Source organism: Amphiura filiformis, unplaced genomic scaffold (genome assembly GCF_039555335.1).
Source record: "Amphiura filiformis unplaced genomic scaffold, Afil_fr2py scaffold_22, whole genome shotgun sequence".
NCBI classification, from domain to species: domain Eukaryota; kingdom Metazoa; phylum Echinodermata; class Ophiuroidea; order Amphilepidida; family Amphiuridae; genus Amphiura; species Amphiura filiformis.
In genome coordinates this window covers 2,174,169-2,237,221 of record NW_027305486.1, presented here as the reverse complement: position 1 = coordinate 2,237,221, position 63,053 = coordinate 2,174,169, and the positions used below count along the sequence as shown (strand labels likewise).

At 36.2% G+C, this 63,053-nt stretch overlaps 1 protein-coding gene across 1 annotated transcript; it reads left to right on the top strand.

Moving 5' to 3' along the window:
- Positions 1–2,371: 2,371 nt before the first annotated feature.
- Positions 2,372–53,828, top strand: LOC140143531 (SWI/SNF-related matrix-associated actin-dependent regulator of chromatin subfamily A containing DEAD/H box 1-like). Its single transcript, XM_072165361.1, is given in 22 exon segments — positions 2,372–2,554; positions 8,601–8,844; positions 11,299–11,473; positions 12,323–12,459; positions 13,039–13,225; positions 14,261–14,375; positions 17,935–18,025; positions 18,668–19,281; positions 20,956–21,188; positions 23,622–23,712; positions 24,564–24,663; positions 25,965–26,100; positions 26,959–27,094; positions 28,290–28,424; positions 32,232–32,339; positions 35,366–35,501; positions 35,504–35,616; positions 37,009–37,197; positions 41,263–41,381; positions 42,925–43,107; positions 43,952–44,061; positions 45,006–53,828. Coding segments are annotated over 21 exon segments (3,318 nt in total). The 5' UTR covers positions 2,372–2,554; positions 8,601–8,693; the 3' UTR covers positions 45,065–53,828.
- Positions 53,829–63,053: the final 9,225 nt, after the last annotated feature.

Below are 63,053 nucleotides of genomic sequence, written 5' to 3'. Positions count from 1 at the left end.
GTTGTTATTTCAGTGCTTAGTTGTGACTTTCAAAAACTCAAGAAGATATTCTATTATGTAATCATTCCTACCACTTCGAATACCCCATTGTTTAAAACTACCTATTATAAGAGCACCGTCCAGGCTGGTCCATGGTTCAACTCTATTCAGTCACTTTTGTAACACTTGGACAAAAGTGGCCCAGTCAGTTTTAAGACTATGTTACATAATTGGCCATATCTTCACTTGTATACCATCGATTTTATTGGAACAAAGCTTATCTGGAGGCTAAAGAAATTATCTTGATAGACATATATAAATATCAAATCAAAACATAAGCGGCATCCTTGCGTCATTCTATTTTCAAAATTGTACAAATTTTATTGTTACACCCTGTAGGCCTATTAGGCTAAATAAGGGTTAACCCACCACTAATTGCAACAGAATCCATTTAATCACCATTCATTTCAGAAAAGCATAATAACACATCAAAAGTCCCCCAAAATCCAAGTAGGGCCTAATGGAACAGTGCCTAATTTGCATAAATCCAAAATGGCCGCTTATGCAGGGGTGAAATTCAAAGTTAGCCAAATCGTGTTAATAAACATACCAATGCATTGCTATCATCATACGGATTCAGAACATGTAGGCCTATAGTTTGACCAGTATCCGACATTTAGTTCTTGAGTTAGGCCTATAGGCAAAAAGGTCAAAGGTCAAGTTTTGGACCCATGTGCGTTTACAATTGAAATATGGTCCAATTTTAATCCAACTGGTCTCAAATTTTTCATTTGTTCCTTGTTTCACATTCACCTCATAGGTAATGGTGAAAGTAAATAAACTTTTTTCGAGTAGATTATATTTAATTATTCATAATATCAATGTCGGATCTATTATTGTGGTTCAAGCACCATGCTTTGTGTATAAGAATTGACCGGGTAAATAGGCGGTTATTAATATTAAAATACAAATTCTGCATCGCAAAGAAAATCCACGAACAAGTAGTACCAATTACCATGATTACGGAAGATCAACCAGGAAGGAGCTATAGTGAGGGTTGAACCCTAGGTTAAATAATAAATAAATCAATAAATAAATAAATACATCAATCAATCAATCAATCAATCAATCAATCAATCAATCAATCAATCATTCAATCAATCAATCAATCAATCAATCAATCAATCAATAAATAAATAAATAAATAAATAAATAAATAAATAAATAAATAAATAAATAAATAAATAAATAAATAAATAAATAAATAAATAAATAAATAAATAAATAAATAGGCCTAAATGAATAAGCTTGAAAACAAGTTTGGTCTGATTTTAGTGTTTTCACTGTATTTCTATGTAGGCCCCTATTTCTTTATTTTCGGACACAATTAGTGGGTTTAATCCCTTTTGGACACAACAATTCCGACTACCAGAAAACATTACCATGTTTACCAGAATATCTTTTACTCTGAAAAACAAAGTTAAATTACACCAAAAACAGAAAACCGCATTTAATTATAGGCCTACCGCCTCAAAAACTATTTAAAATAATGATTTGTTATTTTGTGAGAAAATGTTTTGACAAGTTTGTAGGCTTACATATTTTGAAACAATACCAATCATTCGTGTGTAATGATCTAAAAAATAAACCCATTAGTTTTACGTTTTCTTGTCTGATTCCATTTTGATTAAGAACATTTCTATCAATGTTTTACCACGATAAAATAATCGTATTTCCCAAATTTTTAGATAAAAGAAATAAATGTGTATTTTGTAACTCTCTTATAAATAATGCTATGTTCTTTACATATTCACTGAAATTTCGACAAAAAGTAAATTTAACACCCTTCAGAAACAATACATCCCCGGGATACCCCCTTGGATATTTTTTAGACACCTATGCAATGCATGTATTATGTTTAATTGACTACAAAACGAGATAAAGCCCCGGGATAAAGCATGCAAAACTTTGTAAACAAAACTTTTATTTTGTTTCCGGTTGACTAGACCCTCCCTCGGGTCCGTGGAGAACGACTGGTAATGTAGATTACATAGCATTAAAAATCAACCCAATCAGCGCTCAATGGACTTTCGCGTTCACTTATAATACGAGTATATTTCTATATTGCTGCATGGTTGACTGTGGTGGGTGTAATTAGTGGCGTCGATTTGTGGATGAAGAGGAATGGGTTTTTGGCATTGAAGAAAATAAGGGGGGAGTTGGCATTTTTTTTTCATAAGGCATTACGTAATTATTTATTGTTACATTATCCAGAGATGGAACCGAACCGAGACTGGGGGCCAGTCTACCGGTTGACATGACCTTTTAAAGTGCGCGCAGTTCAGTCTGGGTCAAAGTTCGTCATTCTTCACCGGAACAAGAGAACCGGCTGTCTGTGGAAGCGGGTACTGAGTATGATGGATGACTGCCGATGCATTTTTGTGAGGATTTTGTATGCATTGTGTTGATCTGATATTGAAAAGTACTTTAAAAAAAGTAAACAATATTTTATTTCATTATCTACCGTTGTAATACTTTTTATGGCGAACTGAATGTTAATAAAGCACCGACTTAGGTAAGCTTCAAAATAATTTCATGAATTTATTGTCAATCAGCATGCCAAGCCGGGCTGCATGATTTTTTGATTGTCAAAAAATGATTGTATTTCTTTTGCAAGGTTCCTTTTATATTTTATTTTAAGTCCTATTCAGCGATCCCATGATCGAGGATAATAAGCGCTCAATTCGGCGATCGCTGAATAGAGCGATGTGATCCAACATCATGAACATCGCTTCGGTGAATTTGGTGATATTCTTCTTCTTCTTCTTTGAAATCAAATACTCTTCAAATGTTCCACAAGGAATCACACGAAGAGGGCCGGGTGTGAGTGCGCCAGGGTTGTCACTACACTGGTCGGTGCCGGTCGGTAGTAACCAGCACTCAGGCAGATCAACCGGCACTCAAGGGAATATATGAGGACTTGCCAACCGGCACTAAAGTAGAGAAATTGTACTTTTTACCCTAAAAAACAGCTGGAAAGTGACGCATGAGAGTAGGCCTATTTTGGACAAATATCATGGAAATTTAGCCGGCACTAAATTCAGTCTAGTGACAACCCTGGAGTGCGCCAATGATGTGCTATTTAGTTACCGAACATAATAATATTTTTATACATGATTTATGATAAGTTTTGTTCTCAGGTAATCAGGGCTGTCAACTTTTTGGAATTGCTAGGCATGAGACACTTATTTTTTGCCGACTACAATGTTCATTTTGACCCATGATTATCGGCGATTGAGAATCTAAAAAGTGTGGGGTAGGGACAACAGTCAACAAACTATTTTTACAATGCGTGAGATTTTACTCATTTGACAGTTCTTTGCGTGAAAACTACCTAGGCGTGAGACTACCTTATACTATTTGTCATGCCTGCCCTGTTTGGCGAGATTCGCCTGGTTGAGCGAGCTCTGTGAGTTCGCCCAATCTTGCGCTTATCCCCGACTTAAAATTTTTAAAAATTGTTTATAAGGTCACACGTTTTGAACTCGCCACCCAAAAATGGTGGTTTTGTTACGCTTTTCCAAATCGAGACTCGTTCAAATTGTTATATCTCTGCTTAAACAAAAGGTATTGAAGTGTGTTTGGTGTCATGTTGTAGCTAAATGTGTGCCCTAACAGACCTCCAAAGGAGAATTGTTTATCGCTAAGATAGTGGAGTTAGAGTTGTTTGAGTTCAGAATGACCGAGGTGGGGGATGAGGCGGTGGCGGATGAGGCAGTGGCGGTATGTGTAAAGTCTATGGGAAATAAAGATTTTGTGTGTGCGTGTTGAATCAACTGATCATATCTTTGCATCCATATGGGCTACAGACATGGTTAAGAGCTCTTTTGAAAGATTATTTATTCTGCTAATTGTTTTTAATCATTTTGAACTCTTTATGATTGGTTTAGTCTATGAAATGCAAACTTTTATGTGCAAAACTACCTGTTTTCATATTAAACACTGTAGTAAGCAATGCGGATGTCTTCAAAATCTAAAAGTTGCCCTAAATTTTTAATTACTTATCCTATCATAGTCAAAGTTTACATTTTCTGAGAGAAAATTTGATGAGGAATCTAAATATGGACTTACTTTTTTTTGTATATGGTTAGGGGTAAAATGTTTCAGTTCAAAATATGTTGAATTGTAAAAAAAAATTGAACATATTTTGGGACACCCTGTATTCCGAGATTATAGTCAAATGCAGCAAACCTTTGACGAGCACGACTCCCGTGATGTTGCAAATTCGGCGCTAACAACGCGTACGGCGCACAGTTCATTCATAAATTTCCACTCGGCAACAGGGCTATTTCATTATAAATGACACGTTCACAAAAATGGCTTTTATCATATGGTCGCATGTCATAAGTTGGGTATGCTAAAAGGGTGGAGGGATTACACTTTTCTGAAAATTGCGATACAAATTTGATTGGATTTCCGTAACCCCATATCCTACAGCAGTGGTTGATACCTCATTTTAAGCCTAATATTATACTCTTTCAGTCTACTGAAGCATATAATTATACATTATTTCGTAAAAAAATCACATCAGTTGAAATGAAAAATGCCAGGGGTGGAGGAGCAGGCGGATGTGGAGCAGGCGGATGCGGGAGTGTGCAATAGGGCCTATGTGGAAATTCACAAGTCAGCATGTCAAAACTACTGGTTACTTTTTCAAATCTAGGGAGGATATGATGTATTGACAGCTTTGAATGTTGAATTTTTACAACTAAAACAAATACTGACTACTTAAGGTGGTACTGACCACCCTCTGATCAATTTTGCATTTTTCTCAAAAAGTAACTACATACTGGTAACAAAAGTTATTATGTATATACAGTATATTATAGGGGCAAGGAATCCAATTACTTCACTGAAATTTCAGTCATGGTGATTCAAGACAAGGGTTTCATATATATGTTAAGAAATGAGGTACATTCTAGCGGTACCTCTTTTCTTATCATAAATAAACTTACCGCTTGTCTTGGGTCACTGAAATTCCAGTGTAGTAATGTACTGGATTCTTTTAATACCCCTATAATAATTATACATAACTTTTGTTACCAGTGTGATATATTTTGTCAAAAAATGCAAAAATAGTCTAAATTTATCAAGGTGTGTAGTACCACCTTATGTTCCATTTTTTTCATTTTTAATGAAATCCTAGTTGAATTTCAGTATTTTTAGCAATATGCTAATGTACATTTCTCTTCTTGATATTCATTTCCTCAATAATAGAATAACCATCTTGCTAATTACTCGTAAAAAGGTCATTGACCTTCACAATGTAATTAACATACGTAAAATTATTTTAAATAGTTTAATTGAAGCATTAATGTATTGAGAACATATCCTCCAAATCTGATGACATTCTTGCATAAAATAAAAGTTTTACAGTCATTTTTGTAATTGAGGTCAGATTTGAGAAAAACGCATTTGAAAATTGAGATTTCCATAGACGCCTGTGTATTAATTAATTAGTAATTAAGCATTATCTCACAAATTAAGCATGTGATAAGGTTAAAAATGGTGTTAATTATTAAAGATTGTCAATATATACAACATATCAAAAAATACATTTTTTGTCATTTTTGACCATGTAATGGAAATTGTACCCAACTTATGACATGCGACCATATCTGGTTGATATAATTAGGGTGATAATGCAGTGTTATTAACTTAATTCTAAGTATGCCACAAACTACAAGCTACATGAGCATTTTTACAGAATTCTGTCTATTTTTTGTATAAAAAAATTGCCAAAAGGTACATTTTTAACCCAATTTTGGAGTCCCATTTAATTTTGCCCATGTATTCTGAATAAATTCTTTGAAAAATTAGGTACATTCTATGGCAATGTGCTTGTTGCAATGAAAATATGATATGTGTGGAACATCATGCAAGTTGAATGGTGAAAATTGGTGCAAAAATGTTAAAATTCGAGATTCTTGCAAAATTGGCATTTTCGTTAAATAAAAAAATGAGTGTCCTCTCCAATTCATGCCTCCATTTTTGTTAACATTAAAGAGGAAATATAAACCCTTACCCTACCTGTATAATCTGTGTTATATTACCAATTGATGGGACAGGGCACTGATTGAGGAATTCATTTATTTTACATACAGTAGACCACTTGTTCTTGATACCACAGTTCCGCGTTAAAATTTGTCCTCTCCAGAACTGAAGTTAATTACTAATTGTTGAAATAAGAAGGATTATATCATAGAATGTGAAATTTGTAGAGGAAGAGTGGTCTTCCTTCTACCAAGGTGGCACATGATTTGGTATTTGTTGCATTTTGCAAGCCTGTATCCACGATTCTGTTTGCAATTTAACAAATGTCCTCTCCAGCACAATTATGTCATTTCCATGAATTGGTAAACAAACTAAAAAATAAAAATTTCAAAGAGCCAAACCCACAAGAAATTTTTGCATTTTATTGCAAATTATGCTTACAAACCACTTTAGTGTTCAAATTATTGTCCAGTTGTTGAGAACACATATGATATTATTCTGCATTGAACTTGGTTAGCTAAAAATTGCAATATTCCTAATTTAACCAGAATATTAACCCTGTTTGTAGTGGATTTTAAATGCTGGGGATCTTTTATGCAATAATATTGATGCAATAATATTGATGCAGCTATTTCTAAAGTTAAAGTATGCTTTATTATGTGTTAAAAAATGTGTCCTATCCAGAACAAATGACACAGGAGGGGTCTTTTATTTTAGGTTTTCCATGACTAGTACAACAGATTGACCCAGAATACTCACTTATGCATCAGTGTAGCTATTGGGCAGGACAAAATGACTATTTCATGAATTTTTCATGTGAAGATAAAGTTTATCCTTAAAATATGTAGTAATTTTGCACCATTTATCTGGATTAGTATCAATTTACTAATTGTTTTATATTGAAACTGGCATATTTAAGACACTGAAGTGTAAAGGAACATACAACAATTATTACAGACTAAATATGAATAAGTATGAACCCAATGTTGGTTACATACACTCTTTCAAAGTTGTGTATTAAATTGTTTAAAAAATGTCCCCTCCAGGACGGCAGCTATGTTTTACACAGCAAAAATTCAATTTAAATTTTTTTAATGGTTCCTGAGGGTTTGACGCTCTAATATTTTGAGAATTATTGACACACCATCTGAACTTTGAAATGATAATGAATTTGCATGAAATAAATGAGTTTGAATTTTGACCCCTTTTGGGACTCAATGTTGTCATTTATAATGAAATAGCCCAACAACAGATCGCCTCAGCAGCCCGGGGCTCAGCAGCCAATCATAGACAAGTGCGTGTAACGCAGTAAATACGTGATGTATCCTTACAATCTGGCGCCGTCAAAGGTTTACTGCATTTTAGTATACCAAACAGCTGTGATTTTTTTTCTTCCACAATCAGTAGGCTCCCCCTAACATCTAACCAAATCAATGTTGTTTACTTTCAGTTTATAACTGCAAGTTAGTAATAAGCAATGCATTAAGTGACCCATTTTTTATTTGGATTTTTTTATTCCACCCTGTAGGCCTATAACTTCAAGGCCACCCTGTACAATGAGTTGAAATGTGTATATTTAAATTGCTTTTGCCTTCAGCTTTCCAAAAATGTATACTTTGCTAGTTTAGGGTGAATTTATAATAGATTCATTTATACAATATACAATTTTTTCTCAAAAACAAAGTACGGCATCTCACCAAGGCATTATATAGCCAGAGGGGTGTCTTTAGGGTGTCCATAACATTTAGTCAAAATAAGTATTCTACAAAATCAGGGTGTCCACTTCCTATTCACTAATCACTCCATTATAAAAATCAGAATTTTAGAATTATCTGATAGACATTTGATCATGCATGTTGAGCACCCTATTTTCTGATATAAATAGACATAAACATGCATTATCGGGCTGAAAAATTCCCATTTTTGACCCCGTCCCCTCCTCATATTATGTCAGAAATAAGTGTGACCTACCTAAAGCAGGGGCTCAAAGATCTACATGTATGGCATTTGAGCCAAGAATCCCTTAAAGACACCCCCCCCCCACCATTTGTGACAACTTGACCATGTGGCAATTAATTTGGCTAGTATTTAAAATAAGTTTTAAGGTACTACACCTGCCCAATTTTGTGCCTAATTTTGCATTTTCTCTAAAATTATAGCGCATTGGTGACAAGTAAGATAATAGGGCAAGGACTACAACTACTGCACCGGAAATTTTATTTCAGCACAGACAACAGTTGTGGAGTTACAGTCAAAAATGAGGGAAAACCAATATTTGATCAATAAATCAATAACTACTTGCCTTGAGTTGCTGAATTTTCAGTGCAGTAGTTGTAGTCCTTACCCCTATAATATACATATCTTACATGTACTTGTCACCAATGCGCTTAGAGAAAAATGCAAAAATAGGCACAAAATTGGCCAGGGGTGTAGTACGTCCCCTTAAAGTGAAATTATATCATTTCATATAAACTTTTTGCCAATAAAACTTTTTCAATTTGTTGTTATAAACTCATATGTACATTAATTAGTAACAGTATGCATGTGCTTTTGCATTATTCATGCAGATTATATCTAGTATTGCAAGTACGGTACATCCCCACTCCTAATTAGCAGTTGGTTTGGTTGCTCATCAGCGCCTCAGATAGCAATCGATAGCAATGGCTGGCAAATCACTTTGGGAGCAGTTTCGATACGAAAAGCAACCAGCAAAGAAATTCAAGCCAGACTCTAGTAAAGGTGAGGAACCTCCGGAACGCAACAGCTTTGACTGCTTGTTGAAGACGCCTGATAGGCTAAGTAGTGGATTAGGTAAGTTTCATTTAGAAAAGAAAAGTTAACGTTTGTAGGCCCAGCTGTGTCTCTACCGCCTGATATAACACAGGAGATAATTATTTTAAAGTGGGTTGTTGCACACAAAAATAATGTTATAATATATCAGGCAAGAGGCATGCCTGGATCTCAGAACAATACTTTGATTCTCATTCTTAAACAGATCAACTAATGAGGTCTTAAATCTGACCTAAAAGATGCAGTGTTGGTTCTAATTATGACCTATCTGTAATCTGTCTTTGTTTAAGGGGGTACTACACCCCTGGAAAATTTTGTGCCTATTTTTGCATTTTTCTCAAAAATTATAGCGCATCGGTGACAAGTAAGATATGTATATCGCTCAAAATATGCTAAGGTGTCATATTATAGCCATATATTTTGACATCTTTTTTTAAAAATAATAATTATAGAAATGGAATATTTGCTAGTTTAGTGGCAAGTTTAGGTAGTAAAGACATAGCATACACAATTTAAGTAAAATCCTTTCACTCTAAATAATAAAAATAATAAAAATAGCTGTAAAATGCCTATTTTTACACTTTTATTTGTAACATGCCAAGAGACGCCTTTTTTCAACAGCTTTTAATTTTTTTCATGGATCCTTATAGAAATTCATGTGACCTGTTTCCCAAAATGGTGCAGTAAACCAATAAAAAAAACAGAAAGAGGCATTATGAATTATAACTTAACAGATCAAAAAAAGGATTTAAAAGTTTGCCTTTATGTATGTTACTATTGTCTGTCAAACTTTTGATTGATTTTGAAGTCCCTCAGTTTTTTATAAACAAAGACTTGAAGCATAAACGAAAGGGTAAATCTATTGTAAATAACTTCATTTCTCCATATTATAATCAATTTGTAAGTGGCTGCCATCTTTTTTGAACATATAACAATTTTAAAATTTTTCTTGAAATGTCTGTCAAATAGTAACATACGCAAGACGGTGCTGTAATTCCTGCTAAACTAGGGTGATACAGCTAATTATGCTACATGACATAGCATTTAGCTCCACCTAGCTTTGTGGCACTATCACTTTGTGAGGAGAAGCTTTTTGATGACACAATCCATTGTTAAGTGTTGTCTGTCAAACATTTGTACGCAAGTAACATACGCAAGATTTGTATGTGTCTGTCAAAAGTAACATACGCAATACGTTTTAAAAAATTAAAAATCACTTGATGTTCACATTATGATGATAGTTTAGAGTTTATAAAAGTGTTTTAAAACATGTGATTTATAAACTGCATGTGATCTTTATTCAATTTCCCATCTTGAACTTCTGTTTTTGCCAAATTATTATTCTGTATGTTACATTTGACAGACATCTTGCGTATGTTATGGCTTGACAGACACACATATTTTATTTATAACAATTTATCCTCCTTATTGTAATATTTGGACACATTTTTTTCCACAATCAGTTGCTGTAGGTCCTACACCTAAATAACCACAAAATACCTTATGTAATACTTTATAAATTTTTATTTGATTGCAGAAAATCATCAAAATTGTGTCTGTCAAATATAACGTACGCAAGGGCTAGAAAATTAAATTTGTGAAGTAAATGGTATATAACTTATCTTTCTTTTAGTGTATTATGAACGATATATGTGCATACTATAATTTAAACCTGGTTGGAGACCAGAAGAAAAGAGCTGGAAAAATAATTGTGTGTTACACTTTTATGACACCTTAGCTTATTTTGAGCCATATTATAGGGGCAAGGACTACAACTACTGCACTGAAAATTCAGCAACACAAGGCAAGCAGTTATTGATTTATCGATCAAATATTGGTTTTCCCTCATTTTTGACTGTAACTCCACAACTGTTGTCTGTGTTGAAATAAACTTTCCAGTGCAGTAGTTGTAGTCCTTGCCCCTATAACATACATATCTTACTTGTCACCAATGCACTATCATTTTTGAGAAAAATGCAAAAATAGTCACAAAATTGGGCAGGGGTGTAGTACCCCCTTAAGATGGATACAGGGATGAAAATAAGTGGTACCTTAATTATTTTGCGGTCTGTAGTTCTTAGTGGCTCATAATTTGGCATATATGCGACATGATCAAGGGGAATAAGTTGCATGTTGGCAATTTTCAATTATAGAAAATTGTCCATCATTTTCTGGGAGTTTACAAATGCTACAGTTAGATGCAAACCCCATCAAAATCGGACATCTGGTTACCGAGTTACGAGCAATTTCTCAATGGCTGAAAACAATATAAAACACTGTTTGTGCCAATATCTCAAAAACAATATTAGCAACATCTGACTCATTCCCCTTGATCATGGTACATGTGGTGTCCATGGCATTAAATTTGTAGAGCTTTATAAAACCAATATCCAATTTCAATTCGGTAAGATTAATATAAGTACTATAATTTTACGAACAATCACTTCTATTGTTTGTCTACCTATTTTTATATAGACTCCAATATCAGTTGCATACCAGAGACACCAACATCGCTTGCGTCCACTCCTTGTAAGAGTCCAGTATTCTCTGGAAAAGGACGGCATCAACCAGCAGATAGTCAGAAGAATGTTGCTGCAGACACAACCACAAGCAAGGGCAATGGAAGGGATGTGAGGAGAGGAATGAAGAGGTATGGTAGAAGTGTCTGGAATGGCAGAGTGCTCTTCAGAAGCTTTATTTTTAACTAGGACCCTGTTTACACAGAGAGAAGTGTGACATCGAATTCGGATTGCGACTAAGGATTAGCATAAATTATTTTTTGATGGGGTGTTTACACGGTAGTCGACTTCCAAACAAATTGTGAATTTGACTTTAATGCCATCACTTGCTCATGCTTCAAATTTAAACAAATGTTGCTTTGGGTCGTCATTTAAGGTTGCCCTAGATTGGTTAATGCAAAAATTTAGATTTTCTTTCAATTTAAATATGTTAAAGCTCCATGACTTGTAGATTACAAAACTGAAAATTTGGTTTCAATTTGACATTCGGTTATCCAGATATGGCCTGTCAAAATGGCGCGAAGCGATTGAGAACCCAAGGATCCCCAGTGATGTAATTATGCAATAATCCAACACCTACATAGGCACGAAAAGACTAGCCTGCCAGATGTAACCACATGACCTGCTACCACAAGTAAGGTACTCCAAACCCCAAGGGTCAGTGATTCAAAACCAGGCAGGAAACACAAAAATAAATTTGCTCAAAATCTTGTTTTCTTCCCTCTCCCCCAAAAAACGGTTGGGTATGAGGCCGAAAAAACAGTTTGGGAGGCTAGTTAGGGTTTAAGATCTATGTTAGGGTATGGTTTGCTACATGTGACATTGTGTTATTCTTGATGTAAGTGTAGCATGCAGAATATGACATAAACAAAAGTGAGATCATGAAGTGTGGACGTCACAAACCTGCTCTATTCAAGAATCATGTCGTAATTGTTTGCACTTCCCAGTGTAACAAACATGTATTTTCTTTAATATTACAGGAGGTTTCGGTTATTGTCAGAATCTGGAGAGTCAGATACGGAAGAGAGTTCAACCAAGACAGACGGCCCTTCCAGTCCTGTATTTGGGGTGCCATCATCATCAAATCACTCACAACTCAATGGTCATGTCTCACAAGGTAAGGTGTTGAAACCCGCCATAAGTCGCACTCAGCCATTTCGAGATACAGCAAGTCAAAGTTGGGAAAGGGGTGAAAAACTTGCAGATTTTGTTTTTCAGTTTTTATTATTTTTTGATTCCTTAATATGTTTACTTTAACCTACCATTGAAATCAAAATATTCTTTTACGTTTAAAGCACCCGAATCTAGCATTTCCTAAGCCAAACCAAGTCCTTAACATGTCATTTTACAACTTTAAAGCCATTTTTCTTGCATTTGCCTTTTCTTTTTGTGTCACTTCACCCCTTCCCGTTGAAAGACCATAGAATGAGGACCACATGTCCCAGAAACATAATTTTGGTATCAAATGAAAGCTGAAGACATAGGCCTATACTAAATGATGACATCAAAAACTGTGACTTATGTCTGGTTTTGTGGGAGCGGATCACATATGTCCTTGGTATTCTTTTCAGGTAGGGGTGTGTTTAGAAAAGCACAAACAGTCACATTTTTCAGATCATTAGGCTATTTTTTGTATGAAGTACTGTAAGGCTATAATTATTGTACTTTAATTTGTTGTTTGAATGTGTACATGTAGGCACCACCAAGGATTCCGTAGAGTGCATTGACATTCCCAGTGATTCAGACTCGGACGACCACACTACATGCGACGAGAAGCCTCACACCCTACCCTTAACGCCCACCACTCCTTCACCACAGAAACGGACTGCAAGAATGGGATTCTCAGAATCGCCGATTGTCGCTGCACAGAAGAAAGCTTACAGGTAAGTTGAAATGGGCTGGTTTAGTTGAAATCCATACAACGAGTCTGTTTTACCTTCCGACCACTATATCATGCCGGTACCCATTTATACACCTTGGGAGGAGAGAGACATGAGAGGTTAAAGCCATAATGTACGATCTTATAATATGAAATTGGTTGATTTTTTTCAAACCTGATTTTTTGGCATATTTGTAATGTTTACACATACAACTTGTACCTAAATGGAATTAGCCAAATGTGTTGTGTTTTTTAGGCCAGCAGAGCAAGAATTGGACATAGAGTCATAATTTATATGTCCTCCCATAGAACTACATGTTAAACGGCCAAAATAAGCAATAGAGTTTTTTTCACTTTACCTTGTTATTCAGCTCAGAGTGAACAGAAACACTTCCTAACAATTATTACAAGTATTATTTTTAGCATTTTGAGTATCAAAGAACAAATTTAAAATTTGAAGGAAATCATACATTAAGGCTTTAAGAGCCATGTCCAAGGGGGAATAACACAATAGCACCACCACTGGGATTCGAACCAGCAACCCTCTGTTTATGAGTCAAGAGCCTGTACCACATGCATAGACGCACACGCTGGCGTACATCGCGCAGTGTACGCAAAAAATTGTCATGCTACTGAAAGCTGCGCTCATTCAATTGGAATGTCCACTATAGACGAATCCAATTTCACGCATTCCTCCACCTCAGTGGCAGCCATGGCTGGGTCCCCGCTGAGTATATCTCACCTGAAATGTGAAATGATGCGTCCTTGGCGGGAATTTTAAACTGCATTCCATCACCCGTGTTACAGGTAGACAAAAGAATGATGAAAGTTTACAACACATACAATACAACATTGATTTTTTAAGCGGCTTTAATCCACCCAAATGGGCAGTCACAACACCAGCTTGGTGCGCCGGGGACCCAGTAATGGCCAACCAAATCCTGACCATGACTTGGCTCGTTGGATTCGTCTATGCATGTAGGCCACTGTGACTCCAAGTAAGTTGGACAATACTAATTACTATTTTCTTTACATGCAGACGGATCAGGTCAATGAGTGAAAGCTTTGATGATTCTGAGTCAACTCAACTATGTGAAGAGAAAGAAGATCTAGTCAGGGATCTCAAAAAACGGTTCCCTAAACGAACCAGAGAGGTAAGATTTTTTCCATTTTCCATAATAGAAAACATTATTCTAGACTTATTGACTGCTTGTAGCACCAAAAGGCTGAACTGCTAAATAGGGATCAACTAAAATGTCATTTGTCTACCGATCTCATATCGATGTTATAATATCGGCCGATATCGGTAAAAGAAATATAAAAAAAATATAGCCAAACAAAGGAAATATTTCCTTTTGTTTCCTGTTGTTTTGGAAACTCTTTAATTGATCATATCTTTGGAACTGGTTGTACAATTTCAATGTTGTTTTCTGCACAATCCACTTATGCTTTTTACTATCCTATAAACTGAAAATTTAATATTTCCGAGTTCCGACTGATTTTGCTTGATCGCATCACATATGGTCATTTTCACAGTAAAGGGTGTAACTTTTGATTTTTTGGGTCAAAATTTCAAACCAAGTTTCAAGGCTTAAACCTTTTGATTTCTAATAAAAAATTTGACATTTCCATAACATTTTGGTTAAAATCTAAGAAAAACTGTATTTTACATAACCTCAGAAAATTATGACATGAAAGCTGGAATACATGTGAAATCCCATTCCAAAGTAAGTCAACAGATATAAGTTAAATTTTATACCATGTTTTGCTATGTTTGTAATTGCAGTTTTGAAAATTTTTAACATCAAGTGTTATTTACAATGGAAATTTCCAAACCTTGAACATATTTTTTAAGTTTTAATTGGGTTCCTAAAATAATTTGAATGTCTAACTTCATGTACAAATACTACTTGATGAAAGGAACCTCCCAGCCAAGTTTCACTGAAATTGGGAGTAATTTTATAGAATTGGCAATTCAAGCGATTTGTGTTTCGGAGGCTTCAGTTAACAACACAGGTGATCATAAAAGTAAAATATTTGGCTAACCACTACAAGTTGACATAAAAAATAGGTAAAAAATATCACAATTACCAATTTTCATGCTTTGCTTCTAAGCATTGAATTTCAGTTGTTTCGGAGGCTTCATGTTAACAATTGTTAAACATTGCAGAAGTAGTTTTTTTGAAAACAACAGTGTTGGGCTCATCTAAGCTGTTATTTTCTTGTGTATATTGAATCAATGATTCTATGCGGCAGATATTGTAGATTTATCACATGTTAATTTTTTCACCCATTTGTTAAGTATGGTGTTTTTTGCATGTGAAGTCTCCGAAACAGGCTTTTTTGGGTATCAGTATATTTTTCAAACATTAACCATAATGTCAAAATTTTTTAAAATTTATGACATTCTGCACATATCATGTAATAATTACAATGCAGATATCAGTATGAAACACATCAATTTAGATATGCATAGATGATAATTAACCTTATTGTTGTTTCGGAGGCTTCATTTTGTTTCGGAGGCTTCAATTGTTAACGGAAAGTTTGTATTGGGTCCCATTTTCAAACGGTGATATATATCTCCACGATTTAAAAACATGTGACTTGAGGATCTACTTTGCTACATTTTGATAAATAGATTGGATGAGCTCTTTTATTTATATTTGCACAAGCTTGCTGAACAGTTTGTTTGGAGGCTTCAAAAAGTTAACGGAAAACGGCTCTTTGAAGTCAAGATTTTATAAAAAATTTAAAAGCTTGCAAATCGACTCATTTTTGTTACCCATTTCAAGTTAAGATAACAACTGTTATGAATCAAGAAGAAGTGAAGAAATAACCACGAATTATGAACCAAAGCTACACCCACAAAGTTTGTTAACAATTGTTAACGGAAAATGAAGCCTCCGAAACGACAAATATCGAAGTCCAGTTCTCAAAAATACAGGGCTGTTCACAATTAAATCTAATGTGGCAGTGTTTACTGAACATATGACTGTACTTTCAGGATAAGAAAAATTATCCATGAACTAACTGAAGAAAACACAGGGTTTTACAAAATGTTACTGTTTTTATAGTTTTTCAAAATGGCAATATTAAGTACATTTAAGCCTGCTAAAACTGAACGCAGTAACTCCCAAAGCTGATTATGCTACCCAAGGTAGCTGCTAACTAGATGACTTATGTGGCCAAAATCATGGAATTCTGTGGCTTTATTAGAACACTACGGATTAAAATGTTAAAAATCCAAAGTTACACCCTTTACCGTGAAAATGACCATATGTCATAGATGAAGAGGTAAACACAAGTTAATGTTTTGCATGTAAAGGATAACAAACTGTAATTTTTGTGTAATTTTTTTTTCCAAATTTTTTTTTCAAATTAACTGTGAAATGATCCTAGCACGTCAGAATAGGTCCAGTGGTTCTCCAAAGTCGTCGAAAACTTTGAAAATTTTTCTGAAAATGTTTAAAAAGAATAGAATTTTTTACTGATATCTGATCTGATACCAATATCGCAAATATCGGGCGGATACGATATCCGATAGGATTATCAGTTGAGCCCTACTACTAAGGTTAAACAAAAGTGGTTAAATCTTTTGTGCTCCATACAAGGCAGCCCTTGCAGTTAGCATTTTTGTGCTCCATGCACAGAAATATTGAAGGGATCATACATTACCCTATATGTAACTATATGGCAGCCATTCAAATGCAGTTTTCTCAGCTATAAAGTGACTGGTTACTTCAAATGTACATTTTCTCTAAAGACCAAGAGTAGGTAGTCATAAAAGAGGAATAAAAGTATGACATGAGACCCGATCCAGTCCACTCAGGTGAAAGTCATATTTTTTTCAAAATTTAGTTATTATCAGGTTAATATAAAGTACTAAAGAAATTCCCTTTCTAACAGTCCAATCCCTATGGTTATATGATAACAGATATGCACCAAAAGACACATTTTCATAAAATATCATTTTTCTCAATTTGACCAGGGTGGTTCAAATTGCTAAATTGCTCTCTCTTCATCTGCTATTATAATAAAAATACACAAAAGCGCACATCAGTCATGCAATACGCAAAGTGCAGTTTACGTAGGTGCTGCACCCAGCTGTGTGTACATCATTCTATATTAATCCACGATGAGATGAGTCCCGCCTACTATGACCTGATCAGAGTATATAGGTTACTTTATATAGTGGTATGGATTCTGAATATGTTCAAACATAAAAATATTTTCCCTGTACTACATGTAGTATCTCCTAGGTTTCATTATCATTTAGGTATAGCACTTTTTATTTTTTCGGAGAAGAGCAGGTAGGGTAACTACTTGATTATATTTCTACATGTTCATGTACATACTCTGAAAATTTTAGAAAATTCGCACAAGTCCGGTTTTTTTTAATCACATTTTTGTTCCTAAAATGGGGGTTATAGCGCCCTCAATGGGCACTCTCTCCATAGGGCTACATGTAAAGAACAGTTATAGACAAATGGCCCTAAAATAAAACGGACTCGTTCATTTTTCCTCAAATTTTGCATATGATGTAGATTTAACATCTGGAATGTAAATGCAAGTGGTGTCGTTGCTGCTCTTCTAAATTCATTTTTAAAATGTCCGCCCCAGACCAAGGTGAGTATTGTATGGTAGAAAATTCAAACGCTGTGTTGTAGAAGTAATAAGATATAAGTATTCTTTGTATCATCTTATTTGCAGGAGCTTATTAACGTTCTTGTAGGATTGGAGTGGTCATTATTTGATGCTATTCAAACCATACAAGATGCTGATAGCCAGTCATCGCAATCAGGTCAGTTGGGTTCTGTTTGTATTTGTGCATATTATTGTCATAAATGAAACCCATTTTTAAAAGCACAATCGTGTCATCAAAGACTAAAACTCTCGTGCTGAGTATTGCTGGAATCATCTCACAACAGCTGCGCTGTGCAAGTGTGTGTGGTATTATAAATCCATAATTATTATGAATTTGGGTGATTGCATACATGTATATGTATTGTAGGGCATTCTTAGTTTTCATTTATGTGATTAAAAACTTCAGATCGGATTTGGAAAAGCTAGAACGACTCAGGATGAGGTTAGCAGAAGTTCAGATCGGTCGATCTGGTGTGCAAAAAAAAATTAATCGGTCCAAATCTTGTGGGTTTAATTTGTTCCAAATTTCACGGTCGTGTTAGGTGGGTATTATTGGGGGAATGCCAGGATCGGGTGGTAAAAAATCTTGCCTTGCAGGGCATTAATTGGCAACTCTGGTCAGATAAGCACCTCACTCAAAGTTTATGTATTCGGGTCGGGTAGGTATTGTTCAGGGAATGCCAGGATAGGGGTGGAAATTGCCCCGCAGGGCATTAATTGGCAACTCCGGTCAGATTTCTCAAAGCACCTCACCCAAAGTTTATGTATTCATTCTTCTCAACTTAAATTTTTACACCAGATGATGATGAGACCAGTGCAGCTTCAGGAAGTTGGAACCAATCCAGTAAATCAAGTAGAGATGAAAGCAGTAGCTGGTTCACAAAGGGTAAACCACCAAAATCTGCTCAAATGAATGGATCCTATTCATACTCAACCAATGAATCAAGCAGTGAATACACAGGGCATACATGTGGGATGGCGAAAAACAGACGCAGGAAAGAGAGAGCTGTTGCCATCCCCAAGGAGTACCAAGATAAGGCTTACGGCAGTTATCAAGATTCGTCTTATGGCGAAAGTGAGAAGCCGACAAAGACTTCAAAACAGCATACGTGCAGGAGGAGAATAAAACAAATGGACAGCTCAAGCGACGAGGATGAGTCGAGTGAAAAGTCGGGACACAAGGTTAATGCGAACTCAGACGCAATCACTGTGCTAAGTAGTGGTGATGAAGATGACAAATTTAATGATGATGATGAAAGTAATGAGGCAAATTCAAGAACTTCAAGGGTTCCCGCAGTTGAGGATGATGATGATGAAGACGGGGGCGCTATAGCTGGTATTTTGGATGATGAGATGCCGACGTTTAACCTCCTGGTGCTATCTTTTTTCAAAGAAGGTACAATCGAGGAGCTGGTTGGGGTCGATCTGCGGTTTCTAAAAGCAAGGCACAGAAGATTGTTGCCATGAGACCCTTTGAAGACTTTATGGACTTGGTAAGTATTTCATTTGCGATTTCCATATAGAAAATAAGTTTTTTTTCATTTTATCAAAATGTTAGTTTTGACTATCGGATATATCCCTTGTATTTTTGAGCCAAACAAATGAGGAAAACAAAGAAAATACATATCATCATTAGACCCTTTTTTTCTCTGGGCGTCACAGTTCTTGAACTTGTAATCATTGTGAGATGAGTTGATATTGCATGTATGATTTCAAAAGGGGCTATGAAGTTCTGGCGTGGACTATTCTTTACACAGTAAATCCTGTTTCAACCTTAAGCTTGCTGCCTTAACCCTAACCAAACCAAGTCTCACTAAAGCTCACTATCAAAACCACTGCGTGCATGCATTCCATGTGACTTGATGATGCAATCAGCCTAAGTCATATATACGCAGGGAATATGTGGCTACAGGTCGGTGATCTTCTGCGTGGCATGCGAGGGATCCGAGGTTGAATCTCGGGGACTTCTTTATTCACCTTCTCTCCTTTTTCGTTTCTTCTTTCCCTTCCAATAGCGAAAAAAACCCACAGCGTTTGGTTGGGGTTTATTAACATGTTTTTTCCTAGATTTAGGCTTCCTTAACCCTAACCGAACCAAGTCTCACTAAAGCTCACTATGCAATCAGCCTATTTGTCATATACCATGCCCGGGCAGCGTAACCTCCATGGCTACAGGTCAGTGATCTTCTGCTTGGCATGTGAGGGGTCAGAGGTTCTTTGTTCACCTTCTCTCCTTTTTTGTTTCCTCTTTCCTTCCGATAGCAAAAAAACCATGGGTTCGGGTTAGGGTTAATACAGGTATCAAGGTTGAAACAAATTATCAAGGTTGCCTGTATGAAGCAGTATATAGATTAGAAAAATCACTTACTGGACAGTGTCTGTGAATAACCTGCTTTAGACTGGCAACCCAAATAATCTGCCACATCATATACTGTTGTATCTCAAAAGGCTGCCTTGGGATTATTGATTTTAATATTTAGATATAGGGTCCACAACTTATAAGTTCCCCCCTAAATACTTTTTTAAATAAATCGAGAAATATTTGACGAAATACAAAAAGGTTTGGGTAGCTTTATTTGTTTTACACATATGGACCAAATTATAGCATCACAAGTCATTGCATTCAGTCATAATGGTTCATTATGTAAAAAAGAGACTGTTTTAAACAGTGTTAAAAGTTGCATCCATAGGAGTCAACACTCAAACAATACAGTAGGCCAGGTCTATTCATGTGTTTGTTACAGAAAACCTGACTGCTATGGACTCAGGTTCAACAGCCTCTTTTCTTACACAATTAACCATTGTGACTGAACGCAATGATGTGAGATGCTATAATATAAATTGGTCCACATGTGTAAAACAAATATGGACTATACTTTTTACACCTTTACATTTCATAAAATATTTTTCGACTTATTTTAAAAAGTATTAGGGGGGAACTTATAAGTTGTGGACCCTCAAAATGAATAATATAAAAGTTAATTTTACAGTTGTCTCAACACAATTAGATAACAATAATGAAAATTCACACAAGGCAGCCTTTTAAGATGCAGAATATTCACATTATGTTGTTTTCTACTCCTATAGCTAGAAAGAATGGAAGACGCCAGGGGTTTAGGCGAGCAGCTTGTGTGGAACAGTCGCAGCATCTTCCAAGAAAGAGAAGTGGTGGTGTTCCTCATGAACAAATGTGCCTGCATTGCAGAGCGTATTCAAAATATCATTTCATCGCAGATGGGCGTGGACAAAGAGGAAGATGCTGAGGAATTTACCAAGGGTCATTATCACATCAAAGAGGAACCCAAGACAATGAACCCCGAGTAAGTGATATAATAAAATTAATTAGCAAATTATATTTAGCACACGGTTAATGCTGAGACCAACCCCAAGAGGCCATTCACAAAAACAAAAGCACTTCCACTTTTAGAAAAACTTAAAGAAAGAAGAGTGTAAATAATAAAAACCTATTTAAAGCCACACATTGCCATTCCTCATTTCCCTGGAAAATGGTAAATGAGTATAACATGAGTAGGTGTAAATTTCACCTTGATCATATGAATAGTCTATTTCAGGGTCTCATTTCTCCATGCAAGGCCATCAAATACACCCTACAAAAGGCTACATAGTAGGACTACAACTGGTCAGTTTCAACTCAGACTTCCAAATCTGCTTTTTTCAAGTGATGGGTTTAAAGATTGAAAACATATAGGTTTTGTAGTAAGCGTACATAAAGTGTGGTGAGTGGGTATCGTTATGTTAGGTCTTGTCTTACTCTCACCATAGCGCTTTCGCTGTACTCGTTCAGTCACTCTTTTGTCTTGTCTTTGGCTGTCAGTGGAGATATCTTTGCTAGGAAATAGTCTTTGATAGTTTCTGATGTTTGTGAGGGATCTGAGGTATCTCTTGCAACCCGTGAGGGAGGCTGTGAGATGGGGCTTCCTGGGCATGAGGAGGATGTGATATGAGGCTTCCTAGAGGTGTGAGGGAGGGTTTGTAGTGCCAGATGTTGATGACTGATATCCTTGTGGTGCTTGCTTGCTGAAGTAGCAGGGGTTGAAGTTTCCTCTGCATTCCTACCGACAGTTTGTGTATGGAATGTCAGTATTTGAACATCAGGTGGAGTGAATGGCAGGTTTTAATTTTAGACTGTGGTGGACTGGACTGAGGCACAGTTGATGCCTGAAATGGGGCAGCCTGTTGCAGCTCATGGTGATTCACAACACCAGAATTCAATGGGAATATCCCAGTGCCTTTGAACCCACTCTTTATGTTATATGATGTCATTCTGTCTTTCAGAACTTTCTTCCGTACTGTGGGAAAGGACTTCTTCAGGCATGAGAATTTTTAGGCTTTTGCCTGAATTCAGGCATTTTGTTGTCCAAATTTACACATTTTTATTTTTGTCAGCTTGTTTTGGGCCTTTTAAGGCCAAATTCACACGCTTTTTCAGGCAGTTAAAAAAAATGGCCATTCTCGGACACTGGACCCATCTGTCATGCATTCTTTACTGGTCCATAGACTGCTCTATGACAGGGCTGAAGAATGAGATGACTAGGAAGGCAGAGAAGGACCACATTGTTCTGTCTAGCTGTGTATTTCAGCTTACAGTAGGAAATGTGTGACACATGTTTATCATAGATGAGAATCCTAGGTTTCTTGGATAGATTCTCATTGTGCTTGAGAAAACAGTTCACAAACCAATCATAGAAGTTGTGTCCTTGATAGATCACAAAGAGAAGCAGAAGATAACATGAGGCTGACCTTCCACAGTAGACAGTCACTTGCTCTCACCCAGATCCTCCAATAATGATAATAATAATAATACAAAACATTTATATAGCGTAATATATCACAAGAATGATCCCAAAGCGCTTTACAAAAAAACAAACAATATAAAGATTTATAACACTTAAAAAACTACCTTAAAGTACCTTACAATTACATACACTGTACCAGCCTAAACAACCATTAAGTTTGCGAGAGAGAGAGGAATCAGAAACACAGGGCTGGCTAAATGGGAAGAACACCAACAGGCATGAGAATTTTCAGTTTAAAAACTGAATTCAGTTTTTTTTATAGTCAAAATTTCCGCAACTTTATTTAATTTCAGCCTGTTTTTGGTAATTTTTTAGTGTTTGCCTAAATTTCACGTGCATTTGCAAGTTTTTTTAGGAAAGTGCAGTCTCATGCCTGCACCAAACAACAGACAGGGCAGACCAGCCTGAGGGCTGACTCCACTCTCTCGAAAACAACAAGATATACTTAAAACAACAGGCATAAAAAACGGCAAAACGAGATATGTACAAGAATCACCATCTGGCACAAATACAGTATAAAAAGTGTCATTATAAGACACCAACAAATCACAGATTATACACATACATGTATCACTAATAAGATCATATTCAAAAAGTTACAAATTAAAGAGGTGTGTTTTGAGAAGATTTTTGAAAGTGTCCACGGACGGAGCTTGGCGAATGTTCACAGGAAGTTGATTCCAAAGTGTTGGTGCCGCTGTTATGTATGCTCTGTCACCGTAAAAACGAGTTGAGGACATCCGTGGGAGTTTAAGCAGGCTTTGTGAAGAAGAGCAAAGGTTACGCTATGGATTGTATGGTTCGATGAGATTGGAGATGTAGTCCGGAGCTAAGCCGTGTTGACTCTCTTACTTCCTCTGCATGCTAAATAAATGTCCATTTGTGGTGTATGGATTTCAACTACAATATCCCAATGTTTTACATCTTTTTTTCCAGTCACAAGCTGAAGCCATATCAGATGATAGGACTTAATTGGTTAGCTTTGCTACATAAGGAGGGTGTTAGTGGTATACTTGCTGATGAAATGGTAAGCTTGTTTTTATTCACTCAAACAACGCATTAACATTAAAACATAGCAGCATCACTTATCTTTTTCTTTTTGATTTAACAGTTTTATTAAAATTGTAGAGATAAAGTGAAAAATCCGGATAAGTGAAACTGTTCATCGCCGGGTGGGAAAAACCTCATATAACAAGCAACGCATGTGTGCAATTTTGATCAAATTGATTTTTGTTTGTCAACTTGAAGATAATAATGAGGTAGCAATTTCCAAACGTACATGTACATATCTATTCAAAGTTCCGTCACCTGAGAGTGATTGTGAATAGATGTGCGGGCGTATGATACATACGTTTGGAAATCGTAACCTCTTTTATGCCCATACACACTTTCTGATACTTATATTTTACATGTTGTGTAATTAACTGTTAACTACATGAGCTATTATCCAACAGCATTTTCTAAGTAATTAGCAATAGTGTGTTAGGTCTCAAGCAAAATTACAAAATCGTTACTAATGAGGTTTATGTAACTGGGGCCATGTGTTACATGCGAGGTTTTGCATTTGACTTTTGGAATGCCCAGCAACGATTTGTAATCCTACATTGATTAAGTGCTAAAACAGGGACAGCAATAGATAAATCAATATTGGCATATCACTGAAATATGGTATTTGATTTGTTCTTCTAAATGCCTCTGAACTTGAAGATATTGTCAATGGATTAAAATGCATATTTTCCTATGAAAATCACACAGCCTGAGTTCGGGTGCAGATCAGGGAGTTTGAATTGTAAAAGTATAATGCACCTTTCAAATACTTCAAATATTACCCTGCTGCTAATTCTGATTCTTGATTGTTATATTTTTGATGTATTTCAGGGTCTTGGTAAAACAGTGCAAACCATAGCTTTCTTAGCATATCTACTTGAGCAAGGGAACTGTGGACCTCATGTCATTGTAGTGCCATCATCAACATTAGGTACGTATACCTCATGTCACTTCCAGTTTGGTTGTGATGTCTAAGGGTGAGCAATATCAAGGCAAAATTGTACACGATATCGATCATATCGCGATGAATTTCAAGACCTGGAAACTCAAACACTGTCCACTCCACGTTCGGCTTGATTTTCGAGCAATTTTCAACAAAACTAACAATTGAAATGATATTAAATGGATTCATGGAAGGAAGTAGGTACATCGCAAGTGTTTCATTATATTTATAAAGGTAAAATCTGACTATGAACTTGGAATAGTATTTTCAATTTGGCAACTTTATTCAGCTTTCATTTGGGAGTTGTTGAGTTTATTGTAGGGTCATTGATAAAGCAGTAAGTGTTATTGCATCGTGATAATTGATATTTTCTCAAGATATTGTCACGCACCCTTAGTGATGTCACTGCATGGTTTGGGCTGCATAGCCTTGAAATGCTTGTGTTCACGGAATCACCGTAATATGATCGAATGGCAGCACAAGCAGAAAGCTTGCTCACACATGGATAAGCAGTTTGACATCACTCCCAGACTCAAAGCGACACAAACTATAACAGGGCTGTGATTTGCCCTTTCCCGGGGGTTAAAAAATAACATCTTCCTCATTCTCAGATCTATTTTTTTCATTTGTGTAAAGAGGAAGAAATGCTAAATTAAGTATAAAAATAGGTGATGTCCACAGAAAAAAGAAATTACCCGTAATAAACTGACTTCAATCACAATGCCGACACCTTATTTACAGTAAAATTGTGTGTCACAAGTTAGTTTTTCATCAAGTTGCTTATCCCCAATAATCTAGGAAACAAATAAAATAAAAATCAGAAAATTCCACCGAAAAATGTCATGTTTTGTACATTGAAATAATCACGGAGTTGGAGCTTATAGCTGGGGCATGGGCATTTTTGGAACAAATTTGGTATAGCTGGTAATATGCTGTTGCATCTGTATATATGTTGAGTGCAGGGTTCGATTTAACTGGTGTCGTGGAGTAAAATGCTTCCCATTTTGGATAACCTACACAAATTTCAGCTTGTATAGCAATTTTGATGTAAACATATGCTAATATTATAAGAACATCACCTAAATAAGGTTTTCGCTAAAAAAATGCTTCGCACATTTTCAAAGTAAATCGAACCCTGCATGTTTTACACATTGAAATAGTCACTGACTTGGTGCTTGGTGCTGGGGCATGGGCATTTTTTGGAACAAATTTGGTATGGCGTTGCATCTGTTGAGTGTCAGTTAAGTGAAATAATAATATAACATTGAACTTTTTTTTTCCGTTAACAGATAACTGGAATCGTGAGATCATTAAATGGTGTCCATCATTAGAGGTATTAATGTATACTGGGGCTCAAGAATATAGGTCTGAACTTAGATATCAAATATTGGATGGCAGTGCTCCATTTGATGTCATTGTCACAACGTAAGTATATAGCTGTATAGCAAGAAGAGGGGAGCGTGGCCGAGCACTTAAGGCGTTGGACTGTGAATCCAAGGGTCCTGGGTTCGAAATCTGAGTGGGTCCGCTTGAGCTCGGCTGGCTCTTTGTGTCCTTGACCAAGGCACTTCACTCTACTTGCTTAGTGTTTCGGAGGGCACTGTAAGCCATCGGTCCCGTGTACATGTATTTTCTCACATTAATGCAGTGTGCACGTTAAAGAACGTCACTGACTATTTGAAAAGAGCAGGGGATCATCCCGGTACTGTTGACTGTACTTCAAAAATACACTCATCTACTCTAGGTTCCAGAGTAAAAATAAGTACAGCTTGTCTGTATGCATACGCGATGCGATGCTCATACATATGAGGGAGGTACTAATAAGGAAGAAGAAGAGTGATTTTTGATTGGCTAATAACATTGATTGATTGATTGGTTGGTTGGTTGATTGATTGATTGATTGATTGATTGATTGATTGATTAAGTTAGCAAATGGTTAGGTGGGTGAGTGAGTGAGTAAGTGTGTTGATGACCCGGAGTGTACTTTTACATTCATTCAATCCATCTTTATTATGGAATACTCTTTGAGAGTTAGGGTTAATAGGGCCTATGAAGAAAAATAGAGTTTACTATTAACCCTAACTTCCCCATGCTTTCTGGCTATAGGACAGGAATAAAGAGAGAAGATGAACAAAGAAGTTGTTTTGTTTCACCCGTGATTTGGTTTTGAACTGTTCTAAAAGTTCTAAAAATCCTTCAAGAAGTTGGTAATTTTTCCATTGAAAACTGTTAATAAACGGTGTTTAACCTTGACGTTTGCTGTTTGTGTTTTTTATTTTGTAGGTACAATACTTGTACATCCACTATTGATGACCGTGCCTTTTTTAGGAAGCTACGCATTCAGTATGCCATATTTGATGAGGGCCATATGCTGAAAAACATGAACTCAAATAGATACCAGCATTTGATGAAAATTAATGTAAGTATGGGAGTATTTGTATGCACATAGTTAAAGGTGTGTGATGCACTTGATAGCCTACCCCCCCTTACTTTACCCCATCAAAATGTAGATTTTGGTATCGGGAGAAATCTTTTTTTATATAACCCCAAATTGGTGATCATCTGTATCTCTTTAGTCCATGAGTAAACTAATTATAAACTAGTTTTGTTTATGATAATTGTTTTTTGATATTTTGGGTTATTCCCTTAATTTATCCTAGGTAATGTGTGCATCCAGATGCATACAGACAAAGTCCATCAGATTGGGCTTTATTTTAATTACAGACGAATCCATCAAGCCAAGTGATGGTCAGAATTCAGTCGGCCATTACTGGGTCCCGTCTGCACCAAACCAGTGTTGTTACTGCCCAATTCGGTGGATTAAATCCACTTAAAATTCAATGCTGAATTGAATTGTGTTGTAAACTTTCATCATTCTTTTGTCTACGTGTAACACGGGTGATGGAATGCAGTTTATAATATCCCCGCCAAGGCCACATCATTTCACATTTTAGGTGGAATAGACCTAAGGGGGGACCCAGCTATGGCTGGCATTGAGGTGTAGGAATGCGTGAAAATGGATTCGTCTATAAGCAGAGACTGTCATTGAGGCTATAGACCCTATGCAATAAACCGACCCGGACAGCATAACAATTGAAATTGCAGCCATGTTGGAGGACAGGTTTCAAATGACAGAGGGACAGGTCCCTAGATCGACTCCACAATCATTCATATCTACCACATGTTTTATTGTATTACCATCTGCAATTCCCCATGAAAGCCTCCAGGAGGACATGATTTTATTTAAATGATGATGAGTCTGTCATGAGTGACGTCATATTGGGCTATTCCATTTAAAATCCACACTACCCCTGTGGAAGATTTAACTAAAGTCTACCACAGAGGGAGTATGAGTTTCAAATAGAATAGACAGTTGGGTAACTCTTCCATTTCAAATACTCACCCCAGTTGTGGAAGATACAGGTACAGCCATGATACATGTGGAGTATTCATTTCAAAATTAATAACCAGTTACATTTAAAAAACATACTCCCCCCTGTGGAAGATATTTTCAAAATCTTCCACAGGGGTAGTGCGGATTTCAACTGGAATACCCTAATTTGCATACCCTCTATTAAAATATGAATATATTTTTTCAATTCTTGCTATTTCAGGCCAAGAGAAGATTGTTACTCACAGGAACACCATTACAGAACAACTTAATGGAGTTAATATCGCTACTTAGCTTTGTCATGCCTGATATATTTATGAACAAGGCTTCAGAACTCAAGAGAATCTTTGGATTCAGGGTAAGAATTTTGTATTTTTGCTAAACCATGAAATGGTATCAGCCTATATTAGTGTATGTTACTTACTTGCTTACTTACTTGCTTACTTACTTACTTCCTTACCAACCATTTGGTCTGAAATGGACATATCTTTAAATGCCACTAAGGTATGAACCCCCAAGTGGTGTCAAATGAAAGAGAAAGAAGTAAAGAATATGATAACAATATTTTCCCACCCGGGGGTGGCACTCATAATAAGCCCTGGGTCAATATTCATATTTTGGGTCCTTTTCATATCTTGAAATGCCAAGAAAATTGCTAGAACAGCTATCATAGGCATGGTGACCTACATTTACAGTAGACGTGCGGCAACATGACTTTTTTCTCAGAAATTTAAAAGTAAATGTTATTAAATTCTCAAATTATTATCAAAGCAGAATCTTAACCACAGTATGTGGTTTGGGGAAGATAGCTGCATGACAGTGGATGTTGATCTCACATAAGATTTTTGCTACACCATCAAATGGTATCAGCCTACAACAGTGTTTTTGCTGAACCATGAAATGGTATCAGCCTATATGAGTGAATGTTACTAGCTTACTAGCTTACTTACTTAAGGTATGACCCCATGAGTGGTGTCATATGAAAGAGGAAAGCATAAAGAATATAATAAAAATATTTCCAAACGTCAGAGGTCATCCTGGGGTCACAGGGGTCAAAAAAGGTCATTTTAACCGATAATGCTCCGATTGAGCTCAACATTAAATTCAATGATCCTTATGACATTCTAAACATGTTTAAAACATTAAAAAATTTATTTAACGTCATTAAGGGGTCATAAAGGGGTCAAAGGTCAAGGTTTTCAAAATGCTCCAATTGAGCTGAAATTTAAATGCAATGATCCTTATGACATTGTAAACATTTACAAAATATTTGAAAATTCATTTAAGGTCATTAAGGGGTCATAAAGGGGTCAAAGGTCAAGGTTTTCAAAATGCTCCAATTGAGCTGAAATTTATATGCAATGATCCTTATGAAATTCTAAACATTTTAACAACATTTTAAGATTCATTTAAGGTCATTAAGGGGTCATAAAGGGGTCAAAGGTCAAGTTTTCCAAAATGCTCCGATTGAGCTGAAATTTAACGCAATGATCCTTATGACATTCTAAACATGTTTAAAATATTTTAAAATTCATTTAAGGTCATTAAGGGGCAGGGCAATAAAGGGGTCAAATGTCAAGTTTACAAAATGCTTCAATTGAGCTGAAATTTAAATGCAATGATGACAGTGGTATCTAGGCCTACCACAATATACTGCCAAAGCCACATGGTTCAGCTATGGTGCGGTTATCGCTCTAGTTTCCTCCTTGAAGAGTGCAGATGCAAAAGCTCAATTTTCAAACTTTTTAGTGTTTCTAGATCCATTCTAGATGCATGCCATTTTGTTCCTTGGTTGGTCAATAAAAGCATTGAATCAGATGTCCTCATTTTGATATCAATACACAATGTCCGCAGTTGCCGGTAGACACAGGTAGGAGTGTGGTTGTGTTTTTGTTACAAAGGAAGGCAGCTATTTCATGTAATATCTATAATAATTTGTCAAAGACATTACAGATATGTGCACTTGCTGTCCATGCCAAACAAAGTTTCCCAGCTAAACAAAACTTGGAAAGAGGACGATAAAATGAGCTCTAATGTATGTCTGGCTATGTGTGTGTATCTGCAGAAAATGTTAAAAAAAAAAAAAAAAAAATTAACCTTGGCTTCTTTTGTTTTGACATTCTTCGATACCTTTAATTTCAACAGGACTTAAGCACAATGACCCTTGGGTACATTGACATGTGTGATGTCAACAGTTGTGACATCAAAGGTCTTTTAAGGTCACTTGAGGTTATTTTGCAAACATCTTTTTTTTTACGAACCACAAAAGCCTCCCAGGACCAGCATTGTGGTTTGAGAACTGCCTTTTCGGTGGGTACACATTTAACACAAGGGTCGCGCTAACCTGCGTCATTGCGTCATGGACGCGTTTCTGGAGCTTCTGACGCACAGAAATTTGTTTCAGTAAAACCTGTGCGTCAAAGAATGATGCAGACTTTCCGGGCCGACTGTAATGTAAACAATGAAACAATGTCAAAACTATCATCATTCTTAGCTTGGTTTTCATCAATATTGACAAACGCACTTGATTTTACAGTAGATTAAGAATCAACAATGATGACTTTATGGTTGAATTTGCAAAGATCACCAAGTTTCATAAGTAAATTGATGGAAATTACATAGCAATTTCTGACTTATTTAAAGCAAAAATGTCACCGGAAAGCCTGACAATCTTCACAAAAAAAAAATAATGGTCGCCGGGAATTGATCAATTTTCATAACTTTAACAAAAGAAACCTTTTTCATGTTTCATAAGAGCACAGGATAGAGTATATTTGACATAACACTGTTAAAATAAGACTGTTTTGTTGCCCCAAACGGCAAAATCTGAGCTAAATAGGTTGCAAAAAATAGAAAAAATTGGACCATTTTCGGACTTTGCTATATCAAGCCTGTATGCCATTATTGTCATACGCCCACATTGCTCAATAACGGGCAGTGATTGGTTCATTGCATGCTAACAGCTAATGACTATTCATAATTCTATCAGGAGTGCTGAAAACTAGTAAATAAATAAAATAAACAAATAAAGAGATAAATAATGAAAATAAAAACCTAATAATTAATGCAATATTAAAATAAATAAGAGTAAAACAAAAATATAAAGCAAATAAATTTTAATAAAATCAAAAATGAAATAAAAAAAGAAATTATGAAAACTCCAAATAAAATAAAATAAGAAAATGCAAAATTACTAAATAAGAGTAAACAAAGGAAAAAACATAAATTTTTAAATGAAATAGATAAAATCAAAAATCAATTAAAAAAATTATGAAAAATCCATATATACTTGTGTGGGTCCAGAGGTTGGGGAGCATAAGCATAGTTACGTCATGAGAATTGTTCACTTGACCCTTAAAAAATCATTTGACCCCTAAGTTTTTGATTTTGAGTCAGTTAAGGGCTGGGGTATGAGCGTTTGGACAGTATTTATTGTGGGACATTAGAGCACATCAGACATATCGAATTGCATTCTGAATCGAAGAATGTCCTTCTGATATCAAATAATTTTGATTTTTTGAAATTTGCAATGTAATACACATTTTATGGCAAATCATTAAAATTGATATTTTGATATTTAACAGTACTTGAAGTAAACTTTATAAATCTGATGATTTATACTTAAAGTGTATGTAGGTGGGATGAAAACCCGACGATCAATTGAAAATTTTGACCTTTCATTATTGAAGATATGGATTTTTTCCCAAAACACACAAAAAAATAGGTCTTTTGGGGAAAAAATCCATATCTTCAATATAAAAGGTCAAAATTTTCAATTGATCGTCGACTTTTCCTCCCAGCTACATACACTTTAAGAATATATCATTAGATTTATAAAATTAATTTCGAGGACTGTTATATATCAAAAATTTAAAAATATCAAATTTTAATAATTTGTCATAAACTTTGTATTATATCGTGAATTTCAAAAAATGAAAATTATTTGATATCAGAAAGACATGCTTCGTATTCAGAATGCAATTCGATACGTCTGAGGTGCTCCCATGTCCCACAAAAAATACTGTCGAAACACCATAAACTCTCATTCTAGATCTCTTAAGGGGTCATCTGTGACCCCTAGTTTTAACCTGCCAGCACTACCCCTGATTTAACACACCACATAATTTACTTATCTACTCTTTTGTTTGTATTATATTTTGTGCAGAAATTGAAGGAAAATGGAATGACAGAACAGAGTAGCTTTGAAGGGGAGAGGATAGCCCATGCCAAGCAAATCATGCAGCCATTCATGCTAAGGAGGGTCAAATCCGAGGTGATTTTATTATATTTGCTGAGATTTCTTCCCCTAAACAATTCATTTATAATCCAAAGTGTGCATAGTAGCTATTGGTTGAAGTGGAGATAAGGTGTTCTTGGTTAACTTAATTTGAAGACTCTACATAAGTCAGGCATAAAAAAATGCCAGGTGAGCTGTCTGTCACTCTCCTGAGGATGTATAAAGGAGAGCTTTAAGGAGAGTGATCACCTGTGCTCATCTCAAGACTGAGAAGTAAATGATCTAATTAGTAAACAGGTGCAACACTTGACAAAACAAAAGAGCACACCATATTAAGGGATGGCATCAAAACCCAACTGCTGGCACCCTAGCAGAACTGGGGGTTTAACTTCTATTTTTTCAAACAGTTGAAACCAGGCCCAAAACGACGGTTCTCCCAGGCCGCCGGAGGCTAGGTTTTGAAGTCATCCCTTATCTCTCATGGCTTTAGAATTAAGTTCTATACCCACATCAAGTTGATATAAATTGCTTTAGACTTTCTTTTTAGTTGTTTTTCACATCTGTGGGCTTTGGAATTGGTCATATTTGGTTTTGAATTGTCCCTATTTCTGTGCCTACATTTGTTTTTTCTTGACACCCTGTTATGTATTTTGTATGTGTGTTACTTGGTCCCCCCCCATCAAGTTGGTATACCATGCTCCTTTTTTCAGCTTTATGATTCATTCATTCTCATTCATTCATATTTTTATTTCCATAAAAATCAAAGACATTACAAAAATATATATAAAAACACGGTACATATGGAGGAAAAGGCTGGAAGACCAAAAAGGTCTGAAAGTTTCCACGACTTGCATCAGGATCTGAACAGAACTGTGCAGGGGTAACATATGAGCATTCGTGCATATCACAGTTTGCACTGTTAACAATATCATTATAATTTTTATTATTAAAATTGCAATCCAGTGTTAGGGGATTAAAAATCATCTTATCATATTTTTCTAGGTCTACATCTTTTATATTTTTAACGTGGGGTGACTGGTTTAAATCGTATACACAATTATCAGAAGGCCTACTGCAGTTCTGACAAATCCATTCCTTGGGATTTAGAACTTTCAATTGTTTTGGTTTTAATAGAGTACACTTTTTATGAACATAACCGTTACATAATTTACATGATATATCCTTGTGACATTGGTTTACAGTTTTTGAGCACTTTACACATACATCTTTAACAGGCATAAAAAACAAAACAAAGAACAACAAAAAATAATGGCTAAAATTTAAATGCCAACTATGCAATGAAGAACACTAGCTGACAAATATTTGTAATAAGTGATTAAACAAATAGTTACTCAGATTGAAAGAAGAAAAAGGCCAACGACCGGCAGCAGAAACAGCTAAATTCCTTCAGAAATAAAAGTAATGAGCCGTGATGGTGATATAAACTGATAAAGAATACATAATTATGTCATCTATTGAATTTCAATGATTTTGAGATACTTCTGTTTTGCAAGCATCCCAAGTGTTATTGATCAACAATACTAAGTTAGAATTCATGATTAATGGAAAGCGAGAAGGCATTTTGTATACTGGTGAATTTAAGCAATTACTGCCGCCATTTTGAAAGTCGTTGAGAAACATATTTTTAGATCACAATTTTAAACAATAATGTTTTAAATAATAGTAATAATAATAGAATTATATGTAACAAACTTATTCTTTACTAGATGTCTCATAACATAATAATTGTGTTTCATGAATCAACTAAATCGACATCTTACATTATATTAATGATATTTCTGCAAGACAAATATATAATTATGTACATTAAGCAAGCCTTTGGCCATTACCGGTATGAAATGTTTTATAAATTATAGACAAATGTCTCAAGATTTCAACTCATCTTGCTGTTGGCCATCGTTTTGCCCTGATGATGGCGACTCATCTGGCTGTTGGTCTTCCTTGTGCCCTGATGATGCTGACTCATCTTGCTGCTGGTCATCGTTGTGCCCTGATGATGCATAGACACGACCTGAAGATTCTTCGTAGATTCTATGGAGTAAACTTGAGTGTGTGATAGCAACTTTTCTTCCCTTGGCTTCACCTTCATGTTTCACCAATACCATTACTCTACCGTTCCATGACCAAACTGACTTAACATGTCTGCATTGATGCATAAGATCCTGGGCTCTTTTCAGTAAGGCTTGGGTATATGGTGTGAGGAGGTCATTCGCTCCTATTTTGCTTCCTTTTAGATTTCTTCGGTTTGTCATGAAGATTTGTTTCTTATTGTATCTAGCAAACTTAACCACAATTGGTCTTGGTTTACCTGCATATGACTTTCCGATGCGGTGGGATCTATCTAGATCATCTTCTTCAAGTTGTATTTTCATGGTGTCTGTAGCTATTTTGACAATGATCTCATCTGTGTTTTCTTTAGTTTGTTCAGGGACTCCAGTTAGCACCACACAGTTTCTCGCGTATATTGCTGTAGGTCTTCAATTGTGTCTGCCTGTTTGAACACTTTACCTCTAATATCAGCGATGTCCATTGATTGATGCATATTTTTTCTGTCCTGATCATCCATTTTACACTTAAGATCATGGTTATCTCCTTTAAGTTTGTCCACCTCTTCTTTCAAGTCAGTCACTTCAGTTCGCAAGTTTTCGACGACTGTTTCAAGATGATTTAATTTGTCCGAGACTGCTTCACTTATTAGATTTTTGAAATAAGATTTGAATTCATCGTTGCTTATCAGCTCGCTAACAAATTCGAAGACGTTGTAGATGTCATGTCGATACTGTGATATTATAGTGATGAAGATATCAAGTACATATTAAAAGTTTATTCGAAACTCGCTGATACTATAGGCAGTGCAGTGTTGTTTTTGACCGCCGAAGCTGCCGGGTAGTTGACCCTTTATTCTTGCCTCACGGGTATGTGTTTATCTCAATGCATTTTAATACGCTATAGGAGGTCGAGAAAAACACGTCTTCTTCGTAGCTAATAATCAATCAACTTAGATTAGTTTTATGTATATCTTATGTACATTTGCATTATAGGTACTGAAACAGCTTCCAGCCAAGAAAGAAAGTGTTGAGCATGTAGAGATGACCGTAGATCAACAATAACGATATGTCGACCTGAAAGCAAGCCTTATACGGGATTTCAAAGACATGAATGATGAGGGTAAGAAACGCATAAGACATCTAGTGCTTTGATGGAACTCAGGAAGATGGCCAACCACCCCTTGTTGTTACGGCATCATTATAATAATGACAAACTGAAAGAGATGGCTCATCTCATGCTCAAGGTATGGTAAATTAGTCTCTATATATTAAACAAATCTTATTTCTCTAGCTATATATTTATTTATTTATTTATTATTCAGTTGAATTGACAACAGTACAAAAAATATGCAAGAATTAATAAGCAATCAAGGGACATCACACAAGAAAGACACAACCAAGTCAATGAGCCAGGATAACCCATAAAGTTGGCTAAATATGCCAACTTATTTCCAATGGGGTTCATAAATGAAAAGGTACCTGCAAAAAGGTGATGAAAACAGCCACAAAAAAGGGGACAAAAATGAAATAAGTTAAAACATATTCAGCCAATTGGGCTTTTCCATTTTAAATTCTGACTCCACCTGTGGAAAATTTAGCCAAAGTCTTCCGTATTGGGAGTACAGGTTTTCAAATAGAATACACAATTGGATAACTTCCATTTGAAATACTCACTCCAGTTTTTGAACATACAGGGGTAGTACGGGAAATGCGCGCCCATGCATATATACACAATCAAAGCATGATTTGGATTTTTCTAACGTTTCTCTGATTGGTTCTTGCTATCTAAGAGTGTATGAATACTGGTTATCTTGCTGTTTGGTTACACATTTGATGTAGAGTCCAAAGTTTACCGTTTTCTAAAATCCATTTTCCGTGTTGTAATCCGTGTTGTAAAATTTGTAAATTCATGTCATGAATAAAGCTTAAAATGTATAAACAATGATATTAATATCACAATAAAGTGTTCAATATCGCAATCAATATGCTCTGATTGGAATGTTCTCACGATAATAGGCCGACTATTACGATGTTTGGAGGGATATAGGGGGTTCATGCCTCGGTAATATACTTTTATTTCGGTATTATTAAACAGTATTTTTATCATAAAATTGACATACACAACTCATGATTGTTTTTAACATTTATTTCTCTTATCTTTTAACAATTTTTGTCACATCATACAAAAATGTCATTTTCCGTGTTGTACCTCCGATTCCGTGAATTTCTTCCGTTTTCCGTAAAACGGAAAACTTCGGACTCTAATTTGATGTTGTTTCAGTTACCATCTGGTAGCATAATCATAACACTTGCATATCGAGCTATAATCTTGTAAGAGAGATACACACATATTTTCATGTAAATGTTTTACAACATTTTACCATTTATGGTGTATCAAATCTAATTTTGGTTTGGAGGTCACCTACAAAAATCTGAAAAGGGTATCAATATACATTTGAACTCATTTGTAGGTGACATTCCAATACATTATCTGCACAGGAACCAACACATTATGATGCCGACCCAGTCCTTATTCAAGAAGACATGTCTGTGATGACAGACTGTGAATTACATACACAATATATGTGGTAAACAAACAAACATACTGACAAACATATTGTTTCTTTTCTGCACAGGAGCCAACTCATTATGATGCCGATCCAGTTCTGATTGAAGAAGACATGTCTGTGATGACAGACTATGAATTACATAGACTATGCTTTGACTATCATGTCCTCACACCATACAGGCTGGACACAGAGTTAGTTGTGTCTTCAGGAAAATTTCAGATGTTGGATAAGCTACTACCAAAGCTGAAAGAAGAGGTAAGCTTACTGTTTATTGTGAAAGACAGAAAATCATTTGAAGGAAAGGATATGTGCAAAATGTATCATGGAGTATAATTTAGGTTAACCCTAATACCCAACCCTGCTTTTTGCTATCGGAAGTTAAAGAAGAACCGAAAAAGGAGAGAAAATGAAGAAAGAAGTCACTTGGCACCCCTGGGATTCGAACCTTTGACCCCTCGCATGCCAAGGACACGATCACATACCGGTAGATACACGGGTAACACTGCCCCGGGCAGTGATTCCATGAGCATTTAAAACTTAGGGTGATTGTGTCATTGCAGACCCTGGGATTTTGGGGAAAGTGCAGTTTTTATGTAAGATTTTGACCCAGAAAAAAGTGGCTTTTCTGCTAAATTATTATTTGTAGTATTAAAAAGAACATATATAAATATCAGGAAGCCAAGGCTAAAAAAAATTGTTATGTCTCAAAGCCTCTGCGCACGTTCATTTTTCTTTGCACGTCCATATCAGCTGATACAGCAAGTTCATTTTTTATTTCCCCCTTTTTTTTAGTAAAATCATGAAATTCTGTGACAAATTTGGAAGAAAACTTACTTGATTTGATACCTGGATTTGTTTAGGAATTAAATCAACCACAATTTTTAATTGATGCAGTGTGCTTTTGAACACTTGAAAATAACATCTTAATTAAAAATAAAGTTTCAAAAAAATCTTTAAAAACTTCAAAAAAAATAAAAAATTCCGCCTTCGTTTTGTAACTGCCACTGGCTTTGAGACATACCATTATTTTTATGCCTCCACGGAGGTATTATATTTCCTGGTTGTCCGTCCATCTGTCCGTCCGTCCGTCCGTCCGAGCTTGCGGGTGCAATATCTCGGAACTGATAAGATGTACAGTGATGCAATTTGGTGGAGGGATGGTCATTGGCGGTCTTCAAATTCCAGTAGGTTTGGTTAGTGGGTCAAGGTCACCCAAGGTCATCTAGGGGTCATCTGAGGTCAAATTGGCAAAAAACGTCGTATGGGCATGAAACTTGGTGGGTACTGTAAACATTTAGAACCAAATTTTTTGAGGGTCATTTTGGGGTCATCCGGGGTCACCTAGCTAGGGGTCATCTGAGGTCAAATAACTTAAAACTGTCGTATGGGCATGAACCTTGGTGGGTACTGTAAACATTTAGAACCAAATTTTTTGCGGGTCATTTTGGGGTCATCCGGGGTCACCCAGGGGTCATATGAGGTCAAATAACTTAAAACTGTCATATGGGCATGAAACTTGGTGGGTACAGTCAACATTTAGAGTCAAATTTTGGACGGTCTTTTGGGGGTCATCCGGGGTCACCCAGGGGTCATCGGAGGTCAAATAACTTAAAACTGTCATATGGGCATGAAACTTGGTGGGTACAATCCACATTTAGAGTCAAATTTTTGGACGGTCTTTTCGAAGGTCATCAGGGTCACCCAGGAGTCATCTGAGGTCAAATAACTTAAAACTGTCATATGGGCATGAGACAAAATGGGTCAAGGATCTTTCATTTGTTACACTTTTTCTAAAAACCTACACTGTCATCTAGAGATGGCCAGTTCCTAGTGAAATTGCACCAGTTAAAATGATACGCGTCAAGGTGGAGGCATTGCGGCCGACGCTTTGCGCCGAGAACCGCGCAAGTCGAGAACCGCTCTAGTTTAGCCTAATTTGTTTCCTTTTAATAGTTTGACAGAATATGATTACTAACAAATCAAGTCCATCTGTTACACATCAAGGGAAACATTCCATGTTGCATCATCATCAATTTTGTCATAATTTTTAATTTATTTCCTGCTTGAGCTTTTTGAATTGCTTTCACCTTGTCATCATACCAATGTTGCGCATTCCACAATTTGACTGACGTCATTAATCATATAGCTTGGTAAATGTTCAATACACCATTCTTCTCTAAAGTGCACAGATTTGGATAAGTGGTAGCTGTAATTAATTAAAAGAAATTAGCTGAAGTAGTTATTCAAGGCTAATTTTACTACCATACTACCGGTCCATATTGTGTTTGCGATTTATTTTCTGCATGCAATGGGATATTCCATTTAAACTCCACACTACCCCTGTGGAAGACTTTGGAAATATCTTCCACAGGGGGGAGTATGAATTTCAAATGGAATGAACACATTAGGTAGGAATGATTTTAATTAATTACATATTTTTGCCTATATCACAATTTCAAATTTGCCGCCTTTGGCCCCCATGGACCAGATTGTGTCACATATGAGACCTGTTTTCACAAAATGAGCGGAAAGTTGCCAGGAAAGAAAAGGAGATATTGTTCATTGTACATGGCAGAAAACAATAGGAAACAAAAAAAAAACTCTTCATTGAAATTCAACTTTTGAAGCTCAGTGATGGAGTAACCTTGAAAAGTTATATATCATTGGCCCAACACAATTGTGGGGCTTATGTTATCATCCAAATGGTTGCCTGCCTGGTTGTTTGGTTGTCCGGTGCTTCGTTTGGCTGTCTGGGCGGAAGCAATAACCGATCAACTTTAAACTTGATATGGTGATTATGTTATTATGAAAGAGAGATGGGCACTCCGATCACTGTTTATACAGGATCGTCTCCTTAACCTTAACCTTACATTCTTATCATATAGGGTAACAGCTGTGCAATCCAAACTTTTACACTTGGACAATTGTGGACTGTCTTTTGTGTTAACATGTAACAGATGGACTTTGATCAGTATTTGTAACAATTGGACAAACTAGATCATCACCAAATGAAAAGATATAATTGGCATATAATGTGCTGGCTTAGCTATTGAAGCCATAATGAATGATTTGAGTCAAATTTTAATTTTTTTAATTCTTTTCATAAAAATATTGCGTAATATTGCATTAGTAACAACTGTCAATGCATTTTATTTGCATCCCTGATAGATATTGCTTTAAGAACTCAAAATACATAAAAGTTGCATGTAAGAGGGGAGCAGCGTGGCACACTGGTTAAGGTCTTTGCCTGGTTAAGGTCTTTGCCTTTGGTGCAAGAGGTCCCGGGTTCAATTCCTGACAGGACCAAAAAAAAATCTCTGCTCTCCCCGTGTTTCATCTGGTAATGGTGGGGCAGATGATCCATGATAAAGACCTCGTTTACAGGCAGTTCCGATCAGGGTAACGCCCGATTGTTGGCTACACTTGCCTGTCCTGTAAAAATTGCCCCGACCAGCTATCTCTGGCGACTCCTTCGTTCACCAGGTCACTTGTGCCTGACCGAAGTTTCGTCAGCGTTATCTCCTAGATTTCAGCTGTTAATGCCTAGATATGCCCAACATAAAAAAAAGTGTTCAAACAAATGGTACCAGATGCTTGAATTTCATGTGTCAGAAGATATTTATGTATATAAGGGAAGAAACAAAAAGTACGATGACATCCTGTAAACAAAAATGTCTTTCATTAGGGGAGGAGTAAAAAAAATCTGATTGTGTTTATAGAACACTATATTGGAAATATTGGTAAAAGTTGATCTTTTGCAGTGTTCCGAATTCTCAATACTTCACATGTACGTTACAGGGAGGGAAGGGTTCAGCCTCCTGACAAAAGCATTTTGTTTATAAGACATCATCAAACTTTTGCGTTGTTCATCTAGCTAAGTTGTCAATGCAGTCGAATTGATTTACTCAACTTGGTTTACAATATAGTACAGGGTATTTGTTAATACTATTACAAATAGTACAAATTTCACATGATAGGCCTAATCATGATTGAGGTTGGGCAAATAATTTATTTAATGCATCCTACAAAAATCAAATTTCTACAGATAGAGTTCTGTCTGTTGATGATCCAGATGTAACAACGCCATGCAGGTGTTGAACTGAAGACGACAAGTTTCCAATTTATTCATAAATTTCAGAATTGTATATTATCATGACCATATTTGGAATCGGCATAAAAAAGCATTAAAATGAGTATAAACAAGCCCAGTATTGGTTCAGATAGCTCTTGATATTTTGAGAAAATAACTCAAAACTTGGACCTAGCTCTTATGTTGAAGTTTATAGAGCATTAAATGTTTTTTTTTTATATAATTTGCAGGGTTCTCGTGTGCTGTTATTTAGCCAGTTTGTAATGGTGCTAGATGTAGTGGAACCATACATGAAACATCGGGGACACAAATTTCTACGCTTGGATGGGCAGACACAAGTTGCAGACAGGTAGGTGTCGGTGAAGTATAGATATTTTAGTATCACTGTAGATGGTTTTACCTCTGTTTGAATGAGACATTTTTAGTTAGAGGGTGCGGTTTAGCTTATAAGTGCTAAATTTCATTGCTTCCTGGGTGTTGTCTATGAGGTGGTGTAGTCGTCGCGGAACACACATGTCAAAGCATTGCGCATATTTAGCTTATTGTAGGCATATATGCTATGTGTGCAATACTCGCACATGATTGCAGTAAGTGCACCTTAAAAGGGCATTTCGTGATCCACAGCATCACCCCCCCCCCACTTTTCTCAAAAAAAGTTGAGATTTTTATATCACTGGAAACCTCTGGCTACATAATGTTTATGTACAAAATATTTCTTGCAGATTAATTTGTTTAGCAAAGATATCATGAAATTTGAATTTCGTTCTGGTATACCAGAACAAAATTACAACACATTGTCTATGGAGCAGTGCAATACACATAATCATGCATAACTTGCAAACACAAAATCAGAATCAACTGAAATTTTGGGAATAAGCTTTTTTCGTGGATATCAACTGAAAAATGTCATAAAAACAAGATGCTACATGTAGGATCATGAAATACTCCTTTAAGTTGTAAACCAGTTTCGTTCATTGTAGAATAAAGGAAGTTTTCAGTGGTAACTTAATTTTTGCTAAATGAAATAGTTAAGAATGCGAGTAAACGTTAGTAATTTTTGTTTTTACTCCATGAATTGGCTGTCTGCAGCAGGGCCAGGGTGCGCATCATGCATGTACTATGTGGTGTGTGTTTTCTTTCAATACAACAGCTTTTGCAGATATATGTTTTGAAAACAGTTACTTTTGAATTTTAAATAATGAAAGAATTTAATATTACACTACAATCGACAGAATGCAAAACGTCTTGAATCCCATAATATTTCATTGCACATACTAATTACTATGTTCTTGCATTATCCTGAAGATTAGGATATACCGTATTGTCTGTAATAAATGCCCTCCGCCCTCTAATAGATGCCGCCCTCTATTTGTTCAATGAAACATTGACAAAAATGCAAACATTTCCATGCCATATCGTCTGAGTAAGCTTAAAACTTGCATCAGTCATGTCAGTGATGATCGCTAAATTGCATGGACAAAACCCATTACGACTCAACTTCCATCCATTTTATTGATTTCATTGCCTATTTATGGTAGAATTTTACTAACTTCATCAGATTCTTGCTTGATGATGCAATTACGGGGGTAATGTTGTTGTATTTACCACGAAAAGTTCATTTTCCACATGATTCTGTGGGTGCCGCCATCAGTAGTAGTATTAGTATAGATGTAAATCCTTCCTTTCTACAGGAGCATTATCGGGAAATTGAACCTGATTTTAAAGTTTTTTTCACTGAAAATTCACTTCTAATAAAGGCCCCCCTTTTGGAAAAATGCAACGCCCCGGGTCATTTATTACAGACAATACATTATGTTTCAAACAGGTCCATTTGACAAGCATGAGTTTTATAATTGTTCTCACCTAATTAACCTTTTGTTTTAATTTTAAAGGCTGGAGTTGATTGACAAGTTCAACAATGACACTGACATCTTCATATTCCTGCTATCAACTAGAGCTGGCGGTCTAGGCATCAACTTAACAGCAGCCAATGTAGTCATCCTACATGATATTGATTATAACCCATACAATGATAAGCAGGCTGAGGATAGGTGTCATAGAGTGGGACAAACAAAGTAAGAAGATTGATTATATTGTCTGATTAGCGCATAATGGGTTATTCCAGTTGAAATCCATATACTTGCTATATGGAAGACTTGACCTTAATCTCCCACACAGGGAGTGAGCTCGTCAAATGGGGATTACCTGAATGGGTGACTCTATTTGATATCTACACCCCCTGTGTGGGAGATTAAGGTCACGTCTAACATAAAGGGTGTATTGGTTTCAAATGAAATAGATCAAAGCTGAATACTAATAAGAGTTTACTATAAGCTGTCCCTACTTCCTATGAAGTGTCTTATGTGATTCACTGAGCGTGGGTAACAACCACAGCAAAATTAGCTTTTCCCTGTAAAAAAAATCTGTAACATCACCCTCTGTAATCCTGGTTTCATACTAGTGTCATTCCGCTTGGCGTTTTACAGTAAACGCTTTGTGATTGATGCTTGCAAGCGACAATCACCAAGCGGTACGTGGCTCGATGGCAGGGGCTTGACTCTGAAAACGCTCTGTTGCCGCTCTGTTCTCATTGGCCAAAATAATGTAGAATTCCATACGTCATACTCATAAGTGTTACTGCTCCAGATTTAACTTAAAATTACAATTTGCCGCTTTAGACAATGTGGCAGGGTGGTCATTTTACCGGCGAGAGGTTGCTTGCCTCTTGATCACCTCTAGCGTTTCTGTTGCGACTGTGCAGTGACAGAATTTTCTTATGTTTTTTTATACTTCTTTTTGCTGCTTATTTTGACCTATATCAATTTCATTAATGCTGACTTTGGTCTGATTGGATCAGATCATGTCGCAGGGAGGCAAGTTTGTAACTAAAAGTAATTTTGCATAATTTTGTTTCTCCAGGGATGTGTCAGTGATGAGATTGATAAGTAAAGGCACCATTGAAGAAGCCATGTTGAAATGTGCTCAGTATAAACTAAGACTAGAGGAGCAGATGACAACAAACAATGAAGGTATGGAAGCCTGTTTTATTTATTCAAATTAGTTGACCTTTGACACCACGATTAACATAAGTGATGAGCCTGCTAACTTCTTACTTCATTTTTAGCTAGTTTTGGTGAATTACATGCTGTTGCTTATATTGTTATGGTTTTAAACATTTCCTTTGTGCTACAACAACATAATATCTTTAAAAAACAGTAAACGAAGTTGTGCTGCAAGTTTTTGCGGATATTTCTGCTCTATTGCGACATTTTGCTTTGCTTAAAAAAATTGCATAGAATTTTAATTTGTACAGATGAATTTTAAGCAAAAAACCTCATTAACTGTCTAATGTACCAAACAGACTGCCTAAGTGTTTTATTTGCTGCCAGAATTGAAACAAGTGAAAAGTAGGTGTAATCACAGACCTGGGAATGTGATTTCACAGACTGGGTCTCTGAATTCAGAGCAGTCTGTGAATTTGCACCCCCCCCCCCCAAACTGGCATACGAGGGTCATTCAAATTTATGATTTTATTATGTCCATACAGTAGTATTACTAATATGGGGGCCGATTAGAGTCTAGACATGGGATTGATTTCACCATATCCCACAATGCACAATGATTCAGGTGATCTTCAGGTGTAGGTGGTGCTTATTGCATTTGCAGAATATGTGTAAATCCCCACTGCATGATGGGATCATCAATATTTAGATTTCTTGCAGCGTGGTATGGTACACATCAGATTCCAGCTGTCATACTTTTTTTGCCAGGCCAACAAAGTTGGCTTTTAAATATAACGGGGTGTTGCAGACGCAAGGTCAAAGGTTTGAATTGATTTAGTGAGGTAAAAGATCAAGCTATTCTGCCAAACTCAAAACAATGTAGAATTACCTGTTTGGGTTTGCCTATTATTGTTCACTATTTTCCATGTCATTTACCAAGAAAGTCTCAATTTTTTTCTAACTTTTGACAGATAATGAAGATGAAAAAGTTGATGTGGCATCCATGTTGAAAGAGGCTCTAGAATTATGAGACTACCAGTATAGCTCATTAAAATACTGCTTGATCGTACGCCACTGATTGGAAGTACTGTGGAATAGATATTATGCACTGTATTTAGAGCCAGTAAACACTACTAAACTTGATGCCGCTTATGATCAGAGGTACTATCAGATGTAGATCATGTATTGTATCTGGAGCCTGGAAACACTACCAAACGTAATGCTACTGATCAAAGGTATAGAAACCAGAGATCCTATCAAATGGAATTTATGCACTGTATTTTGGAGATGTATAAACTACAGGGTTTTAGCTACTATGAGGTTTTCATACACATTCCAGAATCAAGTGTAGTGTAGTTTTGATCTTCGGAAACAAAAAGAAGAAGAAAAAAAAGCCATTCAGATGAGAAATAAACTTCAAGCATTCCTCATCATAGCTGATCATTACCACATTTCATTTTTCATTCCATATTTGTGACATGATCAAGGGAAATGAGTCACATGTCAGCAATTTTCAATTTGAAGTTTTTTACATCATTTTCTTGCAGTTTACAATTGCTACATTTTAATGCAAACCCCATCAAAATCGGACATCTTGTTACCGAGTTATGAGCAATTTATCAATGGCTGAAAACAATATAAAACAAAAGAATTTGAACACTGTTTTTGGCAATATCTCAGAAACAATATTAGCGACATCCGACTCATTTCCCTTGATAATGTCACATTTTACTATTTTTTTCCCTACAGCAGAGGGTTGAGCTATTCTGGTACACAAACTTGAGTATGTACTAGGTATCAAAACATGCCCATTGTTAGTAAGCTTTTCGTATATGCCTATATGTACATAACATATGTCATGCTCCTATATTGGTTATACACAACAGAACCTAATAGCTGAGCTATTCTGGTACACAAACTTTGAGTATGTACTAGGTATCAAAACATGCCCACTGTTGTAAGCCTTTCGTATATGCCTATGTACATAACACATGCCACGCTCCTATATTGGCTATATGCACAACAGAACCTAATAGCTGAGCTATTCTGGTACACAAACTTGAGTATATACTAGGTATCAAAACATGCCCAATATTAGTAAGCTTTTCGTATATGCCTATGCACATAACATATGTCATGCTCCTATTTTGGCTATATATATATATACAACAGAACGTAATAGCTGAGCTATTCTGGTACACAAAGTTGAGTATGTACTAGGTATCAAAACATGCCTACTGTTAGTAAGCTTTTCGTATATGCCTATGTACATAACATATGTCATGCTCCTATATTGGCTATATATACAACAGAACCTAATAGCTGAACTATTCTGGTACACAAAATTATATGTATATGTAATGGCCTATTCCAATTGAAATTATACACCCCCTATGGAAGGCATGACCTTATTCTCCCACACAGGGGTGTGAATTTCAAATGGGACTACCTGAATGGGTGACTCAATTTGAAATCTACATTCCCTGTGTGGGAGATTAAGGTCATGTGTTCCATAGGAGGTGTATGTATTTCAACAAGAATAGCCCAACTGTCCTGTAGTTTTTGTATCAAACTGATGTACTGAGCGTGTGCATAGCAATGACTCAAAGAGTGCATGATATTTAATCTTAGCAATGAAAAGGGTTCAATTTTATTTGGTAAGTGTAAAATGATTTTGTGTGTGATATAATTATACACTTGTGATATAATTTGTCACAATTCAAACAAATTATGTGAATTTATTATAAATGTCAAAAACAAAGAAAACCCTCCATCTATCATCATGAAAACACTACTAGGGGAAGAAAACAAAAACTAAATTCAATATATATGTTACTTTTTTACCAATTTTTTTCATATGATAGAATACAAAATATTCCATGTTATTCCCTTGCACCCTTCAAACAAAAACAAAAAACTTTTGCATTAGCTCAACCCAGACTAATGGGCATTTAATTACCACATTGGATTTGGTTATTGGTAATGGGCTATTACAAATCAAATCCATCACCCCTATGGAAGACATGTCTTTTAATCTCCCACACAGGGGGTATAGATTTCAAATTGAGTCAATTAGCCCATTTTAAATTCACACTCCCTGTGTGGGAGATTAAGGTCATGTCTTCCATAGGGGTATATGAATTTCAACAGGAATAACAATGTATAATTAAGTGTGCTGAAGCTTAGTGGGGCGATTGTAGTGCACTATAAATATTTTCCACAAACGTTCTACAAAATATATGTGATGAGGTGACAAAAAAACTGTTCTACAGTCGGGTGACTGACCCAGGGTTTCGCATTTTGATGATTTTTTTAGCTGTAGGCCGATACAATTTTAAAAAAACAGCCATTTGTGGCTGAAGTTGATTAATTTTTACTGAAATATGTTGTATTAATTTGCAAAAAGTTTTTCTTGAGTTGTCAAGCTTTTGGTGGAATTTTAGGATCATTTTAGTAGACTCTTCCAGAAAAAAATGATTTACAAAAAATCCTTACCGACCCTAATTGACAATTAAGTCCACACGCCTGTGCAACAGGGTTTTTTGCCATTGCTCCAGTTGAAAAGAGCATGATGACATGATCAAGTTGTTGATATTGTTTACAGAGATATTAAACAGTATTCATTCATTATTATATATTATGCGTTGCTTTTACATTACATATGTGACTTGACACTACGAATGAGCCGTAAATTCGGCAAATTGTATTCTGAGTTGCAGTGGCGTGAAGGTCGTATTCATAGGTATCTCAATTCAGTGGGACAAGTATCTCATCAAACACTGTTTAAACCAATCAATAATCCTATGGCTGAAGAGGATAATAAGCTTCTACCTATTTCTATAAAAATCCTTGAATAGTTCTTGTCTTTGTTTGCTTTGGCCAAATCCTGTTCAAGTGGTAGATAACAAAGCATTGTATTTTGTCTAGGTATGTATAATCAACAATTAACAATGAGAGGGCATTCCTGAACCTCGTTGACTTGGGGATGATTTGAAATGACCGCCAATTATGACTGTTTGATATTTATTACCAGAAATGTGGAAAAAGAGACATATATAGAACTGAAAATATGTACAATTTTGTTGAAGGAACAGAGTTCAACAAACCTAACCCTGCTTCTGGATATCGTTTGAAGTCAAATGATATACGATTTTCAAGCTTATGGTATATTTTTTCTAAACACAAAATAAAACAAAATTAACTGGGCCGACTTTACGGCTGATTTGTGGTGTCCAGTCACAATATATTAGACTATTCCATTTGAAATCCATACACCTCTATGGAAGATATGCCCGTAATCTTCTAGACAGTGAGTGTGAATTGCAAATGGAGTTGCCTAGATGTGTGACACCATTTGAAATCTACACCCGCTGTGTGTGGGAGATTAAGGTCATAGGAAGAGGTATGGATTTCAACTGGAATAGTCCATTATTATCCAAAGTGCTTTGTATGCTTGCAGAGAGAATATATTTTTGTATTAAAAAAAAAGTTGTTTGTATGTATTGATGAGGTGACAGTATTGTATGTAAGGGACTGGTCTATCAATATGCTTGAGGGAACAGCATATGACCACTGATCTTTTCAGTAGTCTTATAGTCTGTAGTCTGATTTGGCATAAGGTTTAAAAACATGGGTACTCAATTAGGCTGAACCGATAATCAGATTGAATATCGTATCAGCCCCATATGTGTTGCATTATTGACAAAAAATTAAATTTAGAGCGTTTTTTTTTGCAATTTTTTTCCACATATTTAGAGAGTCCCTGGACCCAGAGCCACTTGCTAGGATCATTTTTTGAAATAAAGGAATTGGAGAAAAAATACAAAAAGAATTCCATTTTGTATCAAAAATGGGCAAAGTTATAATTTTTATTTGCTTCATAATCTATCAAAGATAAGAAATGCATGCAAAATCAATGTATTTTGAATCTTGAATAGATTATAAAGTGAACACGCATTATAACTTGCTCATTTTTGTTGCAATTATTTTGGTTATGTTTCAATTAACCACAAATGATCCAAGCAAGTGCTTGTAAGTCCATCAGGGACTCTCCAAATCCACAAAAAAAATTTTATCGGATCAAATCAGATATTGGCCGATGTTAAAAAAAATCAAGATATCGAATCGATAGACAAAAGTCATTTTGGTTCAACTCTAGTATTCAATATAATAGAATCCACACAAACTTTGGCAGGCAAAGAACACTGGCAAATGCCAACCAAGTACATGTATATGGAATGTCACATGTCACCTTATCTTCAAATGTGGGCATTGATTGTCTGTATTCTCAACAAGAAAGAGTTAATAACAAAATTATAAATGCTTGGTTGTCCATGACCTGCCCACCCAAAGGAAGACCGAGTCGGATGGTTGGAATTAATATTATTATTTATTCTCAATATGAAACCGGCGTGTCACATGTCACCTTGTCTTCAAATATAGGCATTGATTGTCTGTATTCTCAATAAGATAGAGTAATAACAAAATTATAAATGCTTGGGTTGTCCATGACCACCCAAGGGTAGACCGAGTCGACAGTTGGAATTAATATTATTATTTCTTACTTCTCAATATGTAACCGGCGTGAATGAAGGGCAATCAAAATGGCTCACAAGGTGTTCATTCACAGATGCCATCAATGTGTCACATCAATTATTTGGTGTATATTTTACTACAAGTAGCAGAATTGCAAGTGAGACAAATAAGTATTTATTTTTAAAATTATTGAGCATGATCGGAAAAATACCTCACCACACAGGTCACTGCATGATTGATTGAAGAAAGAGATGTTTAGTGTCACTCAGCATCATGGAAGTTTAGGTCTCATTAACTTTTTGATATATATGCGCACTGAAAATCTTGTGTTCAATTTATAATGTGGTAATAGGTGACTTGCTCCCACAAAGTGAGAGTAATGTCGCAAGTTGGTAGTGACCGCCTAGCGGCTGAGTTGATGTCCTTTGTTTGACGTGCACCTGTACAAGCCAGTAATGTTGTGTGAATGCTCCATTGTTTTATGTTGTGCTCCATTCACAAAGGACATACAATGTACTACTGGCTTGCAGAATGCCCCATTCATAAAAACTTAATACAAATGTACTTGTGGATCAAATCAAGAACATAAACTCTAAGGGGCTCAAAACTACCAACTTAGACATTAATAATAAGTAAAAGTTTTTAATAAATATTTTTGGGGGGGGGGTGTCAGCTCAAGAAGTAGGGTTGGTCGGTTGAGGACAACCAAATGATGTTTTTTATTTTTGGCTAATCACAAATGAGTGGTGTCATAAAAAACTTGAATTACAATAAAGTAGAGACAGGGAATTGATGGCACTTTCCTTTTTTTTTTCTCAAAATTTGTAAGGTAAATTCAAAAAATTGCACAAACAGAGGATTATGTAATTGCAGTTGTCAGATTGACACTAAATAAAAATTTACCCCATGAGAACTACCTGCTGATTGGTCAAGAAGAAGTTTTCATTATCAATTCGACCAATCAGCAACATTGTTAAATCAGCAGGTAGTGCTCAGGGGGATAACACTTTTGCCAATTTCCTGTGTGGCAAAAAGTGAACTTGTTACAACAAAAACTATTTGTGCATGTGCATTTTCCGGTCTCTACAAGAAAGCACTTGTTGAGAATAAATGCCATCAACTTGGACAAAAACATGAACAGTATGACTGTACATTTATAAGCTTTTAGATATTGTATTGATGGAGATAAAACAAATTATTGACAAGGATTCAATAATTTATTGTATGTTTCATGTAGTTTCATTCTGTTCTTTCACTTCATATAGTTTAATTTATAGTACAGTATAGTAGTTTAATTTATAGTATATATTTGGTGACAGTGATTTTTGTGTCAAGAATTTATGATCAGTAATCTGTTTTGTCTTTAGTGATTTGCCATGCGTTTATGTCATCAGTAAATAATTAGAGAATTCAAGATAGGATTTTGTCTTTTGCCTATCCAATATCGTGTCATAATGGATGGGCTGGCCAATAGTGGATGCCGGCGCACTATGATAAAAATATTGGCCACCCCATCCATTATGACACGATATTGGAATAGGCAAAAGACAAAATCCTATCTTTTATTCTCATTCTTATTCAGTTTTAATGTAATTTTTGCGAGAAAAACTGCCTTTTTTAAGAAAAAAATAAAGTTACTTTTGTGAGGACATCCCGTTGTTTTAAATGAGCGAAACCATCGCGAACATCTAAGCCGCCGAACGGTGTTCTTAGTTATCGCACGTGTATTACGCGAACGCATTATCGCGCGATCATTGAGGAGCAACAACCGTGCCGCCGTTGCGTTGCAGTGCGCGCCCTGACTAATATCACTATCAACTATTGTGAGATATTATACACCAGAAAACCAATCAAATTACGTGAATTCTTTACAAGATGCACCCATTGAATAAGAATGTTTGATACATGGGGAATATTAATCATTGGTACAATGTAAACAATTTTTAGCTGAAATTTTTGGCAAAATACTACAAGTTATTAAAGGATTATGAGGTGGGGGTGTAAATGGGCATATTTTGAAATGTCTTGGGCTATTCCATTTAAAATCCACCAATCCCTGTGGAAGATGTTGGAAATATCTATACCTGCCAACTGTCCCTATTTAATAGGGACTGTCCCTATTTTTACAGAAACAAAAAGCATAAAAGAGAGCTATTTTCCTGTGTGTCCCTATTTTTGCAGAAATATGAATGTAGTAATGTATAGGAAATTTAGGAATGTCCCTATTTTCAGATTTTTTCCTCACATTTGTCCCTATTTGTGAGGTTTTAGGGTTGGCAGGTATGCTTATATCTCGTGTGGAAGATTTTGGAAATATTTTCCATGGGGTGTATGTATTTCATAATGTATGAATATGTTAATAGGCAGCTCAAATTTGAATTTCATAGACCTTTTGAGAAAGCTTCAACCTGAATCGTCCACTGAGGGCGGGAAAGTTTCAAATGGAACTGCTTTCATTCCATTTGAAATTCATACTACCCCTATGAAAGATTATTTCCAAAATATTCCACAGGGGCAGTGTGGATTTTAAATGGAATAGCCCATTTTAAAACTGAAACTTGATTAATTATCTTTTGATTAATAATTCTAAATGTAGAGAAAAAACAAACAAACAAGAAAATGATATCTGCCACATAAAACATTTGTATGTAACATCAGAAGTAAAGTTGTTAGTGCAACAAAATTACCACTTTGACTGCTCAGCTCAGTGCCAGGTAAAGTGCAATAGCTGCCATGTGTAGATGAGTAAAATATACTGTGTGTAAATTGGCAAATGTTCACAGGGCAGCTATTGTACTTATTTACTTCTGGCACTGAGCAGTCGACTTGTTCTATTCATAATAGTTGCAGATACAATTGTCTTGCATTAACATCTTTTGTTTTGAGCTGTTGTGTGTGACAGATACACCTTCCCTGTTGTCACGGGAAACATTAAGGACAGATGCAACACCTGAATTATTTAATATGTTTTATAATTAATTAATTTTAAGGGATATTAGTTGCAACTGTTGTGATTTCATCTGCTGTAATTTTCATGATTATTTGAACATTTGCAGCAAAGCAAAATAGAAAAATGATTCACTTGTGACACGACAAAAATGCAGATATATCTTCTTTGTACTCAACGATTTGTGTCGCATTCTATTCATTTTATTATTGGGTTGAAGTTAATAAAGTAGCTATGGAGGAAATGAAAAATTTCATCATATTTTTTTTGTAATGGTCTAATACATAAGACTCTTTAAATTGAGATGGATGATAAAATGTAAAAGTTCATTTATTTATACACTTTTTGTAATTTCAAGGAGGCTTAAATTGATTCTAATAGTACAGTAACCCCCCTGTACATTGGGAATTATGAATGCCACTGCAGATTGGAAAGTCTATGGAAATGTAATAAAATTCATCTTGTGCATGCTTTTACAATGGGCAAAGTACATTTCAATTAAGTTGACACATCCACTAAACAAGTTTAAAGTATTAACTCATAAGGTCTTGTTATCCTTTTATTATGAAATATGGAAAGCATCAGTGACACAAAATTGCTATTTTTGGACTAAAATGTGGTTGTGTGTCTACAAAGGCAGGTCAATCAATCAATCAATCAATCAATATTTCCTATATGTATGCATTGGCTTTTCCAGTTGAAACTCATACATCCCTTATGGAAGATGTGATCTTAATCATCCACACATGGAGTGAGAATTTCAAATGGGGTTACCTGAATTGGTGAATCCTTTTTAAATCTACACCCTGTGTGTGGAAGATTAAGGTCATGCCTTCCAAAGGGGGTGTAGGGCTTTCAACTGGAATTGCAGAATTTGAGAACATATTGAGAGTTGAGTATAACCAGGTCATGGTCGAAAGTCACAATTACTGATAATAATCACCACTGCAACTATTACTACTAAAATATCTATAATTCTTGATCATGAGAAGCCATACCTTTCTGCGTACTGTTGTGTCAGCACACTTTTCTTGGAACAACACAATCGCGCGACCGAAGAAAGTGATAGGCCAATTATCAAAGATGTGCTTGGTCCGTAAGCATGTGGTATTGGCGTAGTACGCTCAACGCAAATATCTGTGCTTACCCAAATTGGCTCTCGTAATCAAGAATCAGATATTTTGCAGTCATGTAACCCTATTTATTTGGTAAGCAAAAGACAAAACATGATTTTTCACTGGTACAAAGACAAATATATTTCGATGTTTATGTAAATAAATGTTCTCTTTGTTAATAAATGTTATTTATACAAGATAAAAGAAACTTATGACTATTTACTGACATTAATTTTTTGTTAAATGGCTTATTGTCAGCCTGCTACGCTAATTGTCTAAGTCGTTTTTTGTAATTTTGAGAAAAATGAAGAAAATGTGGTTCAAGCATGCATCTGTTACGTAAATGACCCTAATTATTTCAGATTATTCCCTTTCATTTGTATCATTATCTCCTGTGCAAAGATGGGTGAATAAATATGTTTAAATGCATGCTTTAACCATATTTTGTACTTTGTTCTCAATATTACAAAAAATGACTTAGGCAATTAGCATAGCAGGCTGACAATATATTGCTTATGAAGACACAAGCTGCAGAAGTGCCTAAGTCCAATTTGGGCATTTTGAGATATATATGCATTTAAAGTTTTCAAAATATTACAGCAAGAAATGAAGCAAGCTATGAGAACAAACTTTGGTATGCACATTGGAAATCTTATAGCCATGATTTGGCACAGGAGATTGTTCTTGATGATTATTGATAAAATCAATGGTATTGATTTCGGACTTGGCCACTTTTGCAGCTGAGATCAATGAACAGTACTGTTCAAATTACATTATTCTGATCTCTGCCAAAACCTGCGCAACCACACTATGGTTTGGTAATGGTAAAGCGGTTCTTGAGCTCCAGAGATATTATTATCTATTCCACCTCCAGTAACACCTTATTAATTTCCCTGGATCTTTGTATGTATTGAAATGGGTATTAGTAGTTTACTTTGAAAAATCAATATAACAGGGCTGTATAGTGCTAGTTTTCATACCCCTCCAGTGAAAATATGCCTAAACTTTCCCAGGAAAATATGCATGAGGTGTCACTGGAGTTGGAACAAATAATACTAAAGAGTGTTCACACGTTCAGACATAAGTGACTTATTACCAGTAATAAGTGACTTATTACCAGTAATAAGTGACTTATTACCAGTAATAAGTGACTTATTACCAGTAATAAGTGACTTATTACCAGTAATAAGTGACTTATTACCAGTAATAAGTGACTTATTACCAGTAATAGGTGACTTATTACCAGTAATAGGTGACTTATTGCCAGTAATAGGTGACTTATTACCAATAATAGGTGACTTATTACCAGTAATAGGTGACTTATTACCAGTAATAGGTGACTTATTACCAGTAATAGGTGACTTATTACCAGTAATGTCCGACCGTGTGAACACAGCTATAGTGACTTTCTAGATTTTCTTCAAGGCACTTGTATTGTAAATTAATACATTGTTGAGTGTACATTCAATTGTAGGAAGGAAATGTGCCCACTATCTTTGAGTTTCTTTGCAGTGATGAGGGGATTTTATGTCGATAGCATTGTTACTGTGTCCTATTTGTTTAACAATAGGTGCAAATCAAATGGTAACGTCCACTCACATTGTAATTTGGTCATTCCTGGGTTATTAGTTTGCAATGGTTTGAGGAGCATAATAATATTGCTGCAATGGTTCATACTTATTTTCCAATTTTTTTGTCTAAGGACCTTTAAAATATGTGTTGTCCGCATACACCGCTGAAGGCGAACACCAGGTACTCAAGTGTTGTAATTTATTATGAGTCCGTTTTGGTCTTCCGGTATTAGCATCATACATTTTGTGTCCGCCAAATAGTACCTTCGGGAGCGCTCCTGACGAACGCCTTGTTGAATACCTTGGAGGCTTGGTTTCTCAGGCGGACCAGGCTGGCGAGGTGCCAGGGTAGCTTACTTCAAGTCTTGCTCAGATCCTGGGCCAGTTTGGCGAGGAATGGCTAGAAATGCTGAGGAAAGGCGAGGTACATCCAGCACATTCAGACCTGCCACAGACATATTGTCCTGGGCTCTCTGGCTCTCTGGCTGAGTGTAATAGGTTATGACCAATTGAGTCAACATGATAACAATGGGTGTTAATAAGGTGGTACTTGTATTCTAGACAAAATATCTGTGGCAGGTCTGGATGTGCTGGATGTACCTTGCCTTTCCTCGCCATTTCTCGCCATTCCTCGCCTTTCCTCGCCAAACTTGCCCAGGATCTGAGCAAGACTTAATTTAATTAGCTCAGCCTTGCCTTTCCTCGCCTTTTATAATAGGCTACCTCGCCTTTCCGTACCCTTTCTCGCCTAGCCTCGCCATTCCTCGCCAAAATTGGATACTTTATCGCCTTTGAGGGTTCCTAGTGTTAGGCAGAATAATCAAACTTCAAGAACCAATTTAGAGCTTTTGTAAACCTTGCTTGATTTTGTGTCCCTTAAACATCTCTTGTAAATTAAGAATCCAGCTAATGATAAAACCATACTTGTTCCACCCAAGAGAAGAAGAAAAGCGATTTGAACAACAATAGGTTTGTTGTGTAGATTATTGCAGATTCGTTGCATCCACCCACCAATCTGTGTCTTTGCCTTCATCATGGATGTACATACCCACTGTAAACAAAAGGAAAATATTTTAAATCAAAATTTGTAGCACTTAGACTAGATTTTCTGGATTTTCTTTAAATTGTAATTGTTAAAAGATGCGAGTATACAGCGTGTAACAAAAACAAAAAAATGTATACAATTTAGAAAATAGTATCAGGCAAACATGTCACTTACTGATTTTACTTGGTCGTCAGGGTAATTTCTTAAGCTACTACATAAGCTTTGTTTTAATAAAATCGGTGGTTTACAAGCGAAGATATGGCAAATTGTGCCAAAGTAGTCCTAAAACAGCTTGGGCCACTTTCGTGTCTTTGTGTAGCAAAAGTGACTGAATTGAGTTGAATCGTGACCCGTCTGGTCGGTGCTCTTATATAAATGGGTAGTTCTAAACAATGAAGCATTATTATAGTGGTTTAATGTTATCTCAAGTTTCCCTCACTGCTCTTTTGTTGATTTATGTTTCATTTGGTTTCTTTGTCACTCCGTATTTATTTAGTCCCCCACTTAATCCCTCTTCCCCTTCCCTCGAATACACTAGCACAGCCAGATTCTCGATTGTACCAATTGTATTCCTTGATTTGCCTGGGAGGTCATGTTAGTCCCCCTTTGTTTATGTTATTCCTGATAGTTCCTGATTCAGTATTATCAGAAAAACACTAATGCTGAACACACATTCACCACTCCTGATAATTCCTGAAACTTCCTCATAAAGGATTTCAAGATAAGTGGTATTAAAGAGGATTACATGAGTTTTGAAATGTTCTATTGCTATATGGTACTGCTCCAAACCTGGGCTCATACACCTGTTCCGAAATTTGATATGCCATAGGATTTGTGTTGTGATCATTTCGATCAGTGGTTCGTAACAAAGAAAGCGTGATCCAGTTGACCTAGCTACGGTCATATTCTAACGTGCACTATGTCAGCGAATTGGGTTTACTTAACTTTAAGCATGAATGGTCACAACTATGAATCAAATAGTAAGTAAACTTTTTATATAAAGCCTTTTGATTCATCCTTTTCATAGCCAATAAGTGTATTTGAATTTCAGCTACCTCAAATAATTGGCATAAAATCACGAATCCTCAATCAGGAATGACAAGCAAAACAAACATATTGGGCAATAAAAGGGTTCTAAAAACATATTTCCTTATTTGTCATGATTTTAGTCCTTGTTGTTCCTGATGCTGTATTAGGCAGTGGCTGGTAATCCGCAAAGAGGATACTCATGATGGAAAAGGAATGCAAGGGAAACAAGAAGAGTCTTTCAAAAAGACACAGTTCACAGATCAGGTGTATAGTAATTTGTTCTAACTTTCCATTATGATCTTTAAAAAAATTAGTGATTTGAGGCATAATGATACCTACATCCTGACTCTGGCTTATATAACTCTCCATCCAGCAAGAAACTCATTGAAATACAAACTTTCAAATCAATATCATAGGCCTATTGAAATTCAATTAATATACCATGTAGATAATAACCTTAGCCCAATAATTATTATCGATCCAATTAAGATAATATAAGCAAACATTACTGGGTACATAACAGGAACTGAATTTTGTCAGTTGGAAGTAATTGAGTAAATTGCCTGTATCAAAATAGCAGTGTATTTTTCATATAGACGAATCCAACGAGCCAAGTCATGGTCAGGATTTGGTCGGCCATCTTTGGTTTCCCGCTAGCACCAACCTGGGGTTTTGAGCGCCCGATTGTGCAAATAAAAGCCACCTAACACCTGGAGAAGATGCAAAGACGAGGAGGGTTAATAGAATAATATATACAATAGAGGTAATCATCTATGCATACATAGTCCTTTTGTTCATCCATTAATTTTGTATATCTATGAATAGATGCGACGGGATTACCTGCGGAATTATCTCTATTGTATTATTCTATTAACCCTCCTCGACCTTCTCTAGGTGTAAGTATTTGCACAACTGTTGGAACTGTATTGTGTTGTAAACATTCTTTTTGTCTACCTGTGTTTTCGCGGAAGGTGTAAAACGGGTGATAGAATGCAGTTTAAAATTTCCGCCAAGGCCGAATCATTACACATTTTGGATGCATTGTAGCCGGCGGGGACCCAACTAAAGGCTGCTAGTCAGGTGTAGGAAGGCGTGAATTTGGATTCCTCTATATGCAGTAATATGCTCAGCCTTATCACAAAATAAACAATAGCTAGCATTGACCTTATCCACCAATCAGTAAAGCCTATTATAATCATGTGATGGCTCAATTCAATAGCAAACATGCTTAGAAAAAAGGCAAACAAATAGTCCTGGCTGCCATTGTCTCAATACAAGATAAGATGTTCTAAAAAGTCCTTGTTATGTGGGGCAGGATTAGATAAAGGGATATAAACCTGGATATGAGACATTAGGAATTATTTCCTAGCCTCAATAACCACAGGTTGATGAGCTACAAAAGCTATTCAAGACACAGTGTATGTAAGGGATAAACTGTGCATATGAGATGGGTTCAAGTGGGGGAAATGTTCACTCCGTGAACAAAAATATTGGTGCAATCAGGAAAACTGGCTGCTCTAGTGATACTTTCTACGTGATTTTAAATGTTTGTAATACAAATTCATCTTACCGTTGTGGTACTGTTATCTGTATCACTGTCTGAAGCAGGGGCGTCAAATGAGGATTCCATTTCTGCCAGGAGTGCCTGTACACTTTCCAATTTCGTTGATGCCCAATTAATAACAGGAATGTTCCATAGCACTTCAACGGGCTTCTCGTCAACTTCGACATCAGTATCAACATCATTGTTATCACCATCGTCATGTACATCATCATCATCATCATCATCATCATCATCATCATCATCATCATCATCAACATAGTCATAATAATAAGAAACTGGTGATTCTTCATTATCATCATCCAATTTGTACATTACATTTATATCATCATAATTAGGTTCCAAGTGTTCTTCACCCAATTTGATGTTTTCCTCTGTTGTTGTCAGAAGACGTCTGAGAAAGTTGATTTTTCTACGCCTTCCTCCACGTCGACGACTACGTGATGTGGACGCCGGTCTCCAAAGAAAAAAGTGCTTTCTACTTTTGCTGCCAAATTTCCGCACCACCGTTTTCTCGTCTCCATCGGATTGTTGCTGCACTGCAATCACTAGGGGGTTTTCCGTGGTTTGATGAGTAGTTGTTTGAGCACGAGTAGTTGTTTTGGCATGAGTAATCTCTTGTGTAGTTCGGGCTTGAGTTACGGGTTCTTGAGTAGTTGTTTGCTCATCAAGAGGAGTCTCTTCGATAGTTTGGACGCGATTTGGTTCTTGAATTTTTAGGGCTTCAACATTTTGGATATTTGCACCTTCCTTGGTGTGCTTGGCTAATCCTGCAAATGCCTGGATTACGGGATTATGTGGACCATGTAATGGGAACTTTTCATGACCACGTGGTGGTGCAAATGTTGGAAAAAATATCGAAGGAGCTTGTGTTTGATGATAGAGACCTGGTAGAGGAGGAATTGTCGGTGGTAGCGTGAATATCGGGTATATCGGTGGCCGGGTAGTTCTGTAATAGACAGGTCCAAGCACGTACTGCCAAATAAACAATAAAATAATGAGTTAATAAGATAATCATGGTTTAACCATAAAATAGAAACATTATCGCTTTGGTCATCCAATTCAATTCGATCGTTGAAATTTCAAATTCAATTTTCGATTCAGATCCGCCACGCCCATTAATATAATTATGAAGGGTCATACAAAAAATATATGTTCTTTTTGAGTGAATGTTCTATCAGTAGTTTTAACACTGAAGAGTTTTGGAAATAAATCTAATACCAACTTACTTTTTACAACTTTCCTAAGTTGAGGTTGGAACCACCAGACTTCATCAGGCAATTGACCCGAACTTCTTACATCTTGTAGGCACTCACGCCTGAAATTTTCTTTAACAAATGCGTGAATGTAAATAATCATCCAGTAGTTCACTCGTTTGTTGAAGACAATTTCGGGATTGAGTGCCTACAAGATTTAAGAAGTTCTGGTCAGTTGCCTGATGAAGTCTGGTGGTTCCAACCCCAACGTAGGAAAGTTGTAAAAAGTAAGTTGGTATTAGATTTGGTCATCCAATTCAATTCGATCGTTGAAATTTCAAATTACTAAGATCAATTTCGATTCAGATCCGCCGCGCCCATTAATATAATTATGAAGGGTCATACAAGAAAAATATGTTCATTTTGAGTGAATGTTCTTAATCATCCAGTTGTTTTAACACTGAGAGTTTTGGAAATAAATCTAATACCAACTTACTTTTTACAATTTTCCTACGATGGGGCTGTAACCACCAGACTTCCATCAGGCAACTAACTCGAACTTCTTACATCTTGTAGTAGGGGGGTGATCTCTGAACCACTTTTTGAGGTAATTTTTCAAAACTTGTGGAAATAGTTGTAGTGGCATTGTGTTAGTGGGAAAATGCCTTTTGTTTCATCCGATTCGGTTATTTTACCCCCTGGACATGGGGTCTGAAGATATTGAGCTTTTTTGCATGTTGCAGCATAGGCCAGGCCATATAGGGCCAATTACAACAAGGTTAACCATATTATTTCCATGTTATTTTTATAACATCACTTGTCATTAAATCTTACAAAATGGTATCAATGTATATCAGAAAGTAATTTCATTCTTTTGAATAAAAAAAAAAAAAGATCCAACACCCCAATTTGACATCACAATGACGTCATAATATAGATGTCATATTTGTGGGTTGCACCAATACGCATGGAAGGTGGTATGCAATGCTTTTTTCCACCACACGGAATAAAAGGTGGTGCAATAATTATGTATACCCGGGGTCAATTGTAGGGGGGTGGCAATGATTGGGGGGGGGGGGCATTTTTGGCAGGTTGAATGGGGGAGGGGGAAAGCAATATTGGCACAGATGTTTTAGGCACCGTTTCTATATTATGCTCTAAAAGGTGTAGGAAAAATGTTCAAATATGCAAAATTTCCTGCTCACTGTGCTTATTATTATGATAAGACAATCTTAAGTTTTAAATTTGGGTCCCCCAAAATCATGCACATGTGTAAATCGGGGGAAAAGATTTTTCACTTTTGGCATGCCAAAAGGGAGTAGGGCAAAGGTTTTGGGTACGTCGATTTTTGGCAGACCATTTTGGGAATTGATCACTCCGGGGTACACATGATTATTGCACCACCTGATAAGGAATTTGCTCTTAATTTCGGCGTCTTGGATCAAGTCTCTACCATAAATAATGTGCCCACATTTGTGTAGAGTAAATGTATGTCCCATATTTGAAACAAACAATTATGTAATTGCAATATTTCGAGTCCATGAACCAAAACTGGGTGCTATACTGTGACAACACTGGGCTACAAATATACAAGTTCCGAAATTGGCAATAGGGATCTGCTCTAATTGCATATTCATGACTTTCTTTCGATGGCCTGTTTGAAGAATTTAGGCAGATATGAATAAGTGGTGGATGTATGATTTGTTTATGGATGACACCATTTCAGTTATATTGACACCTGGCACATTCAAATTGATTACATTTTGATGAAAATAGGAAAATTCTTTTGAAATCACACATGTGGCCAAAATTTCTTCCAATCAACAAAATAGAAATGAAATGACCCGAGAGGTCAAAGGTCCATTGATTTTAGAAGTCAGTAGTATTATACATCCATCTTTGTTATCAGGTGTTCAAAAGCAACAGATTACATGTAAGGTGGAGAATACCGGTGCTGGCGAGTGGTACCGCATGGGGGTCTCCCTGTTATGTCCGAAACACCGTCAGTCCGAACCACCGATAGTCCGAATTTTTAGGGTTAGGGTTAGGGTTATGTTTAGGGTTAGGGTAAGGGTTAAGGTTAAGGTTAGGGTTATGGTTATGGTTATGTTTAGGGTTAGCATTAGGTTTAGGGTTAGTTTTAGGGTTAGGGTTAGCGTTAGGTAGGCTTAAAATTCGGACTAGCGGTGGTTCGGACTGACGGGGTTTCGGACTGACGGGGTGTACCAGTCAAAGATAATTCGCCAGCGAAGTGGTTACATAACTCCCTGGTAACTGCATGGATCACGCTCCTTTTGGAATTGATAGTACATGGCATAGACTTTGTGTTGCGATCATTTTGATCATGATTCAACTTAAAAGCGTGATCCAGTTGTTATAGTGATAATCCGATTACACTCAATTTACACTTCGCTGGCGAATGTTCAATAAAATTTCCATGTAAATCTTCAGTTCACTGATTAACAATTTTACAGATCTTTGTGGCCTCTTGTCATAGGACCACCTTCACAACCGGCGTAGAGTGGGTGTGGTTACCCAGGCTGATGTATACAAGTTGCATCCACCCCCACCCCCACCCCGGCTGGACATCTTTTGTTTACATCAAATCTTTTTTTGTTGTTGCAAAATCATGACATATTTGCCCACTACCAATGATTCCCTACACAAATTTTCTTCAATTAGGAAATGTTTTATAATACTCTTGAGGAGGGGTTGGATTAGGGAGTCAAAATGTTTTTCCGTCGCATTTCAGCTAAACGATAATTAAGAGAGTAAAATTCAGAATCCAACCAACCCCTACCATAAAAAAATATCTCTGAATATACCATCAGTAACACCAGTGATTCTTGTTATTCATCAGTCGGAGAGAATACTGAAAACAATTCTCTTAAGTTAAAACACATACTTTATAGGGAGGGCTTCCAAATACATCCGCCGGTTGCTCGCCAGTTCCGCCCGGTTAGATCCGGTTTGTATTGTTCTAAACAATATGGAACGCGATTCAACCGCCACTAACTACC